The 61798-nt window shown below is 46.0% G+C and overlaps 1 protein-coding gene across 1 annotated transcript; it reads left to right on the forward strand.

Moving 5' to 3' along the window:
• Nucleotides 1-30446: 30446 nt before the first annotated feature.
• LOC311107595 (apelin-like) lies at nt 30447-60036 on the forward strand. Its single transcript, XM_084150117.1, has 3 exons — nt 30447-30982; nt 51557-51732; nt 55222-60036. The coding sequence occupies exons 1-2, from the start codon at nt 30916-30918 to the stop codon at nt 51724-51726; spliced, it is 237 nt and encodes a 78-aa protein (XP_084006243.1). The 5' UTR covers nt 30447-30915; the 3' UTR covers nt 51727-51732; nt 55222-60036.
• Nucleotides 60037-61798: the final 1762 nt, after the last annotated feature.

The following is a 61798-nucleotide window of genomic DNA, read 5'->3' on the forward strand; positions in this document are numbered from 1 at the left end:
TTTGACTAAGGTGTATGTAAACTTCCGACCTCAACTGTATGTACTGTATAAAATTGTGTTTTACCGGAACAAAAGTAAGCTACCAGAAACAACTGTCATCTGGCGATACCTGCTGAATGGGGCTGACAATAGATTTGATTTCATTGTTCAGGTTCACCATCAGCAATAGTTTTGGTAGTTTAGCTTTAAACAATCAGTGTATATGGTGTTGTATGGCAACTGCTTGGCCTCCGACCGCAAGGCACTACAGAGGGTAGTGCGTACGGCCCAGTACATCACTGGGGCCAAGCTTCCTGCCATCCAGGACGTCTATACCAGGCGGTGTCAGAGGAAGGCCCTAAAAATTGCCAAAGACTCCAGCCAACCTAGTCATAGACTGTTCTCTCTGCTACCGCACGGCAAGCGGTACCGGAGCACCAAGTCCAGGTCCAAAAGGCTTCTTAACAGCTTCTACCCCCAAGCCATAAGACTCCTGAACAGCTAACCAAATGGCTACCGGGACTATTTGCATTGACCCCCCCCCCCCCCCCTTATGCATAGTCACTTTACCTCTACCTACATGTACAGTGGGGGAAAAAAGTATTTAGTCAGCCACCAATTGTGCAAGTTCTCCCACTTAAAAAGATGAGAGAGGCCTGTAATTTTCAACATAGGTACACGTCAACTATGACAGACAAAATGAGAATTTTCCAGAAAATCACATTGTAGGATTTTTAATGAATTTATTTGCAAATTATGGTGGAAAATAAGTATTTGGTCAACAACAAAAGTTTCTCAATAATTTGTTATATACCCTTTGTTGGCAATGACACAGGTCAAACGTTTTCTGTAAGTCTTCACAAGGTTTTCACACACTGTTGCTGGTATTTTGGCCCATTCCTCCATGCAGATCTCCTCTAGAGCAGTGATGTTTTGGGGCAGTCGCTGGGCAACACGGACTTTCAACTCCCTCCAAAGATTTTCTATGGGGTTGAGATCTGGAGACTGGCTAGGCCACTCCAGGACCTTGAAATGCTTCTTACGAAGCCACTCCTTCGTTGCCCGGGCGGTGTGTTTGGGATCATTGTCATGCTGAAAGACCCAGCCACGTTTCATCTTCAATGCCCTTGCTGATGGAAGGTTGTTTTCACTCGAAATCTCACGATACATGGCCCCATTCATTCTTTCCTTTACACGGATCAGTCGTCCTGGTCCCTTTGCAGAAAAACAGCCCCAAAGCATGATGTTTCCACCCCCATGCTTCACAGTAGGTATGGTGTTCTTTGGATGCAACTTAGCATTCTTTGTCCTCCAAACACGACGAGTTGAGTTTTTACCAAAAAGTTCTATTTTGGTTTCATCTGACCATATGACATTCTCCCAATCCTCTTCTGGATCATCCAAATGCACTCTAGCAAACTTCAGATGGGCCTGGACATGTACTGGCTTAAGCAGGGGGACACGTCTGGCACTGCAGGATTTGAGTCCCTGGCGGCGTAGTGTGTTACTGATGGTAGGCTTTGTTACTTTGGTCCCAGCTCTCTGCAGGTAATTCACTAGGTCCCCCCGTGTGGTTCTGGGATTTTTGCTCACCGTTCTTGTGATCATTTTGACCCCACAGGGTGAGATCTTGCGTGGTGCCCCAGATCGAGGGAGATTATCAGTGGTCTTGTTTGTCTTCCATTTCCTAATAATTGCTCCCACAGTTGATTTCTTCAAACCAAGCTGCTTACCTATTGCAGATTCAGTCTTCCCAGCCTGGTGCAGGTCTACTATTTTGTTTCTGGTGTCCTTTGACAGCTCTTTGGTCTTGGCCATAGTGGAGTTTGGAGTGTGACTGTTTGAGGTTGTGGACAGGTGTCTTTTATACTGATAACAAGTTCAAACAGGTGCCATTAATACAGGTAATGAGTGGAGGACAGAGGAGCCTCTTAAAGAAGAAGTTACAGGTCTGTGATAGCCAGAATTCTTGCTTGTTTTAGGTGACCAAATACTTATTTTCCACCATAATTTGCAAATAAATTCATTAAAAATCCTACAATATGATTTTCTGGGAAAAAAATTCTCAATTTGTCTGTCATAGTTGACGTGTACCTATGATGAAAATTACAGGCCTCTCTCATCTTTTTAAGTGGGAGAACTTGCACAATTGGTGGCTGACTAAATACTTTTTTTCCCCACTGTACATATTACCTCAATTACCTCGACTAACCTGTGCCCCCGCACATTGACTCTGTACTGGTACCTCCTGTATACAGCCTCGTTACTGTTATTTTATTGTTGCTCTTTAATTATTTGTTGTTTTCTATTTTCTTATTTTTTTTATTTTATTGTTTACTTCAGTTTATTTAGTAAATACTTTCTTTAAACTTTTTTTTTCTTAAAACTGCATTGTTGGTTAAGGGCTTGTAAGTAAGCATTTCACTGTAAGGTCTACACCTGTTGTATTCGGCGCATGTGACAAATAAAATGTGATTTGAGATATAGTCATTTTTAGATATACAGGGTTAAATGGATAATTCCAAAATGAGGACAGAAATATCCTCCCCCCTAATCTGATAGTGGTAGTGGGGTGGTAGATGCCTAGGCTCCTCTATGGCTCAGTTTAGATTCAGCACTGTGATAACACATTAAGTTGTTCTATAAATAAACAAAATATCTGACAATATATTCCCATTTGAACTTTCTTGTGCTTTTAAATGGTTGAAAGCACAGTGATATCACATTTAGGTGACAACTAAACCAAAAATCTGATATGATTTTCCCATTGGAACTTAGTTGTGCTTTAAGATGGTTGAAAGCATACTGATAACACGTTGGGAATAAAATAAAAAACTTTGGGCTGTCTTTTTGAGTAGGTAAAAATACTGTAGGCTGTAATCTCGTTGATCAACGTATCAAGCAAATACTACCAAATTCTCCACGTTTAAATGATATGGTGTGCACAATGGGAGCGACAGACAGGAGATAGAGCCTGGGTGGGATCATTCCTGGTTCTTTGGCAGGAATGGGAGGCTGGACCTAATGTGTTTCACCCCAACGATGAGGCATGGGATGGGGCATACTGTCTGAGTGGGATCAGGAGAATACTGCAGTGGTACCGCATGGTGTACTGTACTGAGCCCGGTAGGTTCAATAGCACTGCAGGACCTCCACCTGGGAAACAGATGGTAGGGAATAACACTGTCCCCCCCCCCCCCCACTCCACCCCACCACACACCCCAAACACTAACTTCCTGGGCCAGTCTTTTTGCCTGCCTTGAGCCTCAGTATCGGTCGGTCGGTCTGTCTGTCTGTCTGTATCGTAAAAAAGGAAATCCCCCAATTATCCTCGAGAGCACTCCGAAGATTAGGAGATATACGTGAGTGAAACTGACTGGGCAGCTGAGCCTCATTAGCCCAACATACGCTTCCATTTTGAGAATGGGGATTTGGTCTGGATTCCTTTAGTTATCTAACCGGTGTAGTGCTCTGTTGGGGGGCAGTGCTGCAGGTTAGCACTGTGACACTGGGACAGACAAACAGATCGGCCAACCTACTTGGCTAGCCCTGAGCACCTGATCCTTTAAGGACAGAATGGGAGGCCCAGAGACCTAGTGATACAGATTTACAGAATTAGACAATTAGCCATTGTAAGAGGGATCAATGGACCACAGGATTATCAAAGCCAATTTGCACTGTTGAAATTGATTATAAATAGATTACAAAGGGCACATAATGTACTTCAATCAGATTAAAAGAGGAATCAGTCCTCTCTCGGTTTATACACTTAGGCATAAAGCACAATCCAAGACCAGGAAAAAGCACCTTAAGATGCACCTCGCTGTGTGCACCACTCAGTCGACACGGAAAAAGAACACAGGCTATCATTACAGGGTACTACAAGGGCACATTTTCCGCCAGAGGTGTTCTTGGCCTCTCTTGGAAAAGGTTTTGGGAACAGGCACATCCATCTTCAGTCTCTGTACTCTCTCTGCTCACCCTGTTCAAAGAACGCTGTCAACAGCAGGACGCCATTTTAACATAAGCCTGCTAGCCCACTCTGTACCCCCCACCAGCACCTCTAATCTGGTCGGGGAAGAAGGGATTTGATCTCGGTGGAAAGCAGGGGGATCTGAAAATCGAATAGATTGGGAACATAAAGGAAAATCCCTGGTGGTTTGACCTTGAGTTGTCGTTCTGATGTTGGAGGGACACTCTCCTGAGGCTGAGATGGTCACAGTGCGCTGTCAGACACATGGGTACTGAGGATCTCCTGTGGCTGCATGCAAGCCCTCTCATCTTCCCCTTCTGAGTGAAGACTATCAGTGGCAATAGAAATGGTCACCTGACAGATTAGATTATTTTATTTTTTATTTAGTCACATGCAGATGTAATTGCAGTGTACAGTGAAATACTTAAGCTCTGAGCTCCAACAGTGCAGGTGTGAATGAAACAATAATAATAATAATTTATAAATATTTACAACTGTGACAATGATAAATATAAATGTCCATTAGTGTGTGGGCAGGGTAATTGTCCGTTGAGCATCTCAATCTCACTAAGACCCCCTCATGTCTGCCTCTCCGTTTCCTACTCTCCGGTAGGACTCCCAGGAAACCCAGCGCTTTACCGATGAAGCTAGAACATTGTTTCGCCGTCTCTGGGAATTCAGCAAGGTTGCATGGACGGTGAGTACCCAGCGATTCATATTCCAATAGTTCTACCTGGGTGTATGAAGTAATGCACAAAACAAACTGAGTAAGAACATGTGAGAAAAACACTAGAAAAAACACTAGAAAAAGTACATGCCTGCAATGTTTTGTAGGAGCTCGAGGCGAGGCGCCATCTGTTTAGCAATTTAGCATTTCTTATTGGACAAGTCTAAATAGCCCCTTCCTGTTTCAGACCGTTTTCTTTAGTTTGATGCCTAATGAACATGATTCAGGTCTGGTGCTTTTCCAGACACCAGGAAGCACCCTCGCTCTGCTCTCTGGCACAAAGGAGGCTGGTGGGAGGAGCTATAGGAGGACAGGCTCATTGTAATGGCTGAAATGGATTAAATGGAACGGTATCAAACACATCAAACATATGGAAACCATGTTTGACTCTGTTACATTGATTACATTCCAGCCATTACAATGAGCCCATCCTCCTATAGCTCCTCCCACCAGCCTCCAGCGTTCTGGCAGGTGGCCCCCTTATTCCACAGGCATAGAAGCTTCACATATGGAGGCTCCGGCTGCAGTTGGGGCGGCCTGGATGGAAAGGGCAGATGGATAGGTGCCTTGTGGCCCGGTAGAAGACCTCATTATCCTCTGTCCAGCCTCTACTCAAATAGTTTCCCTACTAGAGGCCATTAATTCTCTGGCCATTTCCAGGGTCACGTGTAATTTCTAATCAGTCAATCACTTACGCACGCATGTGCTCACACACACTCACACACTCTGCAGGTTCCGTGGAGACAGAGGGGTGTTGTGGCGAGATGGAGGCAGCCGTGCATAAGGTTCCCGCTGGATGTTTTCACTACTGACACCACCTGAGTCAGTGATTGGTAGCCTCAACAGTTCAACCACAATGAATGGCCAAGTCTGTGTCCGTGTAATGAATCTCTTCCCACTGGGCACAGACGTCAATTCAACGTCTATTCCATGTTGGTTCAACGTAATTTCATTGAAATGGTGTGGAAACAACGTTGATTCAACCAGTGAGTGCCCAGTGGGTTATGCCTTCATGATGTACATGGGATGTTCTGGAATGTCTGCAAAAACATGTTTTTAAGATAAACAAGGTAGGATAACGTGAGAAACAATTTCATTTATGAGCAGAAAAAAACAGAAGACTTATGGATATCTTTATATTTGTATTCCCTGATATACTGAACGGTATTTCGTATTCCCTTGTTCCTCATAACAATAAAGGCTGAATAGAAACGTTATGGGAATGCAGGTTATTATGGTTTCCCAGAGGTAGACCTAACTATATCTAATGTACTCCATTCCACAGTAGACAAACCAAACACCTGTCAAAACCTATTTAATAGAGCATACCATAATACAGTAAGATTACAAAAGATTCATCAAAATGTCACAGAATCATGTGGGAGTGGGAAAAACTACAGCTCCCTCATTGTACAAAGTGCGGATGTGTAACAAGCTAAGATAAGCTATACCGAGAATCCAGTCTGAACAAGAGCAACTATGTCATGCTTCCCACAAATAGCTCTCTCTGTGTTTTAGTGGAGCTAGCATTAGCCTAAGTGCTCTACTTTAGCTAATCAGTTGTAAATACCAGCAATAAGAGCAGCTCAGGTGGAATGTAAATGTAAAACCTGGAACTTTCCGCTAATGGCAAATTGAACACATTTGTGATAATCAAACCGTTAATTAGGACGATGCAGTGAAATTATTTAATTTCGCAATTGCGAGGCATAATCATTATCTAACAACACGAGTGCCTGAATTAACAAAATGGCTTTTTAAACAGTATTCGATTTTCCATATTTTAACGGTGCATCTGTAGTCCTATGGTTCTACAGGAGATGCTGAGGCTCCCAAGGGAGTTTGAACCCAGTGATGATGACTCCAACAGCTGTCCTTATGCTTCTAAAACCCTCGTACTGTATGAGTGCACACATGCACGCCACCCTCTCATGCACGCCTTCCTGCTCCCTGCCTGCATCAGGAAGAACACTGTAATCTTGCCTCAATGTCAAATGTGGCACATCCACTATCCCTCGTCCCCCAGAGAACATGCTCTTTGTTTTCGGGAAACATGATATCAAGTCAAAACAGCAGGGGGAACTGGAAATAACTTACAGGTTGAAAGTGCCTGGGACTCTTTGAAAACAGTGGATGACACAAAAAGATGACCGTCGCCCCCTGTGGCCTACTAAAAAACACAGCTGCTCTTTGACCCATGAACCGTGAGATAATTGGTTTGGTTTGCAGGGGCTAGAATCATACTTTAATACCAATTTTTCATCATCACGGATGTAGTGTAATGCCTCACTGCTTCCTACATGTCTGAACAGCCGTGTGGAGTATTTAGAAGGAGGAACTCATCTTAACTAGCCTTCTCAATTGCCTTGACACTACACCATGCATGCTGCTACATGCACTGTGTATTACTGTATTGCGTCAGAGCTTGAGTGACCTGCTGCCATTATACCAGAGCTGCAGGTAGTTGATGGAGTCTCACAGGTGTGTTAGCTACTGAACATGGTACTTAATGTTCACTCGTGTGTGCCGTCCAACAAAGTCAGTGACGATCCATTCTTGTCATTTGTTATTCTTTTACCCCTCCTCTCTTTGGTTTGGTTGTAGGAACAGATTATATTCAGGAAGTTTAGTCAACACTTTAATGCCAGCCATAAATCAGCCACTCAGTGGATTATCTAACAGAATCCTATGGAGCAGGCTGTTGGCTCCGTTCCAACTCCCACCAACAAAGGAGTGCCTCTCTTCTAGCTTCTGCCAAACGCGTTTCACTTGTTAAACTCGCCTTGAGGTTGGTCTTTGGTTTGCTGTGCTTAGCGCTGTAACCAAACTTTCGTCTCTCTGCCTTTGAAATTATTTTCCTTCCTCAGTCTCGCCTCTATCCTCTTTTCTCCTGGTCACAGTTAGAAATCATCCAACTGGGACTTGTCAGTAAGTCTCTGCAGTGCCGCTGCTGCCTACAGCACAGCTAGCTTGCAGCAATTCACGGGGGAGGCTTCCCGAGCTAAAGTCAATAAGTATAGTCATCATCAGGCTTGTTCCACTATAGTGCACAGAACAACACTTGTTGACAGCTGCCTGAAATAGGCCCTGAAATACACCTCCGCTCTCCCAGGAATAGAGAAATAATGAGATGAGTGTCCTTAGCATGTTATGTTTTTGATGTTTTTCCAAGAAGGTGGACGACATGAGAAAAAAAACGGACAATGGGCTCTCTATAGACAAATTGTATCCGGGTGAGGATGAATAAACTCAGTCAGTCAAGTTGCCGGCTGACACCAACTTAAGTCCGGAATGTGGCCAACAAAATGTGGAGCCATCAACATGTCTGACATCCTCTGCTGTGATGAGATATTGTCTGAGCTGCACTTGAGTTATAAAGGGTATTAAAACGGTGAAAATATCAAAAATTATTTCCCTCAATCAGCTTTTCAAACAGATACTGTATATTGTTCTGCCTCTTGAGATTTGTCCCAAACTCTGGAAATGCACTGCGTCGACTAGGAAAGCGAAAACCAGCAGAGCAGTTCCGTCTTTCTAGAGTGTCAGTATACATTCTGTCCTGAAGCTTCTGGAGCCGAAAGAGTATACATTATGATATACAGACCCACACTGCTATAGTGGATCAGAGCCAGTTGCAATAATTTCCTGATAGGGAGCCAAAAATGCTGGCCCCTCTCTCACACCTGGCAATGCATGCTGGGAGCCTGACGGGCAAGTGCACAGTGACACAGTGATGAATGACTGGGTGATGGAACATACAGGCTGGGTGTTTTTCATCAATATGATGATGCAAAATTGGAGAGGGAGATGTTGCTGGCTCATTGAGGCCTTATTTAGTTGGCCACAGTGGACAGATTTCCTCTCATTATCAAGGGAACCTGACTATGTATCTCCTCAGCAAGCCAAACAGAATATCTACTACTCCCAGAATGCAAGGCATTAGGTCCTGGTGTGGCCCAAGAAGCGATGAACTAATGAAGTTCCTTGTCTGTAACCATTCTGGGGAAGGAAGCTGATGACATGATTGGCCTGTCGAAAAGGCCAGCGCTTCCTAATTAAAACAGGAAGAGTGATGACTCGGCTCATCCTTGGTGAGTTATCGCTCTCAAGGCCTTGCCGCTCCTCGTGACTCAGCTCTCTACGTCTTCCTCTAAGATAGCAGAGCCAGGGCAGCAGGCTTCGTGACAAGAGCAGGCCACAGTTACATGGCGTCACACAACACAATAAAATACCCCACCCCATAGGAACCACTGTGGATTACAGCTTGTTATGAAACAACCATGATGCAATGTTCAAAACAAAGTAACTGTAATGGGGACAAACATAGGGGCTGGACCAAAAAACTCCCCATCGCCATAGATTTAGTGTCTTCAATTAAGAACCGACTCAAAGCAGGCTGAGGGAGCCCAAATGGCCATAATTCACAGGCTATTTAAGAGTTCCCCTTGGCCTACATCATCTTTAATGAGTCGGTGTGTATTTAAACAAGAGGGTCAGTTGATTCACTTGAATGCAAGTCCACTGCTGCAGCACTGAACCGCGAAACCTGACATTAATCCTGTGGGTAATGTGGTCCTTCCTGTGGCTATTGAAATCTGAAGCCTAATGACACTCCCTGACAGATTCTGAATTAAGCAGCCATGGCCATTAGGAGCACACAGATGGCCCACACCAAGGTTTAGATTTTTTTCCCACCTGCTTTCGCCCTCGAGCAGTAGAATACTGTGTCTATTTGAGCAACAGAAAGCTTTGAAACAGGACAACAGGGATCTTACCTTGCTATAGTCAATGGCAGTAGAGGTCTAGAGCATTTTTTTCCACAAGTACAACCTATTTGGTCCAACATGGAGGAATGATGTTTACAAACACACAGGGACTTAAGGATACTCCTAGTCACTGACTGATGTAATAGATACCACTAATTTAACATGAAAACAGCTCAAATGGCCAGTTGCCAACCAATGCACCATTACCACATCGACCTACATTATTTCTATACATTTGTTTGTAATGATAAAGGAAATGATTGACTTCTTTACTCACAATATACATTTTGATTCAATTATGTCATCCCAATCAGATATATCCGGATGTATTCATTAGTGTGATATTAACAATTTTTACCAATAAAAAAATAAACACTTCAAATATCTCAGGGTTAAAACCCAACTGGACATTTCAAAGACATCCAAGACATTTCCTACTAGCCTGGCTTTTGCTGAAACTATAACCTGCTACCCCACTTCCTGAAATTATGGTTGGCTGCATATGATTTGCCGAGAGGTTAGGGTTAAACTTCCTGTTTACAATTTGGCTCCTTTACTTCATTTACAAATAGATGAAGGTACAGATGTAGGATCTTCATTTGATCAATCTTGTTGCTGAGAATTTTGCTACACATGCAGATGAGCTTCGTGATTTACATAAATGAATTGAAAACCCACACTAAACAAGGTTATATTAACAGTATTGCACTTTTCATGTAACATTCAGTACATTTGGCCAGCTAATAGCCTAACCACCGATCAAGCAACATTATGGATTAAACGTTCAAATCCTGTTGCCGCAGGATTATTTTGCTGTGTTAATATAGGTCACATTAAGATCCTACATCTGTACTGGAGAATATGGGAAAGCTATGGAATACAGTCATTTATGTGCAAAACATACATATAATCTTTATCACTTATAAATGGTGATATTTTCTTATCTGGTCCCAACTTCCATTTCACTTTACAGATAACACTAAAAGGGCACAATTTACTCCCTAGTATAAAATGTATATATAACATATACAATTCTTAAAAAACATAAATATCACTTTGAAAAGGGAAAGGGATACCTAGTCAGTTGTACAACTGAATGCATTCAACCGAAATGTGTTTTCCGCATGTAACCCAACCCCCCTGAATCAGAGAGGTGCTTGGGGCTGCCTTAATCGACATCCATGCCATCGGCGCCCGGGGAGCAGTTGTTGTTGAGGGTCAACTGCAGTCTAACTTTATAAGGAACCACTGGCAATGAACAATGGAAGGAACAGTCATTTTTGCAGGGGAGCAATCTTTGTTCAGGATTTTAAGATCAATATTTACAATCAATATTTAGCTTACCCAGTGGCAGTGTCCACTACACACATCAGGATGTTATATTCACAATTTCTTCATTCATTCCTGAGATTAATCATATTTTCAGACCAAAATGTAATTGAAATTATTCTACCGTATTTTGATTTTGAGACAATGCTAAACCTCAATTCGATATGCATATATGAATCTATAGTCCTATACCTGTATTCTACATCACTGTACTACAGTATGTATTGGCCCCAATGAATACAGTCAAAGGGCCACTGAATACACAGTTCAGCTTCTAAAGGAGTTAAATAGATTAGACATACAACACAATGGCTGACTCTATACTTTAGGCATGTGCTCAGTGAAAATCACGTTGAATTACATTTGTTCAGTTTGACTCATGTAATCCCTAAGTATAGGCACATTTTACGGAGATTCTCTTTTGTGTGAGTCACGAACAAGAAAGACATTCTCTGTCAGGTCAGGTTGTCTGAGCTCAGCATTATCAGTGGCAAATGTAGCATTGCTAATTTGTCATGTAGCTACAAATTCCCAGGCTTCAGAGAACTAATGAGGACAAACTGGGATTGTTCGGATTACCTGTAGATTTTGACACGCACACCTGATGGTTAGGATATCTCATAGTCCCTCTCTACTGTGTTAATGGTTAGGATGTCTGATAGTCCCTCTCGACTGTGTTAATGGTTAGGATGTCTGATAGTCCCTCTCGACTGTGTTAATGGTTAGGATGTCTGATAGTCCCTCTCGACTGTGTTAATGGTTAGGATGTCTGATAGTCCCTCTCGACTGTGTTAATGGTTAGGATGTCTGATAGTCCCTCTCGACTGTGTTAATGGTTAGGATGTCTGATAGTCCCTCTCTGCTGTGTTAGTCACCAGGGTAATAAAGATATGTTGACTCATCAATTGTCAAATGATAAGAATACGTGTGGGGAGATTGAACATGTAATATAAATATACAGTACATGTCTGTAATTCAATACATCATAAATTACAACCCCTGCTATGTTGTTGACATATTCTACATTGACACCTCCATTATCTTCCCATGTTTACACATTATTTCCTCTAGTTAGAGGTCTCCAGAAAAGCGAGTAAAACATATTTTCTTCTCAAATTGTCAAAGATGTCAGATTCTGATGAGAATAGCAGACCAACAAATGAACAACCTGGGAAAAAATCAACCCAAAAGCATGACCAAAACGCATATGAAGCATATTCATAGCAGAGCATTTTCTTTACAGTGTAAATATATTGTATTGTCCTGCGTGTTTTCAAGTTGTCAGACATACAGCTATTTTCTACTGCGGTGCAACCAGCCAAACTTCTCCTGAAGACAGCTAAGCCTGTCATGGCTGGGTATAAACATGAAATTTGAACCCACATAATTGCAGATATAGTTTATCCAAGTATGTAATGTTGTGTGAAATCTTCCTCAGCCAAATAAATCAGTCAATTTACCAACTGCAAACCACAGGGGGAGGTTTCTCTTGGAGATGTCATACGCTGTGCCATGGTGAATCTACATCTGTTGAGGAGCACTTCTGGACAACAAACAAACCATTCCAGCAAACCACAGAGGCACAGGCTGCAGCTGGCAGCCAAAGGAGATGAAGTGTGAAAATGGACGAGACGAGCAAAGCAACAACATCAGGGAAAAAAAGAGAAAGACGTTTAAATAAAAATCATATACACTCCATGAAAGACATTCTGAAGGGAGCGTTTGAGAAAACTGTCAAATGATGCTAGAAGAAAATGGCCACCCTTTTGATGGGTAAGGGTACTTCTCAATACTAACAAAATCTAACTAAGAAAATAAGTAAACATAGCTACATTCCCCTATCCACACACAGCATAAAGAAAGCATTCCAGGCTTATCTGAACTACACCCTCCCACAATATGAAGTAGAGTCCTGATAGTGAACACTAAGGGGCCTGTTCATTTGATCACAGACACATCCAGCCTCGTAGGGCCAGATACTTCACTAGCTACTGTATGCTTGCTCACTCGACTAGGTTGGTTGGCAGTAGCCATAATGATGACCAAGGAAGGGAATGTGCTACCATGCTGGAGCCCTTGCCAGGCACACAGGGGTGCTTTCCCAGCACCTACAGCTGTTTCCCTGGATAGATGGCACCAGCGTTCACAGCCCGGGGGATAACGTCATCCTCCCACCCTCTTCAAGGCCCTTCTCGATCAGGCTGGGGCTGTCAGAAGGCTGGGTGTGTCAGAAGGCTGGGGCTGTCAGAGGGAACCGCTCCCATTGACACTGAGTACAGTATGAGGCCTGGGGTTAAGGGAACCGCTCCCATTGACACTGAGTACAGTATGAGGCCTGGGGTTAAGGGAACCGCTCCCATTGACACTGAGTACAGTATGAGGCCTGGGGTTAAGGGAACCGCTCCCATTGACACTGAGTACAGTATGAGGCCTGGGGTGAAGGGAACCGCTCCCATTGACACTGAGTACAGTATGAGGCCTGGGGTGGAGGGAACCGCTCCCAATGACACTGAGTACAGTATGAGGCCTGGGGTTAAGGGAACCGCTCCCAGTGACACTGAGTACAGTATGAGGCCTGGGGTTAAGGGAACCGCTCCCAATGACACTGAGTACAGTATGAGGCCTGGGGTTAAGGGAACCGCTCCCAATGACACTAAGTACAGTATGAGGCCTGGGGTTAAGGGAACCGCTCCCAATGACACTAAGTACAGTATGAGGCCTGGGGTGGAGGGAACCGCTCCCAGTGACACTGAGTACAGTATGAGGCCTGGGGTTAAGGGAACCGCTCCCAGTGACACTGAGTACAGTATGAGGCCTGGGGTTAAGGGAACCGCTCCCATTGACACTGAGTACAGTATGAGGCCTGGGGTTAAGGGAACCGCTCCCAGTGACACTGAGTACAGTATGAGGCCTGGGGTTAAGGGAACCGCTCCCATTGACACTGAGTACAGTATGAGGCCTGGGGTTAAGGGAACCGCTCCCAGTGACACTGAGTACAGTATGAGGCCTGGGGTTAAGGGAACCGCTCCCAGTGACACTGAGTACAGTATGAGGCCTGGGGTTAAGGGAACCGCTCCCAGTGACACTGAGTACAGTATGAGGCCTGGGGTTAAGGGAACCGCTCCCAATGACACTGAGTACAATATGAGGCCTGGGGTCAAGGGAACCGCTCCCAATGACACTAAGTACAGTATGAGACCTGGGGTCAAGAGAACCGTTCCCAATGAACCGCTCCACACCCTACACACTCAGCACACCCCTTGACATCAGATCAGGTCTTCAGGGTGGATTTGTACGTTAGAACCAGCCATGTCCCACTTCCCTGGTTTGTACCCAGTGGGTCATGCCACGTGGGCAGGGTGGGGTTTGGAGCCATGTTTTCTATGGGGTGGTGAGAGGGTGTGTGGTTCATTTGGTGCGGGTAGTATGCAGCATGAACCCCATGGCTGTAACATGAGGCAGTGGCAAACGGAATGCGGCGTGTGCCCAGATCTAAAACACCATGTCCAGGGCTTTGAGTGACAGTCTAGTCATCGGTTTCACTCTCACAACAACTGAAATGTCCTCGAACGTCAGTGGTTACAGAGATGCCATGTCATAAGTATGGCGAGAAGATTTCATGGTCTAAGCCAAAGGGTTATGATACAGCTTAGAATGTCAATGTTCTCTGAATATCACCCTCGCAAGAACCTTGAATTACCAAAACTAGTTTTCATTTCCCCATAGTTTTCCCAATCATCATCACTCTCTGATGCAATTGCTGAAATTGAAATTGCTAGCCTAGAGTTGGTGCACATCAGATGTTTTATGCTGTGATAAATAGACATTCATATCCTGGTACTTCTTCTTCTCTAAGGACAAGTTTTTGGCTTTCTGTCTCAAAAACGTTGCAAATTTGCAATTGTCTTGACTGGAAAAGCATTTTGGCATACCTCACAGCAAAATGACTCCACACAGAGTCTCTCAAGCTGTCAGCCGGCGATTGCAGAATCTATTGGGAGGATGGAATGCCCAGTACAATAACACTAAATGTTTTTCTCAGAATTGCTTTTGATGTTGACCTGGAGCCTTTGAATCAAAGTCTATTTTTTATTTTTTTTAAACAAACAAAAATGTCTGAATGATCTGGTAACATTTATGCACTTCAAATCAGATTTTGGGGTTTTGGTTTCACTAAACAGAAACAAATATGTGGATAATTGACCACTGTTCAATGGTCCAAATGTGTTGATTGTCTATTTTTGTGAGATCAGAAATGTCAAGTTTGAGGGTTTGGTGGGAAATGTTATACTGTTATATACTACTACTAGTGGTGACATGGTGGTGTTGGGTGTGTAGGGGTCTTGCGAGGACGCTGCGGGGGCATGAGACATGAGTCTGGCTGTGTCAGACATAATGTGATTCTAACATTGTCCAGCGGCTCTGAAACAACATCACAGGAACGGTTCAATAAAACTCAAGCATAAGGTTAAAGCATGTTTTATCCTCTTTCTCAATGGAAACACATGCCTCCTTAGGTTTATGACTTGTGTTCTCTTATAGATAACAATATGATGTGAAATATAATTCCGTCCGTTGAAAGTTGCTACGTAACTAAGAGGGGTCAGACACACTGCGAGGGGAACAGGGTTTTCACCAGAGAAGTCAATTTATCAAGTGCCGCCATCATGCCAAACACACAAAGGACAACACATCCTTCGCTGGCTCCATTTTTTTTTTTTCTGTCCCTTCCTCTGCTATTTTCTTCTTTTGAACTCCATTGCAGAAGTCTATATATTTTTTTCCTTAACAACTACTCACAACACAAAGAAACAAACCTATTTATTCTTTGTGAGAAGGACATGGACTTTCTTACAGCACTAATATGTATTTTTAACGGTGAAGAAGAACGTTTTTTTGGTCGAGTGTTTTCCTTTCTCTAGGAGAGACTCAACTTCCTACTGAGCCTATCCTTCCTTTACTACCAAACACTCTTTAACTACTAGGTTACAGTTCTTAAAACAAATGTAGCTGCTTTAGGCCTGTATATTCCATTGAATTGAACTGCCATGAGGAACATTTTCAGGTGTTTTCCATCTTTGTTTCATTGAGGTACGAATGAAACTCTTCTTAATGGGTCCCTGAGCCCATGTCGAGAAATGCCCTGAAACTATACTGCCGGAGGCAGGTGGGGAACAGAGTTGCACATAACAAAAATAAATGATTTATGATTGGGTTATCTGAAGTTCCAAGATGGCCATGAAACATTATAGGTCATTGCTGGAGTTGCCTTTTCTTGCCTGTTTCTTTTTCAGTTGATAACAATACGCAGCTGGAGAAAAAGTGTCACAAGATCTATTGGCTTTGACTTTATACGTGACAGAATATATATTACTTTTATTACACGCTAGAGCAGAGAAAATGGTAAATGATGAAGTGTGAATTGTGATGTTATTCTTCCAGGAAAGAGCAAAGATAATTATTTAATAGAAAAGGTGACAGCACATCAAAGACACATTTCACAGAGAGATTAGAGACAAAAAAACACTGGGTTCATAACACTGCCAGTCTGTTGTGGCTTTTGTAGAGCCTGTTCATTTACTACTCACTCGAGTCCGAAAGAAAGAGTTTCCCATTTCTTACGTTTTGTTTCATCCTATCGCTCCTTCTACCTCAAGGCATGTCTTACCTTGTTTCAAAGTAGCCTAGCCAAAATATTATTTTATAAACACCTTAATGTGCTATTGAAACCAGTATTTTTCTCATGTTCTATTGGTTTTGAAATCAACTTAATTTTATTGTCCAGCAGCCAAAGCCATATTAGTAACCCATGCTAGCTGATGAATCTTAAGATTTCCCCTCTTTCTTTTTTTCTAATGGATATTTTCATGTCTGTCATATGAAATCGCTCCAGATGCAGTGCATTTTTGAGAATGGTGTTTTCCCGCTAATTGCATTTTGGAACATCCGTAGCCTACAGCCATGTGCGCATTGTTGATCTTATACAATGAAGAAATAAAACATTTGAAGCTAAACGGTTTGATCTGTTGCATCATCCTCATTGCTTAAAAAAATAAATATGTGCAGTGGTTGTAGGAATTTGGGATCTGTCGTCCCAGAACTATCCCAGAGTCTGTTTTGAAGCGTAGACACATGACGGGACACCCTTACATTCGAGCCCTGGGAGGGATTATTATACACTGCTCAAAAAAATAAAGGGAACACTTAAACAACACAATGTAACTCCAAGTCAATCACACTTCTGTGAAATCAAACTGTCCACTTAGGAAGCAACACTGATTGACAATAAATGTCACATGCTGTTGTGCAAATGGAATAGACAACAGGTGGAAATTATAGGCAATTAGCAAGACACCCCCAATAAAGGACTGGTTTTGCAAGTGGTGACCACAGACCACTTCTCAGTTCCTATGCTTCCTGGCTGATGTTTTGGTCACTTTTGAATGCTGGCGGTGCTTTCACTCTAGTGGTAGTATGAGATGGAGTCTACAACCCACACAAGTGGCTCAGGTAGTGCAGCTCATCCAGGATGGCACATCAATGCGAGCTGTGGCAAGAAGGTTTGCTGTGTCTGTCAGCGTAGTGTCCAGAGCATGGAGGCGCTACCAGGAGACAGGCCAGTACATCAGGAGACGTGGAGGAGGCCGTAGGAGGGCAACAACCCAGCAGCAGGACTGCTACCTCCGCCTTTGTGCAAGGAGGAGCAGGAGGAGCACTGCCAGAGCCCAGCAAAATGACCTCCAGCAGGCCACAAATGTGCATGTGTCTGCTCAAACGGTCAGAAACAGACTCCATGAGGGTGGTATGAGGGCCCGACGTCCACAGGTGGGGGTTGTGCTTACAGCCCAACACCGTGCAGGACGTTTGGCATTTGCCAGAGAACACCAAGATTGGCAAATTCGCCACTGGCGCCCTGTGCTCTTCACAGATGAAAGTAGGTTCACACTGAGCACATGTGACAGACGTGACAGAGTCTGGAGACGGCGTGGAGAACGTTCTGCTGCCTGCTACATCCTCCAGCATGACCGGTTTGGCGGTGGGTCAGTCATGGTGTGGGGAGGCATTTCTTTGGGGGGCCGTACAGCCCTCCATGTGCTCGCCAGAGGTAGCCTGACTGCCATTAGGTACCGAGATGAGATCCTCAGACCCCTTGTGAGACCATATGCTGGTGCGGTTGGCCCTGGGTTCCTCCTAATGCAAGACAATGCTAGACCTCATGTGGCTGGAGTGTGTCAGCAGTTCCTGCAAGAGGAAGGCATTGATGCTATGGACTGGCCCGCCCGTTCCCCAGACCTGAATCCAATTGAGCACATCTGGGACATCATGTCTCGCTCCATCCACCAACGCCACGTTGCACCACAGACTGTCCAGGAGTTGGTGGATGCTTTAGTCCAGGTCTGGGAGGAGATCCCTCAGGAGACCATCCACCACCTCATCAGGAGCATGCCCAGGCGTTGTAGGGAGGTCATACAGGCACGTGGAGGCCACACACACTACTGAGCCTCATTTTGACTTGTTTTAAGGACATTACATCAAAGTTGGATCAGCCTGTAGTGTGGTTTTCCACTTTAATTTTGAGGGTGACTCCAAATCCAGACCTCCATGGGTTGATAAATTTGATTTCCATTGATAATTTTTGTGTGATTTTGTTGTCAGCACATTCAACTGTGTAAAGAAAAAAGTATTTATTAAGAGTATTTCATTCATTCAGATCTAGGATGTGTTATTTTAGTGTTCCCTTAATTTTTTTGAGCAGTGTATAAAGATGTAACAAGTATTTGGTTGTAATTGTAATGTTGCAATATTTTATAGGCTACCAGAGCCTTAAAGGGGCAGTGTTGTATTTTGAGACAGGCTTGAATATGAAAAGAAGCCAATAGGCAGAGTGTAGCCTCCATTTTGTCTGATTCTCTATGGTAAAAAAAGATAGTAATGCATTATATTTTGTAAAGTGGTTCCTTGCATCATACAATGATGTAAAAATTGTGTTACAGACCATTTTTGACTTGAGCTTTTGGACAAGTAAAAAAATCTGTCCTACTTGTCTGAAGGACAAGTGGCTAAAAAAGTTAATGTCAAGCCCTGCCGTGACAGCACTCACTACAACTTTCTCTTTATTGACACTTCTCCCCCTCTCTGTTTTGTTCACCTTGGCCTGATTGCGTCAGCACTAGAATGACCTCTCTGAGAAAATGACAGCAATTTTCCTGTGAAAGTCTCTCTGCTTTGGCAGAGACCCCTGGCAAAGCATGCAAAAGAGAACAGCAGTCACAGAGCTTTGGCTAATGATGACATTTACAACAGGACTCATTACAGCGGTAATGAGGACAGGAAAAGGTTCATTTAAAAACGAGCCAAATCAGCCCACAGTAACATGGTGGTTTCATAATGACTTTACGACTGTTCGCCAGCCTTAGATTACCATCTTTTGGGACGTTAGCAGAGTTTCATGCTCAGAAAAGCTTTTGTCCTTGAACTTTTCCTAACTTGTATCAGAGAGGAAGAAAACATTGTAAACAGGAGAAACTTCCAGTGAAAGGTTCAGTGAATCGGTGAGTAGAGAGACAGTTTTATTAGTTGATGGAGGCTTGGGCTTTGTGCACTTTCAAAGACCCATTCAGTGACACCTTACGCCTGTCTGCAGAGTCTGTCCTCCCCCTCAGAAAACAACCCTCTTATCTCTCATCTGTCAAGTCGCATCTCTCAGTCTCACAATGTGTCAGAGAAACCAAGCCAGAGCACGCTCGGTCCCCTTCCCTCCAATCCCCCCCCCCCCCCCCCCCCGCCAGCACTTTAAAACATGGGATCCATAAGAAACAAGTAGTCCGTTTCCAAACTGCGTGCCACTGCTCTCAACTTATTTGAAATCCCGATAAGCACAACAATATTGGAGGAGAAGGCAGCACTGTCAACTTTGGCTACTTCACTTCAACCGTTTAATTTGTTTTGACTCCATTTGATCTCCTGCTAGAATAAAGGAACTGCGGATGATCAACATATCTTCTCTCCAGAAATACAGAGAAAATACTCTAAGAATGAGGGGCACTCAGGAAGCACACTAGAAGGATTGGCATTTTGAAGCTCATGGATACATGTAAAAAGCTGGCAGCCTTCCAATCTCCACAAGGGGGACAGACCCTACGCACAAGCACAGCAAAGCCAGGAGTGAGGATCAAACTCTAACCTTTAGATGATTTCTCTGGCACCCTGATCACTTCGACAGGGCATTCAACACTGCCATTGAGACATACAGTACTGTGGGTGAGGTCAGGAGCAAGGCTCCTCTCACCTGCCACCTGGAGAAACCCTCAGAAGATCTAAGGTCTGATTGGAGGCCAGCAATGTAAAATAATTCAAAGCCAGCCTTTGTTTGTTGTTTTACGATATCTATAGAGAATCTGGATCTGAGCTCATGAGGGTACGGAGCAGGTTTTATACATTCCCTTATCGTTTGATCATGCCCCTGCTGCAAAATAGGATAACACAGTAGGGAATGCTACGCTAGGTTTCTAGGATTTTAGTGCATAAGGAAAAAGAGACCATTCCTGCAGGTGCAACATCACAGGAAACCAACTCTGGTCCCTTTACCACAAATCAGCCAATGCGGAAGTCAAGTCACCCGACAGCAATATTATGATTTATAAAACTGCTTGAAAGGCTGATAGCAGTGCATAGCGGTGTATAGCTTCCCAGTGATCATTTTCATTCCCTCTGTCTACGGCAACCCTAAATTGTCATCTCCCATATCAGAGACTCAGTTACTGCTCTGGGACTGATGGGCCGGATAGCCTGGATTATGGAGACAGCAGCTGTGGAGTCATGCAACACTGGAGCAAATGGTCATAGGGGATAATTGGCCCAGGGCTGCTTAAAGTGTGTGTTAGCAGTGAGGGGATACGTTAAGTCCCATGTTATACCTTATGCATGAGGGGATGAATGGCAAATATTCCCATCTGTAAGTAGAACAGCAAGAGTGTTCATTGATTGTTTGGATGTCAGAGAAGAAGACAATTATCTCATGACATTTGCACCTGTCTGCTCCCTATGTCAACACTACTGAGGATGTTCCAATGGGAAGAGGAGGGAAAATATTATGATGGAGAGTTGATATGTATTGGTGGGAATGCGGAATCATTAGGTGACAGACTAGGTTGAGTAACTGTGTACGTGAAGTGTCTGTCATTACTCTTAAGAAGAGCTTTGTAGTATTTGTGACCGACCCCCCCAGACTCATAAAATAAAACCCAGACGCGTTGGCAGATAGAGGGAGAAACAGAGCATCTCCCCCTTTTCTTTCTGCTAGCACAGTGGACTAAACCAAAAGTATCTGCAATACATCTGGAAGACAAAACGATTTTGTTTAAAGTGTAAATTCATCAGTGAGATAATAGCCCATTACAAGACACCTCTGCCTGTTGCCTGGTTCTTTATGGTTCCAAGAAACCCTTCGTACTACTGCAGCAGTGCTACTGTATACTGAGGGTGACCTTATGGAAGAATCTTCCATCCAGGGCCTCTGGGAGCAGAGCACAATTTCTCAGTTGAATTGTGGAGCCACCGATAATGTTGCGATTGAAGGCAGATAAGTTCATCCACTGGCCCTGTGATTCTTGACATTTGTGATATGAAGCACTGGGCGGCCTGAGGGGAGGATTGCGTTCGCTTAAAGCATCTATGAAGAAGTAGAGAGCTCTGGCTCAGTTCCCTCAGATCCCTTTCATAAGACACAACCTTTCGCATTACTGATCACAAGAGAACCACATCTTAATCACTGTCTTACTAAGACTTGCATACAGTAGCAGGAATGAGACTCCATCTTACTCTGTCTCAATAGATGGGTTGGCTGACAGCGTCACGAAAATGATGCGTGCCAATCGCAGAGGCAGAAGGACAGATGTTGTTATGATCCTGAACAGTCAGATAGCTAGCAACAATGACAAGAAGCTGCCGTGGCTCGTTTCAGCTCTTTGTATCTTGTTATTGATACCATGTCTTGTTTGGAGGCGTATTGAATCATGTGATGTCTATGCTAATATGGCTAAAAGTCATTAGCGTGCTAACCAACAACTGTAATGATGTATTTGAGAGACAACAAGTGCTCATTGTGCACATTTATTTATGTTTTCAATAAACATTTGAAGACGAAATACAGTTTAGATAATGTCAACAATCTAAGCCAAACCCGTCTGTTTTGCCCCATAGTTGCGCACGGTTCGGTTTTGTTGCTAAACAACCAACCCGTCTATAGGTTTTCTATTTTACAGTGGGCTGATTAAGATGGAGACCTGGGCTGGGGAATGCTGCCGGATGGTCAGGTATGCTCCCCTCTGCACAACAACAATAGCAAAAACAACAACAGCCCTCCGCTTCTGCTCATTTAATCATCAGGACAATTAAAACAAACATCCGCCCACTTATGATTAGAAATGTTTTCGAGACAGGAGGTCTACCAATGGAATTGCAGACTTCAGATTCTTAATTTAGAGTTTAATGGTAAACAGGAAACACATTAATCTTGAATCAAGAAAATAATGCCGGAATTCTTCCACATAGATCAGGGACCTAATTTTATCTGTACATTCAAGGTCACCTGTTGATTTGTCCACAGTAATGATGGATAGAAATGGAAAAACATGCTTAAGAAGAGAATAACCTTTTTCCTCCCCTCTTTCCGATTACACACGCCAGAGGAATTATGGAATGCAAGTTTAACTATTAATAATACAAGCTAACAATAAGGAAGAACTAGTCATTTACAAACCACAAGGGCATCACCAGTGTCGTCATGGCTGACCAAATCCAGGGATAGATTTTCATCACACAGGTTTCCTGTCAACATCCAAGTGCTTCCTTTGTCAGGGCAGATGTGGTTGGGCGGAGGCAGACCATTACTGGACCATCAGGCAGACATCAGGCAGACCATTAATGGACCATCAGGCAGACCATTACTGGACCATCAGGCAGACCATTACTTAACCATCAGGCAGACCATTACTGGACAATTAGGCAGACTGTTACTGGACCATCAGGCAGACCATTAATGAACCATTAGCCAGACATTTACTCGTTACTGGACAATCAGGCAGACCATTACTTAACCATCTGGCAGACCATTACTGGCCAATCAGGCAGACCATTACTGGACCATAAGGCAGACCATTAATGGACCATCAGGCAGACCGTTGTTGGTTACTGGACAATCAGGCAGACCATTACTGGCCCATCAGGCAGTCCGTTATTGGCCCTTCAGGCAGACCATTACTGGATCATTAGGCAGACCATTACTGGACATCAGATAGACCATCACTGGACCATCAGGCAGACCATTACTGCCCCATCAGTTAGACTGTTACTGGACCTTCAGGCAGACCATTACATGACCATCAGGCAGACCATTACTGGTTACTAGACCACCAGGCAGACAAGTAATGGACCATGATGCACACCATTACTGGACAATCAGGCAGACCATTAATGGACCATCAGGCAGACCGTTGCTGGTTACTGAGCCATCAGGCAGACCATTACTGGACCATCAGGCAGACCATTACTGGCCCATCAGGCAGACCATTACTGGACCATCAGGCAGACCAGTACTGGACCATCAGGCAGACCAGTACTGGACCATGATGCAGACCATTACTGGAACATCAGGCAGACCATTAATGGACAATCAGGCAGACCTTTTACTGGTTAATGCCCATCAGGCAGACCATTGCTAGATTTTCAGGCAGACCGTCAATGGCCCATCAGGCAGACCATTAGTTGCCTATCAGGCAGACCATTACTGGACCATCAGGCAGACCGTTACTGGATCATCAGGCAGACCGTTACTGGATCATCAGGCAGACCATTACCGGCCCATCAGGCAGACCATTATTGAACCATCAGGCAGACCATTACTGGACCATCAGGCAGACCATTACTGGTTACTGGCCCATCAGGCAGACCGTTACTGGCCCATCAGGCAGACATCCACAGGCCAATCAGGCAGACCGTTACTGACCCATCAGGCAGACTTCCACTGGCCCATCAGGCAGACCGTTGCTTTACCATCAGGAAGACCATTACTGGACCATCAGGCAGACCTTTACTTAACCATCTGGCAGACCATTACTGGCCAATCAGGCAGACCATTACTGGACCATAAGGCAGACCAGCACTGGACAATCAGGCAGACCATTAATGGACCATCAGGCAGACCATTGTTGGTTACTGGACAATCGGGCAGACCATTACTGGCCCATCAGGCAGTCCGTTACTGGACCATCAGGCAGACCATAACAGGACCATCAGGCAGACCATTAATGGACCATCAGGCAGACCGTTACTGGTTACTGGACCATCAGGCATACCTTGCTGGCCCATCAGGCAGACCATTACTGGACAATCAGGCTGACTGTTACTGGACCATCACAGAGTACGTTACTGGACCATCATGCAGACCATTACTGGACCATTAGGCAGACCATTAATGGCCTTTTAGACAGACTATTACTGGACCATCAGGCATAAAATCACTGGTCCATCAGGCAGACCGTTACCTGACCATCAGGCAGACCATTACTGGCCCATCAGGCAGACCATTACTTGACCATCAGGCAGACCATTACTGGCTCATCAGGCAGACCATTACTGGACCATCAGGCAGAAAGTCACTGGACATTCAGGCAGACCATTATTGGACAATCAGGCAGACCATTACTGGACAATTAGGCAGACCAATACTGGACCATCAGGCAGATCATTACTGGACCATCAGGCAGACCATTACTGGACCATCAGACAGATAATTACTGGACCATCAGGCAGACCATTGCCTGACCATCAGGCAGAGCATTACTGCCCATCAGGCAGACCATTACTGAACCATCAGAAAGACTAGTATTGGACCATCAGGCAGACCATTACTGACTCATCAGGCAGACCATTACTGGACCATCAGGCAGACCGTTACTGGACAATCAGGCAGACCATTACTGGACCATTAGGCAGACCAATACTGGACCATCAGGCAGACCATTACTGGACCATCAGGCAGACCATTACTGGACCATCAGACAGATAATTACTGGACCATAAGGCAGACCATTACCTGACCATCAGGCAGAGCATTACTGCCCATCAAGCAGACCATTACTGAACCATCAGAAAGGCTAGTACTGGCCCATCAGGCAGACCATTACTGGCCCATCAGGCAGAACATTACTGGATCATCAGGCAGACCAGTACTGGACCATGATGCAGACCATTACTGGACCATCAGGCAGACCATTACTGGACCGTCAGGCAGTCCGTTATTGGCCCTTCAGGCAGTCCGTTATTGGCCCTTCAGGCAGACCATTACTGGATCATTAGGCAGACCATTACTGGACATCAGATAGACCATTACTGGACAATCAGGCAGGCTGTTACTGGTCCATCAGTTAGACTGTTACTGGACCTTCAGGCAGACCATTACATGACCATCAGGCAGACCATTACTAGTTACTAGACCATCAGGCAGACAGTTACTGGACCACCAGGCAGACAAGTAATGGACCATGATGCACACCATTACTGGACCATCAGGCAGACCCTTAATGGACCATCAGGCAGACCGTTGCTGGTTACTGAGCCATCAGGCAGACCATTACTGGACCATCAGGCAGACCATTACTGGCCCATCAGGCAGACCATTACTGGACCATCAGGCAGACCAGTACTGGACCATGATGCAGACCATTACTGGAACACCAGGCAGACCATTAATGGACCATCAGGCAGACCTTTTACTGGTTAATGCCCATCAGGCAGACCATTGCTAGATTTTCAGGCAGACCGTCAATGGCCCATCAGGCAGACCATTAGTTGCCTATCAGGCAGACCATTACTGGACCATCAGGCAGACCGTTACTGGTTACTGGACCCTCGAACAGACCATTACTGGACCATCAGGCAGACCATTACTGGTTACTGGCCCATCAGGCAGACCGTTACTGGCCCATCAGGCAGACCTCCACTGGCCCATCAGGCAGATCGTTACTGACCCATCAGGCAGAACATTACTGGACCATCAGGTAGACTGTTACTGGCCCATCAGGCAGACCGTTACTGGCCCATCAGGCAAGACCATTGGTTGCCTATCAGGCAGACCATTACTGGACCATCAGGCAGACCGTTACTGGACCATCAGGCAGACCGTCACTGGCCCATCAGGCAAGACCATTAGTTGCCTATCAGGCAGACCATTACTGGACCATAAGGCAGACTGTTACTGGACCATCAGGCAGACCGTTACTGGCCCATCAGGCAGACCATTACTGGTTACTGGACCATCAGGCAGACCATTACTGCCCCATCAGGCAGAACATTACTGGACCATCAGGTAGACTGTTACTGGCCCATCAGGCAGACCGTTACTGGATCATCAGGCAGACTGTTACTGATTACTGGCCCATCAGGCAGACCATTGCTCGACCATCAGGCAGACTGTTACTGGCCCATCAGGCAGACAGTAACTGGCCCATCAGGCAGACCTCCACTGGCCTTCAGGCATACCATTACTGGCCCATCAGGCAGACCGTTACTTGTTACTGGCCCGTCAGGCAGACACTTACTGGCCCATCAGGGAGACCCTTACTTGCCCATCAGGCAGACTGTTACTGGCCCATCAGGCAGTCTGTCACTGGCCGATCAGGTAGACCGTTACTTTCCTACAATCACGTCACCACAAAGACCACCACCTTCGACTGCATTTGTGAGAAATCTCCAACTCTTTCATTATTAGTTTTAATTTACCGTACATTATAAGCTTTCCTTCACGTTAACATAATTAAAGATAATACGGTGCATATGTTTTGAACTTTATTGCCAAGTTTGTCGTCTCACTCATTCTTATCTTAACTGGGGATGTTTTAACGATTTGTAAATCCAACACCATAAATGTCCGCCACCTGATGCACCTGGATCTGCTCAAGTATGCACAGCTCACTCAATATAAACAGACAAATCAGAACTGATATCTGACCAAAGTAAATTCAACTTAATACAGACATCCCAAAAGGCATAGCAATAAGTTCTAAAACATGGAACATTGGAGTATGATGGAATGTGGAAATTATATGCCAAACCCCAGACTGAACAGGGAATATGTTATTTCCAAAATATGTCAGTCATTGTGCAACACCATGTTTTCTGGTAAAGCGATTATGAAAGTGCCTATATGGGATAATGCATGCCAAGGAGTGATTCTTCTGACAAATTATCTCAAGGCTAAAAATACAGTGGTGTGAAAAAGTGTTTGCCCCCTTCCTGATTTCTTATTTGTTTGCATGTCTGTCACACTTAAAATGTTTCAGATCATCAAACTAATTTAAATATTAGTCAAAGATAACACAAGTAAACACAAAATGCAGTTTTGAAATGAAAGTTGTTATTATTAAGGGAAAACAAAATCCAAACCCACATGGCTCTGTGTGAAAAAGTGATTGCCCCCTACAACCTAATAACTGGTTGGGCCACCCGTAGCAGCAACAACTGCAATCAAGTGTTTGTGATAACTTGCAATGAGTCTTTTACAGCGCTGTGGAGGTATTTTGGCCCACTCATCTTTGCAGAATTGTTGTAATTCAGCCACATTGGAGGGTTTTCGAGCATGAACTGCCTTTTTAAGGTCATGCCACAGCATCTCAATAGGATTCAGGTCAGGACTTTGACTAGGCCACTCCAAAGTCTTCATTTTGTTTTTCTTCAGCCATTCAGAGGTGGACTTGCTGGTGTGTTTTGGATCATTGTCCTGCTGCAGATCCCAAGTTCGCTTCAGCTTGAGGTCACGAACAGATGGCCGGACATTCTCCTTCAGGAGTTTTTGGTAGACAGCAGAATTCATGGTTCCATTTATCACAGCAAGTCTTCCAGGTCCTGAAGCAGCAAAACAGGCCCAGACCATCACACTACCACCACCATATTTTACTGTTGGTATGATGTTCTTTTTCTGAAATGCGGTGTTACTTTTACGCCAGATGTAATGGGACACACACCTTCCAAAAAGTTCAACTTTTGTCTCGTCAGTCCACAGAGTATTTTCCCAAAGGTCTTGGGGATCATCAAGATGTTTTCTGGCAAAAATTAGACGAGCCTTAATGTTATTTTTGCTCAGCAGTGGTTTTCGTCTTGGAACTCTGCCATGCAGGCAATTTTTGCCCAGTCTCCTTCTTATGGTGGAGTCATGAACACTGACCTTAACTGAGGCAAGTGAGGCCTGCAGCTCTTTGGATGTTGTTGTGGGGTCTTTTGTGACCTCTTGGATGAGTCGTCGCTGCGCTCTTGGGGTAATTTTGGTCGGCCGGCCACTCCTGGGAAGGTTCACCACTGTTCCATGTTTTCGCCACTTGTGGATAATGGCTCTCACTGTGGTTCGCTGGAGTCCCAAAGCTTTAGAAATGGCTTAATAACCTTTTCCAGACTGATGGATCTCAATTACTTTCTTTCTCATTTGTTCCTGAATTTCTTTGGATCTCGACATGATGTCTACCTTTTGAGGATCTTTTGGTCTACTTCACTTTGTCAGGCAGGTCCTATTTAAGTGATTCCTTGATTGAGAACAGGTGTGGCAGTAATCAGGCCTGGGTGTGGCTAGAGGAATTGAACTCAGGTGTGATAAACCACAGTTGAGTTGTGTTATAACAGGGGGGGCAAACACTTTTTCACACAGGACCATATAGGTTTGGATTTTGTTTTCCCTTAATAATAACAACCTTCATTTCAAAACTGCATTTTGTGTTTACTTGTGTTATCTTTGACTAATATTTAAATTTGTTTGATGATCTGAAACATTTATGTGTGACAAACATGCAAACAAATAACAAATCAGGAAGGGGGCAAACACTTTTTCACACCACTGTAGAACAGGCTGGGGGATAAGAATCTTTAGCCTGGGCCTCAGTCATCAGCCACCCCAGAGGCGAGAGCATTACTTCATGAAGTGAAGGTTTCAAGTGCCGCATGTAAAAATGGAAGGTGCTCCTGTTTTTGGATCCCAAGTGGGTGGCACAGATATGCCGGCCCCTGGGACACGGGGGCTTCAAGAGACAATGGCTGGGCTGTGTGAGGTTTGGGCTGGGGCCCTGGCCAAAGTCCCTGTTCTCAGGTCTCCACACCAGTAAAGTTACTTTTTTTGACAGCACATAGAGAAGGGGTTGTTGTGTGTGGATCTCTTTGATGATGGGCTCTCTGTCTCGGGGTTGTGACCAAGGGCAGTCCATCCATCATTTGTCACGGTTCCCCTTTAGGGACTCTATAGGCCAGCCTCAGTTAGCTTATGTGAACAACCATATATCTACATATGTATGTATTATAACAAACATGGTTTGTGTTTTAATACAAATTTATGGGAAAAAACAATGTGTCTTGAGTAAAATGTGAAATAATCATGAGTTACGGTTTCCAATTTCCTACATCTTTTCTATGTAGCTTTATAGATTGTTGTGCAATAACATAACATCATTGTTCAATAAAATTTTGACTGCAGCTTTTATGTATTCTGCTGAAAAGGGTGGACCTAAGAAAAAAAAGTGCAAAATCAATGTGAAGGGGTGGGGTAAGGGTGAGATTTTGTAGATTTTCCTGATTAGAACAAATATTTCGGTTTTTACCCCAAAACATATAAATTCCCTTTTGGAAATCAACCAGCCATATTACTCTAACGGCGATAGCGAAACATGTTGAGTTAAACGTCATGTGAAAAACAAGGCCTATTCCTCCTATCTATGGACAAAGCCGATAAGAGTAGTTGTTATAGTTGTAGTGGTCGCATGGATTGTTCTCACAATTCAGCACAAGAAATGCAACATTTCCTGTTTACATCTAATAAAAAATTAATAAAAATGAAGTCAATTTATTTCGGAGCCGTACAGGGAGGGTAGCTTAATGGTTGCTTTGTTCACCAACAATAAAATGTCGGAAACAAAACAAATCCTCCGGGTACACCCAATGTCACGGACACTGACTTGAAATACTGCAAAACATTTACCACCATGTCTTAGTCCCTAAGGACTGGATTTCTAAACAGAGAGTAATAGAAGGGAACTACTTCCATACAGACACAAAAGGAGGAAAACATTCACCTTTTTTCTTCTTATCTCTCCACCTTCCCCTCTTTCTCTCATCTTCCCCTCTTTCTCTCACCTTCCCCTCTTTCTCTCATCTTCCCATCTTTCTCCCACCTTCCCCTCTTTCTCTCATCTTCCCCTCTTTCTCTCATTTTCCCCTCTTTCTCCCACCTTCCCCTCTTTCCCCCACCTTCCCCACTTTCTCTCATCTTCCCCTCTTTCTCTCATTTTCCCCTCTTTATCCCACCTTCTCCTCTTTCTGCCCTCCCATATAAATTGGTATTTAGATTATTGGATTCCTGGTAAGCAAGCCTCTTTGCAATTCAAAGACTACTTTTTCAACAAGAGCATCTGTTTGGTTATTATGATAAACCTGGACACCCCCCACCACCCCTCCTTCCCAACCCCCGCCTGCCTGCCTGTCCTTCCCGTCTCTCTCTTTAGTGGGAGGGTCGATGTGTATGTGGGGGGGTAACATTGGGGGTGGGGAGGCCCCCTTTTCCATGACCCACAGAGTCAATGATACATAAACCACATGACCGACTGGGCTCCTGTTATCCAAGGCAAACAGAGGACTTGTACACACAGCCAGCCAGACAGACAGACAGACAGACCTGCTGCAAGCTGATTCCCAGCACAGCCAAAGCTCTATTGAACTTGGCACCGGCTGCCGTATTCTCTGAGACGGGGAAAAACGCTGCACACCTCCGTGGGAGAACTCAGATAAAGACGTGCCTTCAGTCTTGGAGTGGCGCTGTCACACACTGATATACAAATACGCATTTAGACACACACATACAGAAATACACACACACACACACACACCAGGCAGGCAGCCAGGCACACACTCACTCACACTCACAGAGGAGCAAACAGTCTCTTTCTCTCCCCCTCTCTCTCACCCTTGCTCGCTCAGCCGCTCTCTCTCCCTCTCTCTCTCCCTCCCCCTCTCTCTCTCACCCTACCTCCCTCCCATCCACACACACACACACACACACCACTACAGTATATCAGCTAGCGACTACCAGAGAGCCAGAGGGGAGCGCAGAAATGAATGTGAAGATCCTGACGCTGGTGATTGTGCTCTTGGTGTCTCTGCTGTGTTCTGCCAGTGCTGGTGAGTACAGGGCTCGCTCGGGCTTCTGTCTGTACCCTCCCTACGCTTTCTATTTTATCTCTCTTTATCAGCCCTTAGGCTCGGCCAAGGCAGCTTTAGTTGATCAGTTATCTAGCGTGGTTAGTCTTGTGTGCCTCTAAAAGGGAAGGAATATCAGTTCAGAACCTGACTGTGTAAAGTACTGCAGTGCAGTGGTTTCCATGTTATTGTAGCTGGGGGGGTGTATTTTGTATTGAAGTTTATAAGGTGCTATTAGCTAATGGTCATATGCTTTCTGTTGATTCAGCGTGAGGGATAGCAGAGATTTTGCCTGATATGAAATATTTAGGGTCTTTTATTTCTGGTCATTGCTGTCTATGCTGAGTGCTGTGGCTGTGTTGTTGAGGCTGTATTATTATGTGACTATTGTGAAATGGACCTAGGCATGGCACATGTACTGCAACGTAGTGTGGTGGAGGAAACTACCCATAGCTGATAGAGGTATAACTGGTTTTACAATTCCAATTCCACCAGACTAAATGCATTTCTAATGTATCACTGTATCATTATAACTACATTATAGCAACAGCATGCCTGTTCTCATGGCAATCCAGAGCTCTGATTCATTTGGTATGGTGTTGATGGTGATTGTATTTAGGATGTCTACAGGGGCTGCACATAATCCCAGATGCATGGATGGATGGTCTATTAAGGAACTCAATTTGTGCTGCTTTGTCACAGTACATTTCCATACAGTGCTGCCACAGCTCTGGAGCCATTGTGTTGAACTCCAGTGTGAAATGAGAATATCTGTGCTTACAAATTACAACAAGCAACAACGAAGCAGGAGAATAGTATCTAGAGGTATTTACTCAGTGGGGGGGTCATGGGAGTAGGAGTCTTTAGCGATGTGGCGAGAGGGAGGGGTGGGGGGGAATCAGTTAGTTGACCATTGGCCAGCCTGCAGATGTGGTGCAGGTAACAGTGGAGTGTGAAAACACAACAGTGGGTCTTGTGTCAATGTTTCTAGCTACCTCTCTGAGGATTCACACCTATCTATTAACCACTGGCATGTGTGCTTGCGTGTGTGTGTGTGTGTGTGTGTGTGTGTGTGTGTCAGGTGTGCGCGCGTGCACATGTGAGTCTCTGTGTATATCTAGCTTAATTATGTGCATAACTGTGTATGTATCTGAGGTGTACTGGCCACACTTGGCGTATCAAACTGCAATGTGCAGCAGTGAGTGCTCTTGTCTCCCATGCTTCCAAGCGTTGCATTCATTAAGGTGTGACATGCTATTTTTGTCTCGGCCGCACAAGTAAATGGGAAGCAATTATCCTGTATTACAGTCAGTGTCATTTTTCATGCCCCTGTGTCTGCCTGACCATGTTCCACGCCTGAGATCCCACCACCGTGCTACGCATCCCTTTCCCTGTGCACAGATGACAGAGGAAAAGAGGCTGTGTGTGCAGATGCTTATTGTAGTTATTCAACAACTTCTTCCAGTATCTGCTCTATCACCTGTTTCTCTGGCTGGTACTGTAGTATTGACTCCATTGACAGAGAGAGGGAGAGAGAGGGAGGGAGGCTACTGTATTGCAGCGTTAGTGGGTGAGGGGAGGGATGGATGCTGCTAGCTCTAGCTGGAGTCTGTGTCTGTGCCTGTGTAGCACCAGCCTCCGCTATTTGTGCTGTGTTGTCGCGGGAAGGTGTCAGGAGAAGACTCTGTGTGTAGGCAGTGGGTGTGAAGCCTTTCATCTTGAGACAAACGCTTTTCCAGTTCACCGGGAGTTTTCCGGGCCATCTGTTTTCAGGCGTGTGTGTGTGTAGGCGTGTGTGTGTGTGTCTGGCTAAAGGGGTTTTATGGAGGCTGAATCACTGGCTTGATCAGGAAGAGAAAGGGTGGGGACCTGTGTGTGTGTGTGTGTGTGTGTGTGTGTGTGTGTGTGTGTGTGTGTGTGTGTGTGTGTGTGTGTGTGTGTGTGTGTGTGTGTGTGTGTGTCAGAAGTCATGGTGCAACAGGCGACAGAGTCTCAATCTAATACTCCCCTTCGGCAGTCCTTCAGTGTCACAGTAGATTCGGTAACAACACAGTGGCCTTTCTGGTGCTATATCACCATCCCTGAACAGCATACCTCAATTACCCATATTCAAAAGATACACTCTACCTTGAGAGCAAGAGAGAGCAGTCAAAGCCTCAGACATGTGGTATTGATAGTTCATTCTGAAGGCGATCGCTCGTCTTCCTGCCTCCTCTAACTCTTAAGGGCTCCTATGTAAGCAATCCTTATTGTGGAAACAGTCTGGCCTCTCAGGCCTGTCAGCCCAGATATCAAAGCCCCATCTTTCACAGGCACTGAAACACCTCCGCCCAAATCCCTTAGCACAGAGAGACGCACAGGAGGAAAACAACAGATGCTGACACACACACACAGAGACAGACAGACAGACAGACACTGAGGTGTGTGATGTCAGCTGCCTGGTTGGCTCCCGGTTGACACCCAGGCACATTTGAACAGGTGAGGTGGTTGGTGGTTTTGTGAGGGAAGGCATGATAGGGGGGCTCCACTCCTTGGCATTATCTATGGGAGAAATCATCTGGCATACAGTAGGGGGGCAATTTCACACGAGCTGTCAGCAATGCTATTATTATTATTATTATTCCGTATTAAACGTTGATGTATTGTCGGTTCTGGGGATATGGCACAAGCAAAGTCCCAAATCAGCTGCGCCAGTGGTGCATTCTGGGTCAGGGAGCGCCCCAGAGAGGCCAGACAAAATAAATACACGCCCTCATTAAGCATCTACAACCACATTGTCACGATCGTTATAGGAACCGGACCATAGGCGTACATCTTTTAATGAGTACTTTACACAATAACAAAACAACAAAACGATACGTGAAGTCTGAAGGTTCACCAACACAAACCTATACAGAACAAGATCCCACAATTAACTGTGCCAAACAGGCTGCCTAAGTATGGTTCCCAATCAGAGACAACGAGAATCAGCTGCCTCTGATTGGGAACCACCCTGGCCAACATAGATCCACACGATCTAGAACATAAACCTAGAAAACTAAACATAGAAACTAACACCCTGGCTCAACATTAAAGAGTCCCCAGAGCCAGGGCGTGACAGTACCTCCCCCCCCCCCCCAAAGGCGCGGACTGCGACCGCGCCAACCAAAGACCACAGGGGAGGGGCCGGGTGGGCATTCCGCCTCGGAGGCGGATCCGGCTCCGGGCGTGACCACCCCTCTCTCTCTCGCCCTCGTGGTCTGGCCCTGCTGGCCGGAGCTGGACTGAACACCGGTGGAGCGGATTGCTCTGGCTCCGGCGTGGAGCAGCTGACCGGTGCCGGACCAGGCACAGGTGGAAAAGGCACGGACCGTGCCGGACTGACGACGCGCACCACTGGCTTGGTGCTGGGAGCGGGAACGGGCCGGACCAGGCTGACGACGCGCACCACTGGCTTGGTGCGGGGAGCAGGAACGGGCCGGACCGGGCTGACGACGCGCACCACTGGCTTGGTGCGGGGAGCAGGAACGGGCCGAACCGGGCTGGCGACGTGCACCACTGGCTTGGTGCGGGGAGCAGGAACGGGCTGGACCGGGCTGATGACGCGCACCACTGGCTTGGTGCGGGGATCAGGAACGGGCCAAACCGGGCTGGCAACGCGCACCACTGGCTTGGTGCGGGGAGCAGGAAAGGGCCGAACCGGGCTGACGACGCGCACCACTGGCTTGGTGCGGGGAGCAGGAACGGGCCGGACCGGGCTGACGACGCGCACCACTGGCTTGGTGCGGGGAGCAGGAACGGGCCGAACCGGGCTGGCGACGCGCACCACTGGCTTGTTGCGGGGAGCAGGAACGGGCCGGACCAGGCTGACGACGCGCACCACTGGCTTGGTGCGGGGATCAGGAACGGGCCAAACCGGGCTGGCGACGCGCACCACTGGCTTGGTGCGGGGAGCAGGAACGGGCCGAACCGGGCTGACGACGCGCCCACTGGCTTGGTGCGGGGAGCAGGAACGGGCCGGACCGGGCTGACGACGCGCACCACTGGCTTGGTGCGGGGAGTAGGAACGGGCCGAACCGGGCTGGCGATGCGCACCACTGGCTTGTTGCGGGGAGCAGGAACGGGCCAGGCCGGGCTGGCGACGCGCACCACAGGCTTGGTGCGAGGGGCAGGAACAGGCCGGGCCGGGCTGGCGACGCGCACACAGGCCTTGTGCGGGGATCAGGAACGGGCCGGACCGGACTGGCGACGCGCACCACAGGCTTGGTGCGAGGGGCAGGAACAGGCCGGACCGGACTGGCGACGCGCACCACAGGCTTGGTGCGGGGAGCAGGAACAGGCCGGACCGGGCTGGCGACGCGCACCACAGGCTTGGTGCGAGGGACAGGAACAGGCCGGACCGTACTGGGAACACACACCACTGGCCTTGTGCGGCGATCAGGAACGGGCCGGACCGGACTGGCGACGCGCACCACTGGCTTGGTGCGGGGAGCAGGAACAGGCCGGACCGGGCTGGCGACGCGCACCACAGGCTTGGTGCGAGGGGCAGGAACAGGCCGGGCCGGGCTGGCGACACGCACCACAGGCTTGGTGCGGGGAGCAGGAACAGGCCGGACCGGGCTGGCGACGCGCACCACAGGCTTGGTGCGGGGAGCAGGAACAGGCCGGACCGGGCTGGCGACGCGCACCACAGGCTTGGTGCGAGGGACAGGAACAGGCCGGACCGTACTAGGAACACACACCACTGGCCTTGTGCGGGGATCAGGAACGGGCCAGACCGGACTGGCGACGCGCACCACTGGCTTGGTGCGGGGAGCAGGAACAGGCCGGACCAGGCTGGCGACGCGCACCACAGGCTTGGTGCGAGGGGCAGGAACAGGCCGGGCCGGGCTGGCGACACGCACCACAGGCTTGGTGCGGGGAGCAGGAACAGGTGTCTTGGGGTTGCCTCTCGCCTGTCCGACGACGGCACGGTTGGCGCCGTACCTCCTCTCTCGCCAGGGCTTTAAATTTTGCCCATGGCCCTTTGCCCGCGAACATGTCCTCCCAAGACCACCATTCGCCCACCTGGGACATCGCCAACTTCTCCAGTTCCTTTCCCGGTGTTTGCTCCTGAACACGCTGCTTGGTCCTTCTTTGGTGGGATCTTCTGTCACGATCAATATAGGAACCGGACCAAGGTGCAGCGTGATAGGCGTACATCTTTTAATGGGTACTTTACACAATAACAAAACAACAAAACGATACGTGAAGTCTAAAGGTTCACCAACACAAACCTATACAGAACAAGATCCCACAATTAACTGTGCCAAACAGGCTGCCTAAGTATGGTTCCCAATCAGAGACAACGAGAATCAGCTGCCTCTGATTGGGAACCACCCTGGCCAACATAGATCAACACGATCTAGAACATAAACCTAGAAAACTAAACATAGAAACTAACACCCTGGCTCAACATTAAAGAGTCCCCAGAGCCAGGGCGTGACACACACAATGTTTCATTTCAACAACAAAAATCCAGGAGTAAAAAAGGAGGCGGCGAGGAAAAGCCAGGATATTTGGTGAAACAACATCAATTGGACCTACACTAACAGTACACAGGAAGCCTTAAATCATAATCCCAGCTCCTTCACTCGGCTCTGGTAATGTAAAGAGGGTGTTTTTGTCCGCTGTTGCCGCAGTGATCATAGGGGCCATAGAGAGAACAAAAACAGGTAAACTTTTCCAGATGTCCTGCAATAACATAATAATGGTGGGCAACTGGTCGAAGAGGGTGCAGTGGAGAGGTTATTAGGGGATTATGGGGAATAATTCAGCGGGTCTTTGTGGCACAGGGGCTAGTTTAGTTGGGCGAGCAGCAGCTGGGTTTCTCTCATTCTGTCTCACACACACTGATACACATGCAGAGACACACACACACACACACACACAAGGTCAGTGGTTCAGATCTATTTTGTGAATAACCTGGATTTCCTCGCTACGCAACGCTGGCAGGGAAACAGAGCCAAATCAACAGGATGCAGCAGCAGCAGCAGCTTCAAGAGAGGACAGCTAGTCTGACAGACAGGACACTGAGACACTCACGGCTCTGTCTCTTTACAACCAGAGGGCCTCAATAGACAGCAGCATGTCTACCCATAGCCATGTTTGACCATTGGCTACAGTAGGATAGTGGCAATCCTGACTGGACACATGATGTAGGCCAAGTTTCATACCTTAACCCCTAAATCATTAACCTCTACTAACTATTAACTACTTGTTGCACTCGCCAGTCGCCTGCCATGTGAATGAATGACAAACATGGAGAAACTGAAATCAAGTCGTAGGTCTCTAGTAAAATCCATTGCCTGCAAACATCAGACATGATTTACTTTATTGAAAAACCAGTCTGGTCTTGAGACTTCAAGGAGAGGATTTTATTCAGGCTTGTTGGGATAACCACTTCATACATCAGTATAACTCCCACTCGCAGTGGGCTTCATATAAACCATCCACAATTGCTTCATAGGTGAGGGGAGGGGAGGGGAAGAGATTTCTGGGGGAAATCATAAGTCATTTGGTAGGGATAGAAGGCTAACCTTCAGGGCTAACGCTCCCTGGAGGTTTGAGCTGCTGAAGACTTTGGCATATGCGACTTCTGGGGCGCTGTAATGTAATTCAGAAATCCTTTGAATGAATAAATCAACTCACTAAGACCTTCGGTCAGAAGTGTAGGCCTATGCATAAGGAGAAAGACAGAGGGAGTGAAAAGAGAAAAAAAGAGAGGAAAGCTAGAGCAGCTATCTTCGAGCACAAGGGTCGCTTTCAGTGGCAAGGGGAGCGCCACGCATGGACACTGAAATATTCAAAAGCCTCCAAAAACTTCACAGCTGGTGGTCTCGCTTGCCTTCCCAAATATTTTTTTGCAGGTGGACGAATTCAAGGTGGTGAAAAAAGGAGTGTTGAAACGCTCTCTGTCTCTGTCTGACCCTGACTCCATTACTTGGCCCTAGCTGTTCCTGAGTCTGGCCTTGGTCTGTGTCTCCCTTATATGAGAGCTATGAGAATGCTGCCCCGAGGGCAGATAGCTGGGGCTAGCCACCATGCTAGGCAGGCCTCTTCTGAGCACCACCAATCGCTATCCCCAGGCACAGGGTTCTCCCATTCTCTCACCCCATAGCTTAATCAAAGACAGATATTTTCTAAAGCCGCACTAGTTCCACCAGGGGCCCAATATTAATGTGATTTATTGCTCCCTGTTCAAACATTAAGTGTTACATTTATAGTGGTTGTCAATCTGGATACGATTGGAGTGGACATTTTTATTAACAGCACACCAAAACCACCGAATAAATATTCTGGAGTCGTTGGAATGAATGAATGGAGCTTTAATTACTTTCACGGTCAATTTACGCAAAACATGGATTAGCAAAATACACTACATGATCAAAAGTATGTGGACATCTCCTCGTCGAATATCTCATTCCAAAATCATGGGCATCAATATAGAGTTGGTCCCCCCTTTACTGCTATAACAGCCTCCACTAGATGTTGGAACACTGCTGCGGGGACTTGCTTCCATTCATCCACAAGAGCATTAGTGAGGTCGGGCACTGATGTTGGGCGATTAGGCCTGGCTCGCAGTCGCCATTCCAATTCATCCCAAAGATGTTCGATGGGGTTGAGGTCTGGGATATGTGCAGGCCAGTCAAGTTCTTCCACACCAATCTCGACAAACCATTTCTGTATGGACCTCGTTTGTGCACGGGGGCATTGTCATGCTGAAACAGGAAAGGGCCTTCCCCAAACTGTTGCCACAAAGTTGGAAGCACAGAATCGTCTAGAATGTCATTGTATGCTGCAGCGTTAAGATTTCCCTTCACTGGAACTAAGGGGCCTAGCCCAAACCATGAAAAACAACCCCAGACCATTATTCCTAGTCCACCAAACTTTACAGTTGGCACTATGCATTTGAGCAGGTAGTGTTCTCCTGGCATCCGCAAAACCCAGATTCGTCCGTCAGACTGCCAGATGGTGAAGCGTGTTTCCACTGCTCCAGAGTCCAATGGCGGCGAGTTTTACACCCCTCCAGCTGACGCTTGGCATTGCACATGGTGATCTTAGGCTTGTGTGAGACTGTGTGCTCGATTTTATACACCTGTCAGCAACGGGTGTGGCTGAAATAGCTGAATCTACTAATTTGAAGGGGTGTCCACATACTTTTGTATATATACAGTGGCTTGACATTTTTCCTATTTTGTTGCCTTACAACCTGGAATTAAAATTTATTTTTGGTGGGTTTGTATCATTTGATTTAAACAACATGCCTACCACTTTGAAGATGCAAAATATTTTTTATTGTGAAACAAACAAGAAATAAGACCCCCCCAAAGTCAATACTTTGTAGCGCCACCTTTTGCAGCAATTACAGCTGCAAGTCTCTTGGGGTATGTCTCTATAAGCTTGAGACGTCTAGCCACTGGGATTTTTGCCCATTCTTCAAGGCAAAACTACTCCAGCTCCTTCAAGTTGGATGGGTTCCGCTGGTGTACAGCAATCTTTAAGTCATACCACAGATTCTCAATTGGATTGAGGTCTGGGCTTTGACTAGGCCATTCCAAGACATTTAAATGTTTCCCCTTAAACCACTCGAGTGTTGCTTTAGCAGTATGCTTAGGGTCATTGTCCTGCTGGAAGGTGAACCTCCGTCCCAGTCTCAAATCTCTGGAAGACTGAAACAGGTTTCCCTCAAGAATTTCCCTGTATTTAGCGCCATCCATCATTCCTTCAATTCTGACCAGTTTCCCAGTCCCTGCCGATGAAAAACATCCCCACAGCATGATGCTGCCACCACCATGCTTCACTGTGGGTATGGTGTTCTCGGGGTGATGAGAGGTGTTGGGTTTGCGCCAGACATAGCTTTTTCCTTGATGGCCAAAAAGCTCAATTTTAGTCTCATCTGACCAGAGTACCTTCTTCCATATGTTTGGGGAGTCTCCCACATGCCTTTTGGCAAACACCAAACGTGTTTGCTTATTTTTTTCTTTAAGCAATGGCTTTTTTCTGACCACTCTTCCATAAAGCCCAGCTCTGTGGAGTGTACCGCTTAAAGTGGTCCTATGGACAGATACTCCAATCTCCGCTGTGGAGCTTTGCTGCTTCTTCAGGGTTATCTTTGGTCTCTTTGTTGCCTCTCTGATTAATGCCCTCTCTTGGCACGTTTTTTGTGGTGCCATATTCTTTCCATTTTTTTATAATGGATTTAATGGTGCTCCGTAGGATGTTCAAAGTTTGGGATATTTTTTTATAACCCAACCCTGATCTGTACTTCTCCACAACTTTGTCCCTGACCTGTTTGGAGAGCTCCTTGGTCTTCATGGTGCCCCTTGCTTAGTGGTGTTGCAGACTCTGGGGCCTTTCAGAATAGGTGTATTTGTGCAAATAGTCTGGGTAGCAATGATTAGCTGTTCAGGAGTCTTATGGCTTGGGGGTAGAAGCTGTTGAGAAGCCTTTTGGACCTAGACTTGGCGCTCCGGTACCGCTTGCCGTGCATTAGCAGAGAGAACAGTCTATGACTAGGGTGGCTGGAGTCTTTGACAATTTTGAGGGCCTTCCTCTGACACCGCCTGGTATAGAGATCCTGGATGGCAGGAAGCTTGGCCCCAGTGATGTACTGGACCGTACGCACTACCCTCTGTAGTGCCTTGCGGTCGAGGCCGAGCAGTTGCCATACTAGGCGGTGATGCAACCAGTCAGGATGCTCTCGATGGTGCAGCTGTATAACTTTTTGAGGATCTGAGGACCCATGCCAAAGCTTTTCAGTCTCCTGAGGGGGAATAGGCTTTGTCGTGCCCTCTTCACGACTGTCTTGGTGTGTTTGGACCATTATAGTTTGTTGGTGATGTGGACACCAAGGAACTTGACGCTCTCAACCTGTTCCACTACAGCCCCGTCGATGAGAATGGGGTCGTGCTCAGTCCTCTTTTTTTTCCTGTAGTCCACAATCATCTCCTTTGTCTTGGTCACGTTGAGGGAGAGGTTGTTATCCTGGCACCACACGGCCAGGTCTTGGACCTCCTCCCTATAGGCTATCTCATCGTTGTCGGTGATCAGGCCTACCACTGTTGTGTCGTCAGCAAACTTAATGATGGTGTTGGAGTCGTGCCTGGCCATGCAGTCATGGGTGAACAGGGATTACAAGAGGGGACTGAGCACGCACCCCTGAGGGGCCTCCGTGTTGAGGATCAGTGTGGCAGATGTGTTGTTACCTACCCTTACCACCTGGGGGCGGCCTGTCAGGAAGTCCAGGATCCAGTTGCAGAGGGAGGTGTTTAGTCCCAGGATCCTTAGCTTAGTGATGAGCTTTGAGGGCACTGTGGTGTTGAACGCTGAGCTCTAGTCAATGAACAGCATTCTCACGTAGGTGTTCCTTTTGTCCAGGTGGGTAAGGGCAGTGTGGAGTGCAATAGAGATTGCATCATCTGTGGATCTGTTGGGGCGGTATGCAAATTGGAGTGGGTCTAGGGTTTCTGGGATAATGGTGTTGATGTGAGCCATAAACAGCCTTTCAAAGCACTTCATGGCTACAGACGTGAGTGCTACGGGTCGGTAGTCATTTAGGCAGGTTATCTTAGTGTCCTTGGGCACAGGCACTATGGTGGTCTGCTTGAAACATGTTGGTATTACAGACTCAGTCAGGGACATGTTGAAAATGTCAGTGAAGACACTTGCCACTTCTGAATGTAATTGGTTGCACCAGATCTTATTTAGGGGCTTCATAGCAAGGAGGTGAATACATATGCACGCACCACTTTTCCGTTATTTATTTTTTAGAATTTTCTGAAACAAGTTATTTTTTTCATTTCACTTCACCAATTTAGACTATTTTGTGTATGTCCATTACATGAAATTCAAATAAAAATCCATTTAAATTACAGGTTGTAATGCAACAAAATAGGAAAAATGCCAAGGGGGATGAATACTTTTGCAAGGCGCTGTAGTGTATTACTCTTGAACAGTGGTGGTCAAAGTTATAATTTCCCATCATTCCCTGTAGCCAAACATTGTTTTGTTCCATCTCGTTCTTTCATGACAGATATTCATAATTCACCTCTTGGAAATATATGCTGAGGAGCAGCTGGACTTTAGAATACGGTGAAACAGAGAGAGAGAGGAATGAAAATATGACCAAAGGCAACTTTGTGACCTTATTAATGCTGAACCAACATACAGTACAGTCAGCACCATCATGGACACAGTCCATTAACCTGGTCCAAAGCAAGACACAGCTGGCACTAGGTACTGCTAGGTACCCCCCACCCTCAGAGACTATTACAGCTCTCATTCTGTCCCCCCCCCCCCTCAGACTATTACAGCTCTCATTCTCCCCCCCACCCTCAGAGACTATTACAGCTCTCATTCTCCCCCCCACCCTCAGACTATTACAGCTCTCATTCTCCCCCCCACCCTCAGACTATTACAGCTCTCATTCTCCCCCCCAGACTATTACAGCTCTCATTCTCCCCCCCCCCTCAGACTATTACAGCTCTCATTCTCCCCCCCAGACTATTACAGCTCTCATTCTCCCCCCCCTCAGACTATTACAGCTCTCATTCTCCCCCCCCACCCTCAGAGACTATTACAGCTCTCATTCTCCCCCCCACCCTCAGAGACTATTACAGCTCTCATTCTCCCCCCCACCCTCAGAGACTATTACAGCTCTCATTCTCCCCCCCCCAGACTATTACAGCTCTCATTCTCCCCCCCACCCTCAGACTATTACAGCTCTCATCCTCCCCCCCATCCTCAGACTATTACAGCTCTCATTCCCCCTCCCCCAGACTATTACAGCTCTCATTCCCCCCCCACCCTCAGACTATTACAGCTCTCATTCTCCCCCCCACCCTCAGACTATTACAGCTCTCATTCTCCCCCCCCCCCCCAGACTATTACAGCTCTCATTCCCCCCCTCAGACTATTACAGCTCTCATTCTCCCCCCCCCTCAGACTATTACAGCTCTCATTCGCCCCCCCCCCAGACTATTACAGCTCTCATTCGCCCCCCCCCCCAGACTATTACAGCACTCATTCGCCCCCCCCCCCAGACTATTACAGCTCTCATTCTCCCCCCCCCCAGACTATTACAGCTCTCATTCCCACCCCCCCCCCCCCAGACTATTACAGCTCTCATTCTCCCCCCCCTCAGACTATTACAGCTCTCATTCGCCCCCCCAGACTATTACAGCTCTCATTCTCCCCCCCACCCTCAGACTATTACAGCTCTCATTCCCCCCCCCAGACTATTACAGCTCTCATTCTCCCCCCCAGACTATTACAGCTCTCATTCTCCCCCCCCCCCCCCCTCAGACTATTACAGCTCTCATTCCCCCCCTCAGACTATTACAGCTCTCATTCTCCCCCCCCTCAGACTATTACAGCTCTCATTCTCCCCCCCAGACTATTACAGCTCTCATTCTCCCCCCCACCCTCAGACTATTACAGCTCTCATTCCCCCCCCCCAGACTATTACAGCTCTCATTCTCCCCCCCCCCAGACTATTACAGCTCTCATTCCCCCCCTCAGACTATTACAGCTCTCATTCTCCCCCCCCCTCAGACTATTACAGCTCTCATTGGCCCCCCCCCCCCAGACTATTACAGCTCTCATTCGCCCCCCCCCCCAGACTATTACAGCACTCATTCGCCCCCCCCCCCCCAGACTATTACAGCTCTCATCCCCCCCCCCCCCCCAGACTATTACAGCTCTCATTCTCCTCATTCACATTTGTCAACAAAACACCGGAAGAAGGTTATATATGTACGTTTTATATTACAGAATGTGACCCAAGGGACAGCTATCTATACCACAGTTTGTGTATAAAACCCTTTTAGAAAAGTATAGCTCAAAAGTTGATATTAATGTTGTTATAAATGCAAGTGACATAAATCCTGTTTCTACTAGGATGTCTGCCAGTCAGGTAACAGTAGCTGACTGGCTGTTCACCTATGTGTACATTTGCTGTTTACCTAACCATGTCTGACGTCAAAATACCCTCATTGGCTGAGAAACAGCCTGACCTGATGCAATGTTGACGCTATTTTCCTTTAAAGCCCACCCTATGGGAGAGGCACTGATCCCTAAAGTAGCAGAGCTGCAGTGAACCTTTGGCTTCACACACACACAAACACACCTCCCCTAAGATGGGAGAGGGCACGTGGGTTCACAGCAGGGGGGCAGTGATGACACGAGAGGGGAGGGGCTAGTGCTTCACATCTGATTAGCGTGCCCATGGAAACGGTTGGGTGGAGGATCCCTCTGTCCTTGCCATGCTGTCTCTGGAGATTAAGGCTATACAGATGGAAGCACTCACCTCACCTCCCCACTGATTAGCCTACCCCTACCGACCGCCGTGCTGGCCTCAGCCCTCTACTGCCGACTGGAATATCAAGGTCTGAAACGTCATGCGCCTATAGCTACCATCCTACTTGAGGGGTTAAATCCTCTTTGAGACAGCAGGCTGCTGACCTCCTGGAAGCCAGTTCAGGGAGAAATCTCACTTAAGATGATTTGCATGATCGGCTCTCTGATTTCACCTGTATGTATTTAAAGGCCCCAACCTGCAGTAACCTCCTAGCCACAGATTTACCCCAGTCCCTTGAGTGGGATGGTGGATGAATGAAGGCAGGCTGGCAGGCAGGCAGGCAACGGTCCAGTGTCGGACTCCATTGCGCCATTAGTTGTCCCTTCCGCCCCAGGCCCTTTGAACACGCAACGCTCTCATCATAGCTACCAGAGCAGGCTGCCGCGTCTCACACATCACGAAACACGCTCGCTAATTTGGGAGTATGTGTAGTTCTCTCAAAGGGCTGCAACTTCACAGCCAACATAAGGGGTAAGGGGGGCTCAAAGGGACAAATGCAGAAACAGTGTGGTCTGTGAAATGCGTTTTTAATTTGTTTTGAGCCCTCAACTTTAGTGGGTGACAGTTAGTAGAGCTTAGAAAGGGGGTTAAGTTAGCGCGGGCGCAACGTTTCATGCACTTTCATTTCCTCTAGGGTGTGGCCAGGGACAAAGCCGGCCTTCATTTCACCACCACAAGCCCAGTATTATCCCAGACAAGATGTTGCATATCAAACAGGGTCAAGCATCAGTGGAACACACTGCTTGGAACACTCTGCTCACCATGAAAACAAACGAGACACACACAGGGCCCAAGCCCTCTCTTTTCCGGGGGAAGGGTAAAAAAAAAGAAGCGGCCTGGTCAGGCTAATCATTGATTCAGGACTCGTGTGCTGAAATTTGTAAACTGGGAAAGCTGATCCATTCCAACTGACAATGTCATTCTTTTTGCTCTCTGAGTGCCTTTCACAGTGGCTGCCATGGTAACGTGGGTCTGAAAGTCAGTTAGAGATTGGTACCAGTTTCTGCCAAAGCCCAGAGTTACTGGTAGGCATGCGATAAGCAGCACACTGACAGACTCCGGCTTCAAAAGGCTGAATATTTCAGAATGGAGGCAGTCCATTCTGAATGCTGAACAGGGCAGGGGTGTCTGCTTCCTCCACTGCATTTACATTTCTGAGGTAGCGGTAGAGGTAAAGGCCAAACGTGGGCTAGCGGTCGGCTAGCAAATCCACCACCATACTATAGCAGCATCAGCAGACGATTTGCTATTGCTAAGCTAGCTAAACTAGGAGAATGGGTTGTCTTGTATGTACGGGCATGATTAACACGTCTCATTTCTGCCTAAACATTCTTGATCCCCATATGTGCTCCTGGAGGGTGCATCCCTGGGCACAGTATCCGGGGTGTGTCTGGGTCTGTAGGTTACCATGTCTGTGGGAGTACTAAACAGACAGGGAATCGCTGGCTGGAGACAATCTGGGCTCGCTCCTTTCACATCACACTAATAACCATGGCTACAATCCTAGGGTATTTATTCTTACTCTCACACAAACACTTCAGAGCAGTATTACCCATAAGGATCACCCAGGCTCATTCATGTAATTAGTTACAAAACAAACAGTCTCAATTCTCTGTATATTACAGCTACAGACTATGTATATACAATGCTATGTATAAAATGCTGCAGGTGGTGTTGATATTACATACACATAATAAACTGTTTTGGCACATTCAGAGAAGATGGCTCTTTTTTTCTCAGCTAAGTGGAATACCATGACATATAAAGCTGTTCTGCAGTGGTTATTCCTTCCATGGAAAAGGGACATGCTGTAACTGTAAGCTGCACTGAACATGGGCCTCTGGCTCAGTAGGTTTTGAACAGAACATTAATCTCTGGCTGAATATATGGAGCTCATTATTACATTGCATCACCCGTGACATGAGGCACTTAGCCATTGCCAGTATCAATTATGAGCCTGATGATGCTCCATGGAAGAGGTGGCATCATGCGGCTAGGCACTGGAGCCAGTGTTTTACCAGGCAATGCTGGTGGTTCTCTCCTCTTCTCATGTCTTCTGTTCTCCTCTCCTCTTTCCTCTCTCCTCTCCTGTTGTCTTCTCTCATCTCCTCCACTCTGCTCTTTGCCATGGTTACTGCAGAGCAGAGCCCCGTTCCAGTCCGATGCTCTCGTTTCCACTCTGTGGCAGCTGCTTGTTTACACATCAAGGGCCTCTCAGGCTGCCTCGGCCTCTGCTTCACGGAAGGGGAGAACGGAGAGCAAGATGCAGGGTGTGGAGTAGGAGGAAGGAGGGATGGAGGGAGGGACAGATGAGCAAAGAGAGAAAACCGAGGGAGAGGCAATGTTTTCCAATCGCTCTGCGAACTGTGGAAGTGAATCGATGACACGGTGCACAATTGATTCATAATCAGTGTAGCTGAGCAATTAGTCAAGACTATTCCAGTAAACAAACATAAGATTAGTTGAAACGGTGTATTAATTCACTGTTACACACAGACAATTAAACACAGCAAGGATTCAATTTCAGAGTCACTCTTGAGGAGTCTTGTTGAGTCTGTATCCATAAATAATCAGCCTTCTCACCTGTTGGTAGTTTACTCGTTGACCTGGAAGGACATCTAATCTCATATTTCCTGGTGACTGAGTTAAGGCCAGAGATGTGTTATGTGGTCCCTCCTGGCATTCTACACAAACCAGCTTTTCTCTACTAAAGAAATGGTGCCTCATTCTCCGTTCCCTGTGCGTTTCCCCCCATCGACAAACCACGTCTCAGGCGGCAATGTGATATACATTTTACCCATGAGGCGATCGATCGATAAACTTGGCATCAGACCAGCAGGCATCCATTTTTCCCTACTCCGCCCCTCTCTCTCTGACAGACAGACAAGCGCTGGGAGACAACTCTGCCCAGGTGATGGGGCTGCAGGGGAATTGACAGGGAAGGGCTGTCATAAACGCTGTGTATCGGCCGGGTCTGGAATGACAGAGAGAGCCAAGCCTGTGAAAAAGGCAACATAATGGATGGTACCTAAGGAGGGTGGTGAAGCGAGGGAAAGGGAATTAGATAGCAGCCGACTGGTGATTCATCATTAAGCCTGGAAACAGGCCAGTTTGTGACACAGCTCTTCTTCTCTCTCTCTTCCTCCCTCTCTCTTTCTCCCTCTCTCTCACCACTTCCCTCTCGGATAAGTCTGGAGAGGTGGCAGCCTTAGCTGCATTATTTCCAGCATTCCAGAAATTCCCACTTTATTAAAGTTTAATTAAGGAATTACCAGGAGGGGGAAGAAGCATCTGGGTTTGGTTGTGATGAGGGCAACCCCTGGGCTCTGGGGTCAGATGTTGAGATAAGGAGGGGTGGTATCGTGAGAAATATCTTATCTCGGCCATATTGCTTCCTTACCCGCTTATCATGTACATGGGAATCCCACAGGGGGAAAGATCAAATGGGATGCTACATATGCTGGGTTCAATTTCACAGCAATAAGATAGTGTTTTTTGATTACGGAGATAAAATATTCAGTAACAAATGATTACTCTGAGCTGGGCCTCAATTAGAAGGTCTTATGCAATTTGGATGGCTGCCACCTCGTCCTTGAGGTGGGGAGCTCCTGTCAGGAACAAAAGTGGCTCACATATGGATACGTTTTTTACATGTTAAACCCCCTAGATTAGAAAGAAATTAGCTGAATGCTGACAGAATGTGTAAACTTCCCTTATCCTCTATCTGGTACAATAACAACAGGATAATACATAGTTTAGAGAGCTTGGGGGAAGATGGGTTTTAGATGCTGAAATATGCAACAGAGCCTTTTCTCCCAGTGCAAATGAATTAGCCCACTGTTCCCCTGCAAATATGTAATATGTGCCCAGAAGTAGATTAGCCCAGGAAATAGAACTTGAGACATCTGGTACACTACATGACCAAATGTATGTGGACACCTGCTCATCGAACATCTCATTCCAAAATCATGGACATTAATATGGAGTTGGTCCCCCCTTTGCTGCTATAACAGCCTCCACTCTTCTGGGAAGGCTTTCCACTAGATGTTGGAACATTGCTGCGGGGACTTGCATCCATTCGGCCACAAGAGCATTAGTGAGATCGGGCACTGTTGTTGGGCAATTAGGCCTGGCTCGCAGTCGGCGTCCCAATTCATCCCAAAGGTGTTTGATGGGGTTGAGGTCAGGGCTCTGTGAAGGCCGGTCAAGTTCTTCTACACCGATCTCGACAAACCATTTCTGTATGGACCTCGCTTTGTGCACGGGGGCATTGTCATGTTGAAACAGGAAAAGGTCTTCCCCAAACTGTTGCAACAAAGTTGGAAGCACAGAAATATCTAGAATGTCATTGTATGCTGTAGTGCTAAGATTTCCCTTCACTGGAACTAAGGGGCCTAGCCCAAACCATGAAAAACAGGCCCATACCATTATTCCTCATCCACCAAACATTACAGTTGGCAGGTAGCGTTCTCCTGGCATCCGCCAAACCTAGATTTGTCCGTCGGACTGCCAGATGATGAACCGTGATTCATCACTCCAGAGAAAACGTTTCCACTGCTCCAGAGTCCAATGGCGGCGAGCTTTACACCACTCCAGCTAACGTTTGGCATTGCGCATGGTTATATTAGGCTTGTGTGCGGCTGCTCGGCCATGGAAACCCATTTCATGAAGCCCCCAATGAACAGTTCTTGTGCTGACGTTGCTTCCAGAGGCAGTTTGGAACTCGGTAGTAAGTGTTGCAACAGAGGACAGACGATTTTTACGCGCTACGCGCTTCAGCACTCGGCGGTCCTGTTCTATGAGCTTGTGTGGCCTACCACATCGCGGCTGAGCCGTTGTTGCTCCTAGACATTTCCTCTTCACAATAACAGCACTTACAGTTGACCGGGGCAGCTCTAGCAGGTCAGAAATTTGATAAACTGACTTGTTGGAAAGGTGACATCCAATGACGGTGCCACATTGAAAGTCACTGAGCTTTTCAGTAAGGCCATTCTACTGCCAATGTTTGTCTATGGAGATTGCATGGCTGCGTGCTTGATTTTATACACCGGTCAGCAATGGGTGTGGCTGAAAAAGCAGAATCCACTAATTTGAAGGGGTCCACATACTTTTGTATGTATAGTGTATTTCATGGGGATATATATTGAAAACATTAGAAAATGAAACACTTGCATTCTGGTACAATAACGGCAATTCACCATTGTGTAAAACCCTTCAAATCGTGGTGCTCTCTCTATTTCCCGATTCTAATATCATTCTAAACTGTTTAGAATATGGTCAATGTATGTCAAGTGTAAAAGAACGGTGGGGGTTCAACCATTGTACTTGGTATGTGTGCAGAAACGTGTGCTTTCACTGTAATGGCGTGTGGATAATGAATTCAGATCAGGAAAAAGCTGTTCCCCATTCAAATGAGTTTACCTCTCAGCTGGATAAGGGGTCAGCTGGTACAGTATAATGCAGCAGAGAGGTGTTAGTTCAACCCTATTCTAAAAGCTCCTTGTCAGAGGATGAGGACCCACCATCCACCACCCCATTAACAGCTCTGGCTAGTTGATGTATCAGTCTCACAAGCTGCAGTTGTGTTTTGATGTGCTGGATGAAGTAAGTAGAAATGGGGAGATGTCAGGGAGGGTCTCCCGACACTTTCCATAAACCTAGTCAATTAGAGGAATCACTGGAGCCTAGCGTCATCAAGACTTTGACTGCTTCTCCCACCTCTATGGGAGGATGTAGACAAGTTGTCTTAAGGAGTGCCAGTCTAGGAGAAGACATCAAACCCAAAGAAGGTTCTTCCCAGGAGAATTCTAAAAATTGTGCCAGTCTCTCCCCATGGGAGGAGCCTGGAATGTCATGACCCATGTGAGTGATGTCACTCAGGGTTTTGAAAGGAAAAGTCTAATGGGAATTGTAGTTTATTTTTTTGTGAAAGGTATTTCTGTGTCTCTCAGCGAAAGATGTCTCTTTTAGGAACGCAGATGCATCTTTGGTTTTCGGACTGAAATGAAGTTGAGAACGGAAATGTGTGACCAATTCTGGTAAACAAAGTGTAGCCTAGATTTAACAGCCACATTTTTTTCACTGGGTCGGAAACAAGTGTTGTGATTGATGTATGACTAAGCATTTTTATGAGGTTGTCAACTTGTTCAGTTAATTAAAATTAAATTGTAAATTAATTAAGTCTCCATGATCTTGCTGAGTTGATTTCATCCATCTCTTAGTTACTAGAATCTTCCACTTTGAGACATTCAATCTTTTTGACAGGATCACATAAAAAGTCAAAATAAGCTAAGTAGGCCTACTGAAATGTCATGGGACTAAAGCAATGAATGTGTGGTGAAAGATCACCTACATTAAATATCATATAACGGTACCAAAATACATGACAAAAAACCCTTGGAAGTCTGTACTCCCTCGAGAACGTCTGTGTTTGCAAAAAGGTTGAAGAGGTTATGGAGACACTGAAGTGGATCAAATAATTTGGAGTAGATGGGCTTAAAGGATCAAACCACACTTATTGAGAGATGACTGGAAACATCTGGGATCACTCTATGACACACACACACACACACACACACACACACACACACACACACACACACACACACAAACACTGTAATCTTGGGTCAAACACAGGGTGCCGTGGGATGCACCTCCACCAAACCTGGTGAGAGAGGAACATGAGACTCTAGGGACATGAGACACTAGGGACATGAGACACTAGGGACATGAGACACTAGGGACATGAAACATGCGACACTAGGGACATGTGACACTAGGGACATGAGACACTAGGGACATGAGACACTAGGGACATGAAACACTAGAGACGAGACACTAGGGACATGAGACACTAGGGTTTGAGTTTCTCACCGAGGTCGAGCTACATCTGCTGTGTTTTGGTTCCACCACATCGACTTGATGAACTTCAACGTATCGGTGGGCTAAGAGAGGCCCACACACACACGTTATCTTTGCATATCTTTGATGGCCTCATCTGCTATAGCTCTTATCCATGTTTGTGTCTTATGTACACATGTCTGAGATCCCAGAGTTCTCAATAAAATGAGATACTCTAGCTGAGGATAGAAGGAGTGAAACTCATTGATAGGCTACAGTACATGTGTATAGTGGTGGCCATTTTGGGGTGCTAACGAGAGTTTCTTGTCATTCTACAGGTCTCATCATGGCCTCCACGGAGCATGGCACAGCACTAGAAGAGGCGGGCGGCGTGAGAAGGCTGGTCCAGCAGAACCCCGGCAGGGGCAGCCAGAGCCACAGACCAGCCGGCTGGAAGAGGAGACGCCCACGACCCCGTCTCTCCCACAAGGGCCCCATGCCGTTCTAGAGCAAAGTGAGTCCCATACCGCACCACACGTCTCATGCAGAGGCTATCATTGAATCAACTTTGGCCCCTGATGCCAAATTTCATTCAATTTCAAGAGAATCTCTTACCCTCTGGTAATCAGGGCTGATGATAACAACTAAGGTAAAGTGTGAGATCCGGTCTTCAAGACTGATCCCTCTCTTGGCCGTATCACTCAGCATGTTTAGACAGCGTGTGGAAAAGTCAAACTGTAACAGGAAGGAAAGTACATCTGTTAATGGCTATCACGTCCTCCCCTCTCAAGTCAACCACAACACAGGGACGTTATTGTTGGCACAGACAAACAGCACGTCCTTACGAGATTATTGGACTTTAGCCTACTGGTCTAACATCTTCATCTTACCCCAGAAGTGTTGTTTACACAGTGAAACCTAATATATTAGTTTTTGAGGGAGGTCGATTATACTCAGAAACGTCATCTGCGTGAGTCAACTGTAGAGGAACAAACATTTCCATCAATCTGATAAAGTCAATTAAAACCATTTACCAAAGACAATACTTAATGGGGTTGAGTTTCATAGCTGCACCACGGTAGTGTATCTTTCATAGCTGCACCACTGTAGTGTATCTTTCACATGAAAGAATATTTGACTTTCTGTCAAGAAAAACAAGGCTTTATGTGAAACATCTTTCATCCCACAATGTGTGAAAATATTGTAGTTTCACCTTCTACAGGCACTGGCTGCACACAATTATCAACGCCATTACAAAAACAGACCCTGTGTCATTCAATTAACTCCAAGCAGGTTTTATGGAAGAAATAGCACTCAAGACAATCACACAAGAGCACAGCTAGCATCTGAGCAGACATTCAGTCCCCTTGCTCAATATATACGTAATCAGAGCTAGAATTCTAAAGCCTCAGTGTTGACCTACTGGAGAAGGTAGGTTCTACCATGAGGGTCTTGAATGGAGGGCCATTCACCCAAGCATGTGCATGAACTGCCATGGAGTGAGGAGACCAGGACCCATTCACATCTCTCCCAGACCCCATGAGAGACAGGGGGAGCTTGGCAGGGTACAACACCCCTGCAGGAGGTGCCAACCACACAACACCAGCCTGCCATAAATTACCCCCAGTACTAGAGGCTGCTTGGGAAGAGACAGATGTGTCATTCCCTTAAAGGCATGCTTAATCAGTTTAAAAGGGAAGTGGATGAAAGCTCAAGAAGGTGAGAAGCTCCACTTGCTTTAGTCCTCACATGGGTTTTACAACCTATAGCGAATTATTATTGTTATTGTTTTTTGTAGCATTTTTAGAAGGAGTGAGAATTATTTTGACTCTCCTCTCTTCTCCACTCCTCTCCAAGGGAACTTCAGATGTAGAGGCACAAAGGTGCAAACAAAGAGCCAGACCAGAGCTAGGGCACACTGTGCTCGTGGGACAACACAGGACCTTGAAGGTTCAATGCTATGCACAGCCAATAAAATGTTAGCATTCTCTCTGGGTGTTGAGCGGTCAATGGCTTGTTTTCAGTACCAGAATGGCGGCTGCACAATGAGGGAAGCTTCAGGAAGTTGGTGGAGCTCTATAAAAGGGGAACGGCTCACTGACTCACAATGCTTTCACCACAAACGGCACTTCAATCACAACAAGACGAAGATTTCTGTTTTTGTTCTCTTTCCTCTCCTGTTCCTCTCGCCTTGCTAAGTTCATAGTTCACCTCATTCAGAGATTTTTCCCTCCAAAGTTCTGCATCCCCATAGGAAGGCATGCCAGTTAGCTCAACCTGACCAGCATAAATGTATGCACGCATGACTGTAAGTCGCTTTGGATAAAAGCGTCTGCTAAATGGCATATTATATTATATTATATGCCAATCAAGCCATTAGTCTGCCTTGGTTTTAGAAAGTTAGAAGAGCCTATAGGAGGATGGCATTGTCTACTGTCCTCCATTGAGCCCATGATGAAGCCATCAAAGCCCTTTAGAATGATGAACCTAATTTCATCAACTGAACTGGAGAATATATGAAACATTCTCTTAGTAAGGGCTTCATTTAACAAAAAGATCTACATATGATTGAGGTTCTACATTTGAGTCTTGGGCCTGTACCACTAATATCCAGTATGTGAGAAGAACCATATACCCCCACAGTTCATCCATTCCCAGCCGAGTGCAGTCTGACTGGGGGAATTAACTCTTCACGAGGCCTGATAACCAGCAGGGATCTAGCCGGCAGGTCACATTGAGACCACTCTGTCTTTGTTCATGTCTCCGCCTTTTTTTCCCTCTGCTTCTTCTGATTGTAGGAAGCAATTCTTGAGAAACAGCTGGAGCAGCACATTGTTTCACCCTAGAGGAAAGATCTAAGCTCGACCGAGTTCAACGGAGGCACGAGTTATATGCCAGGCTATGGATCCAAGTCATAATTGGCCCAAATTAATGAACGTTATGAGTAGGGAAGGTGCTTCACTCGACAATATCGATCACTCCACTTAAACCGCACCAGAACCACAACCTCCACCTCCCTCCATTTCAGTGTCAAAGGCAGCTCATCCATTATATTCTGACACCTCAGGCAAGAGAGAGGTGAACTAACTTGTGGTTACACAATCCAGATGTGCGGAAATATTAGAGGAGACAGTATCCCGGGTCATCCATTTGAGATCCTGTTGAGTCTCCGAGCTGAAGAGGTGCTACAGGATTACGAACCTTTAGAACGACAGTATTGCATCAAAAGCATGTTTTTAGGGAGCCTCCATGTGAGATAGCTTGGGAAATGATTCCTACGGTTAGCTCTCTATCAAAACAATATAGAGACTGTGACTTTTCACCCCTGACACTGACTCTCTGATACATTCAGAAGATCTTACCTGAGGGGTCTACCATGCTGAGATCATACCGTCGAGAAAACAAACAGAGTACCAACACAAACAAGGACACATAGGATGAGCAGATACGCATCAGTACACTGGCATTACACAACCACAGAAATACGCAACCTGGAAACAAGAGCATGCTCTTATCAATCAATGAACCCTGTTGTTGTGCAACAAAGCTCGCTGAGAGCACTAGCCATCTAAAATCTCTCTGAATTATCATACAACAGAAAAGATAAAAGGCCAGGGAAAGATAAAAGATTGTCTCATTGACAGGAAGTGATCCAATGCAGTCAGCATAGTACAAGAAACACAGGTAGTGTTCTTTTCCACAATGGTTTAGTTCATTTGTTTCCTTCCCCCTTTCAGACAGTAAACTACGATCCCTGAGTTTGAATCAGCTGGTTATATGTTTGTGTTTGAGGGCGATTTGATTCAACATTACTTTCCAGTCAAACACTGCATTATTTAACTCGAGAACAAATTATTTTCTGAAAAGTACACCAACCAACCCTGCATACCAGAGAGCTTCCTATTGTAAGGGGGAAACAAAATGGCTGCATGACTCACATAAATGTTCATGAAAACTGCACTGGACTTATGGCACTTTTGTCATCTCTGTTTTTGTTTTGCAGGCACTGCTTCGACTGCCCACCCCCACGTTCTGATTTCTATGCTCTTCCTTTGCCTTGGGGGGCCTTGCAACGAAGGGGCCTACGCTTGCCCAGCCTGAAGAGTGATGTCCCATAGCACCTGCTGGTTCTTCAAGCAACTATTTTCTGTCCACAAAACAATCAGGACAAGCCTATCACCCTCAGCCCTAAGAAGAATTGGGGGCAGGGAAAGGGGTGGGAGGGTACTGAGCCCAAGCGATCAGATTATATTTCTCTGTCTCTCTCACTCACTCCCTTGCTCCCTATCTCTGTCTCCTCCCCCAAGTGTTTTCTATAATTTGCTTTCTAGAGCCCTGTCATACAGTAGCTGGTCTCCTCGGTGTCGCACACTTTGCATGACGTGTGGTGGTTGACGGGGAGCATGGTTCCAGTCGTAGTCTTAAAGCCTCAGTCACTTCTCCATGGTGTGGTATTCCCATCCTCTCAGATCCAAGGTGACCACAGTCATTAGTTCCATTACTGTGCAGCTACTACTGGTTTTACTAATGAACAGGTGATGATAGTGAGGAAAGGCAGTGGCAGAGTTCCAAAAGTTGACTTCTATATGTTTCGAGTTTGGCAGATCCATTGAAGCCAGGTTAGCAAATTCACACAAGATATTGTCACCTGTCTGCAGCAAAAGTCAATCCGAGGTTTTCCTTACAGAAACTAGACAAAGGCCAAAATCATTACCTTTTTATTTAATGTTCATTTCAGCACATATAATCAAAACAATCTGCTGTAAGCATCACAATAATTATTTCACCTGGGAGATCCTTTAATCCAAAGCTCTTTATGGGGGTTAAGCAATTTTCCCAAGGTTACAGACACAGTGTCCCACCTGGGATAAGAGTCCTCTGATCCCAAATCCCAATCCCATTCCCAATCCCATTCCCAATCCCCGGCCCCCAGCAGCTGCTCTACACGACTGTTAACTGGCAGGACTGGTCTGGTCTGCTCTCTGAACAACAGACTCCCTCGCCTTTTAATGAAGTGCCAAATAATAACCTACTCCACAATGCTGCCAGGAAGGAAGGAGCGAAAGAGAGAAATGAGAAACACATGACCTCTTGTTTGAAGCCTGGATAACACTGACACATATGCATTACCATACATTTCTAGACACAAGACAAATCCCAATTATAGGCAGTGGTAGCAAGGAGGACATTTAAATTAGAACAAAAACACTTTTCAAGCAGAGACATGCTGTCAGCTCAGTAAATATACAACCATACTCAGCCTACCAATAGTGCTCTCTTCTCTGACTGTTTAGCGCGAGGCTGGTTTCGACCCTTTGACCGAGATCTTTGATTGATGGAATGTGCTATGCCTTTCCATCGTACTGGAATATATTACTGTTTTGTTAAGATGTTTTTCTATTTTCATTAATTTTTTTCTCAGGGTGCTGTGATAGAAGCCTGTACCAGAGCAATCTCTATTTTGCGCATTTATTTAAAAAACACAAACATTTCTATATGACAAGCATATTGCCATACACTGTACCTTTGCTCTCCCTGCCTATGTAGAAAACCACTATAGCCATGTATCCAGACTCAGTCCTTGCTAAGTCATTATGGTTCTTTATCCCCCTGTTGGGTACAGTTGCCTTTTTAGCTTGCGCTTCCACACACAGGTGGTCATGGCTTTGATCATGATGTTCATTAAATCCCATGGCTAATCTCTCTCAGATGGGCCCTTCCCCTAGGCTGGGGCCACTCACAGCCTGAGCTTATTGTCTAATTGGTTTAGATGGGAACCACACCCTTCCCCCTCTCCAACCCTAAACCCCTTGCAGATCTATCTAACTATTTAACACACTACAATTGGGACCTGTAGAGCAGATGCCATCCAATCAGCATCCAGTTTGCTATTAGGTGTGGGAGGGATGTTGAAAATCTGTTTTTCGGTTGGTCTCTTAATCCAAATCTGGCTTCAACTACAGTAAGAATGGCTTTCACTACTAGACTGTTACCAATCATCCAACAAAATGCTTTCAATGTGGCCAGGAAAGGAAATTGGAACTTCGTTTTGTAACCTGCTTGGTTTCAACCTAGAGTTCCAATATGTTATCTTCCCCCATTGCTATTTCTCACCCTGATTGGAATTAAAAAGCAGTTTCCCAGCAACTCTGCCTCCCATCATGAGAAGCTCTTAATAAGAGAGCATCTCAAATCACAGTGGTAACTCACCCAGACAAGCTCACCTTGATTAAACATCTTAGGGCACTGTGAAGTAACAATTTTAGTCGCACAATGATTATTTCATACCCTCTCAGACAGAGATGTAGATTTCATTAATGCTCCTTTGAAATTAGACAGCTTTTGCTCAGGGTGTCTCAACTATTATTATGCAGGGAGAGAGTTAGTATTGGTAGGAGCTGGAGGAGAGAGTTATTTAGAGTTAGTAGGAGCTGGAGGAGAGAGTTAGTATTGGTAGGAGCTGGAGGAGAGAGTTGGTTGGGGTAGGAGCTGGAGGAGAGAGTTGGTTGGGGTAGGAGCTGGAGGAGAGAGTTAGTAGGGGTAGGAGCTAGAGGAGAGAGTTGGTTGGGGTAGGAGCTGGGGGAGAGAGTTAGTAGGGGTAGGAGCTGGAGGAGAGAGTTGGTTGGGGTAGGAGCTGGGGAGAGAGAGTTAGTAGGGGTAGGAGCTGGGGGAGAGAGTTAGTAGGGGTAGGAGCTGGGGAGAGAGAGTTGGTTGGGGTAGGAGCTGGGGAGAGAGAGTTAGTAGGGGTAGGAGCTGGGGGAGAGAGTTAGTAGGGGTAGGAGCTGGGGGAGAGAGTTAGTAGGGGTAGGAGCTGGGGGAAAGAGTTAGTAGGGGTAGGAGCTGGGGGAGAGAGTTAGTAGGGGTAGGAGCTGGGGGAGAGTGTTGGTTGGGGTAGGAGCTGAGGATGGGCATTCTAAGCCACAGGAGTTGGGCTGGATTGGGTCAAAATAAGGGGTTTAAAATCACTATTTTCCTGTCTGAGAAGCAAGTGTTAAGGGAGCCAAGCAACGTCTGTATCCGCACTGTTCTTCATGAATGTATACCCACCATCTGCACCAGCCAAGCTGCCCCTCCAGGGGAGTTGAGCAAACCCAATATTTATGTGTGGAGTACAATTTGAGTCTTGGTCTCCCCAAACTGCCAACATCACTGCTAGTCCACCCTGATGATGGTTATCAGTTGGATCCAAACTTCCAAAGCCAAATATCATATGATCCAAAGCCTCCCAATATCAATGACCTCCATCAATCATCTGGCTTTGGCCCAAGACCTCTCTGTACGGGCACGCAAGGCTGCACTTTTGCAATTCCATTATGCTGCTGGAAAAATAAACCCTGAAAAACAAGTCTCTTCTTGATATGAAATGGCTTTCCAGTGTATTGTGACAATTTTTTTGTCGTCTGATTCTTGTCTAGCTGGGTGTCCAAAGCTTATTTTTTTTAAAATACAGTGTGGAATACAGCTGTATCTTTTGTGGACGTAAACAATAATAGAAAATGTAGACTACAGAACAATATGTCATGGACACGTGAGAGTTTTCTCCCTCCCCTGCATATCAGGTTAATGGAGATTGTAGAGGGACAAGCTCAAACTGAAATGGTAAACCAATACATAATGCTCCAAGAGCAAAAACCATTTTCCTTAATGGTCTTTTCCAGCAAAGCTTACGCAAGAAAAGAGATTCCAATCCTAACATCTTGTTTCCTCTCAATCCTCTTCTTCATTACATCACTAGGCCTGAGTAGTGTTCCTATGCACTTGTTAGCATGTTCTCACTGGTATGTTTGTTCCCGAGAAGAATGTACCACTTTTGTGTTCAACACCTTTTCCACTTGTCAAAATGTGCATTTGGCTGGGAGTGTATACGGAGTAGGAATCAGCAGAGGGCTAAATGTGTAGGACTGATCGAGACAAGAGAAGGGAGTCTAGCAGCTAGCAAGCTAGTGATGAAAACGCCAGCTTAGCCAGGGGTCACTGTCTCACTATAGCTGTAGGCAGTCCCTACAAACAGTCAGTCAAAACCACTAGGTTTTGCGGTCACTTTCTCTCAGCTCTTGACAAGCTACAGTAAAACCCCTTTTAAAACGTAACACGACCCGCCAAGGAGGAAAAAAAACGACTTAGCTAGCATGCAATACATTCCATGGCTTTACCTTATGCATCTAAGCCCTATATTACATACAGAGTAAGGGTGTCTGCAGGATCAATTCCAATGCATTCACACATTCCCACCGGCTGGGCCACCCAAAGGATAACTAGATTTGATCTCCCATGGGACATGAGAATGATCTGTCATTATCTCACAGACTCAAATGAGAACTTCCGATTCCAGAATAGAGCAGGCCCCTCCTCCCATTGACTGGGTCCACCACCAATACCATTCAGAGTACTCGAAGTAGAGTTCCAGAGTCTGTAGGCTTACATGCCATTGCAACAGTGTTACTTACTAGGTCACAAGCAAACTGCGGTTAAAAAACAATGTATTACAGCTGAACTTCTTCACTTCTGTCTAAGGTGTGTGCTCATATTATTCACCAGGCCAAATGTACAGTCCCTGTCTCTGTTTTGATGTTGAACTGGGCAAAAAAAATACATAAATAAATAAATGGATAAAACAAGTGTCAGAAATGGTTGAAATACTGTGTACATATTTGAACTTTTGGTTTCTAATTTATAAAATATAAGCTTTAGCTCTTGGAGTACTTCTTTTATTTTTCCTTTCATGCGTAGCTTTGTGTTTTTATTTTCTATTTCTGTAAAGTGTGTAAATATATCTTTATGATAATAAGTAATATTAAAAAATCGTATTTTAAGAATCCATTGTGTTTTGTCCTCTTTGCTATGGTCCCTCTGAAACGAGGCATGTTAATGGATGTTACTACTGACAGCAGTTGATAACATTGTGGCAGTATTGCATAGGAAACTGGGTGTGATAATTATCATACTGTATGTACATGAAATTATAGTATTATCATATAATATAATTATAATATGTATATTTACATTTGACATTCAAAGGATATTCGCATCAGCCCCGTCATCAGCTCTTGTCCAAGTGTTTAGTAGTCTTGAAACTCTGCTATAGATGATAACCAACTTTGGTCCCAAGGGAAGGCTGCCATAGGCAATGCCAAGTAATAGGACACATACAAAGAAAACATCTCTCAAGTAACACCTTGCCTGTGACAGGCCTGTATAGCTTAAACTCCTTATTAAGCATAATGCACATTAATACGGTATAATTGCTGAGTATGGAGATCATGGATAAACCCAGCCATATTAGCATTTAGCAATCATGCAACTTATTGCTACCCCTGGTTCTAAGATTATTATGGACACTCAGCTGCTGGATGAAGAAATCCAGCTAAAACAATTACAGTTGACGTATTGAGTCATAACATTTCTCTTTCTCCATGAAAACTCTGCATATTATTCAACAGTCGCTTTAGGCTTAAAGCTGCTCTCTTCTGGCTTATAAAAACCATAACGTCTTCAGACTGGTTTATATGACCACCTACATCAGTAACACCTGCTTTGGTGCTGTCCTGTACTTTACCCTTATGAACACATATGAATACTATTATCACAAGAATAAAGGGTTTTACTTATAGGATTTTCTTTGGTCTCAATAAAAGTGACATCAGTGACTCCAGTGAAGTTGTATCAATTGACTTGAAACGTAAGCGACTACTTTAACCCACAAAGCGAAGTGTTTTACCAAATGAGGAACAATATGCCAAATTATGAGGGCTTTTTTATGGAGTACCCCTTTAACTGTCTATCATGGCCTCACCTATCATGAAAGGAGTCTTTGAGAAGACCTCTGATGGGAGTGTGTGGGTAAATAAGTGAAGGGAAACGTCTAAAGTTCTGCGTGGGAGCCACTCTCCTTCCACTACACCTAGTGGGACCAGTCTGGTTAGCATGCAGTGTTGACACGTCATGACAGACAGCAGGTACCTCCTCTGTGCTGCCCAGCAGGTACCACCCCCCCCCCAAAAAAAAAAAAGCTGCCCAAGGTTATGTCATCAACCCCAGGTCAGCTGTATAATTGGACTGGGGGTCACTGGGGCGATATGGAGCGTGACAATGAGGCTATAGAGTTACAGTGCAGTGTGGGGCAGAAAGCGTCGCCAGTGGGGCGTTACAGCCACCCCAGATGGCCCCTTTGAATGGGTCAAGGTTCAGTACAAAGAGTGGCTCCAGTCTGTTCACTGTCATTGCTGGAATGTGTGTCACTGCCACTGCCTCCCAATTACAGAAGTGATGAGGGGGCTAAAAGAAGAGGGGGAGGATCAGCTTCAATCGTGAGAGAAAAAGGTCTGAGGTGTAGAATATGATGAGCAAGGCACCATGGGTAATGAGTGTCAGACGCTGGCTCCCTTGTGGTTCTCTTAGTTATTGACAACATCCCCACAGAGAGGGAAGGCAGGGGAATCAACTGTGGAGTGCTTAGCTAGCTATGGAACACAGAGGAGATAGGTTGCAGGAGGCGGAACATCTGGACTGCTCTTGGCACTGAGTCCCAGGATCACTTCTTCTGCCGCATAAAATCCCTTTACTGCAGTTGGCTGGCCACC

The sequence above is a fragment of the Coregonus lavaretus genome (assembly GCF_964263955.1).
Source record: "Coregonus lavaretus genome assembly, chromosome: 32".
NCBI lineage: Eukaryota > Metazoa > Chordata > Actinopteri > Salmoniformes > Salmonidae > Coregonus > Coregonus lavaretus.

Bases quoted from the DNA above. Each gene is read 5' to 3' on its own strand.
- LOC311107595 (XM_084150117.1), top strand. From the start codon at position 30,916: ATGAATGTGAAGATCCTGACGCTGGTGATTGTGCTCTTGGTGTCTCTG. The intron at 30,983-51,556 runs GTGAGTACAGGG...GTCATTCTACAG, and splicing joins GCTGTGTTCTGCCAGTGCTG to GTCTCATCATGGCCTCCACG.